General features: G+C 32.8%; 4 protein-coding genes across 5 annotated transcripts; all 4 read right to left on the bottom strand.

Moving 5' to 3' along the window:
- Positions 1 to 19,596: 19,596 nt before the first annotated feature.
- Positions 19,597 to 21,708, bottom strand: LOC149481436 (uncharacterized). Its single transcript, XM_089705201.1, has 3 exons — positions 21,677 to 21,708; positions 20,457 to 21,543; positions 19,597 to 20,201 (listed from the first exon to the last, which is right to left on the bottom strand). The coding sequence occupies exons 1-3, from the start codon at positions 21,701 to 21,703 to the stop codon at positions 19,600 to 19,602; spliced, it is 1,716 nt and encodes a 571-aa protein (XP_089561327.1). The 5' UTR covers positions 21,704 to 21,708; the 3' UTR covers positions 19,597 to 19,599.
- A 2,856-nt stretch (positions 21,709 to 24,564) lies between these two features.
- Positions 24,565 to 26,579, bottom strand: LOC149481435 (uncharacterized). Its single transcript, XM_089704790.1, has 4 exons — positions 26,492 to 26,579; positions 25,486 to 25,922; positions 25,126 to 25,256; positions 24,565 to 24,849 (listed from the first exon to the last, which is right to left on the bottom strand). Exons 1-4 carry the CDS (start codon positions 26,498 to 26,500, stop codon positions 24,614 to 24,616), a joined length of 813 nt encoding a protein of 270 aa, XP_089560916.1. The 5' UTR covers positions 26,501 to 26,579; the 3' UTR covers positions 24,565 to 24,613.
- Positions 26,580 to 34,140: 7,561 nt separating this feature from the next.
- On the bottom strand, positions 34,141 to 36,992 carry LOC149481434 (uncharacterized). Its single transcript, XM_089704876.1, has 3 exons — positions 36,960 to 36,992; positions 35,804 to 36,680; positions 34,141 to 35,508 (listed from the first exon to the last, which is right to left on the bottom strand). The coding sequence occupies exons 1-3, from the start codon at positions 36,966 to 36,968 to the stop codon at positions 34,283 to 34,285; spliced, it is 2,112 nt and encodes a 703-aa protein (XP_089561002.1). The 5' UTR covers positions 36,969 to 36,992; the 3' UTR covers positions 34,141 to 34,282.
- A 12,296-nt stretch (positions 36,993 to 49,288) lies between these two features.
- On the bottom strand, positions 49,289 to 55,442 carry LOC149481433 (uncharacterized). Of its 2 annotated transcripts, XM_089704710.1 has the most exons (4): positions 55,397 to 55,442; positions 54,367 to 55,057; positions 51,629 to 52,075; positions 49,289 to 51,520 (listed from the first exon to the last, which is right to left on the bottom strand). In XM_089704710.1, exons 1-4 carry the CDS (start codon positions 55,403 to 55,405, stop codon positions 49,404 to 49,406), a joined length of 3,264 nt encoding a protein of 1,087 aa, XP_089560836.1. In that variant the 5' UTR covers positions 55,406 to 55,442; the 3' UTR covers positions 49,289 to 49,403. The 2 variants fall into 2 exon arrangements, with proteins under 2 accessions (XP_089560836.1, XP_089560835.1); XM_089704709.1 differs by having other exon boundaries at positions 49,289 to 52,075.
- Positions 55,443 to 72,089: the final 16,647 nt, after the last annotated feature.

The raw sequence follows: 72,089 nt of genomic DNA, 5'->3' as shown, positions 1-72,089 counted from the left end.
ATTGTATAAAATGCTTCCGAATGCACATGCAACTTATCCCAGAAAACTCTATTTAACTAAAAATAATATATTATATAAAACTAGGTTGGCCAATTTGTTTCTTAATTGCAATCAAACTTACAAACAAAATTATGAGTGGATTATAAACTGTCCAAATGCACGATCACCTTAACACGAACAAAATAATTTCAAATCCAATTAAAAATTATACCAATTTTTAACATGTACTTACCCAATGTACGACCACCCTTACAATCATAACCCTTCACTACGTTTAGTAACAGCTAACAGCATGAAAGCACATTCTTTGTGGATTCTTCACGTGAGCTAGGTTCGTGATAGAGGTGTGTCTGTGATGACTCAAATACTCTATAAACACAGAATATATTAAAGGACTAGTTGTGCCTCCCGGCTCTACCTGGGAAAAATGCAGAATATTAAATATACTGGTTGTCTTGGTTGGTAGTGACCCTGCCTTCCAAGCTAGAGGTCGTGGGTTCGATTCCTTCCCGGGGCAAATATTTGTGTGATGAACATCGATGTTTGCTGTGTGTCTGGGTGTTAATTATCTATATAAGTATTTATTTAACATTATTATTATCTATGTCTATCAGCCATCTGGTTTCCATAACACAAGCGAAAAGTTTAATATGGGATCAAAATTCAAATCGTGCCGTGTGTGAAAAATGTCCTGAATGACATGTGATTTATTAAAAAAAATTACACATTACATGGTGAATAATAAACCTCCTGAAGGCTGAATAGTCGGTTGAGTAGTTTTTTGTTCAAATCAAGGCTTGATTAAAAAGTAACATTTAAATAACTGTTGAAAATAATCGAAATTTTTTAATTATTAACACAACATTGTTTTGAAATTAATAAACATACGATATCTGCCAAACATATAAAAATATCTTGGAAATACATCCTTATTATTCGTTATATTTTTCATTGATATTCTGTGCAATTTGCCCGTATCTTGATGTTATAAATATATGGTATTTATCGATTGATGACGACAATAATTGTAGAACACAAAAATATTTTTTTTCAATTCAATTTCTGAGATTAGCTCATACAAACAAACTCTTCAGTTTTGTAATATTAACATTTATCATATTGTGCATCACCATTTAATTAGCAATAAACTAAACATATAATAAAATATAATATCGAAAGCACTCAAAATGTAATTAAATTAAAATTGACGACGTAATTTTGGAGTAATGTGTTTACAAACATATAAATAAAGCATAATGTTCATTAAATTCTAACTTGAGCAATACTCCGATTTTATTGAACACTAAGTTAATTATTTAGAACTTGCTGGTATGTTGACGATTTTCATGACAATTTTTTTTGCACGAGATAGAGCAAAATATATAATTCTCCGATGATATATTTTGCTCTATCTCTTGATATGATATACGATGGATGTGTAAACACACACATCTTTCTCTTTCATGCAAATACTACTGAACCGATTAGAATGAAATTTAATAATAACTTGGATGAACACATATTTAGTAATAATTTGCATAACACAATAGAATAGGTTTTATCCCGGAAATCCTACGGGAACCGGTTTTTCTTTGAAAACGCGGGCGAAGCCGCGAGCGGAAAGCTAGTTATTTATAATTATCGATACATGATCAATCTTTTTGAACGTAAACTCAATAGCAAATAGAACGCATATGTAATACATGATTATATTACATAAGGTCCAAATGGTTGTAATTTGCTTGAAGGTTGCGAGGGTCACTAGTTCAACGGATGATTTTGCAAGGTTAAGTGAAATGATTACGATTTAAACTGGATTATTTTTTACATTGTAAATGTTAAGGGTATCTAGATATAATTGTATTATTATTCATACTTGAGTTACATTAAAATAAGAATATAAGGAGCATTATTTCGCTTTATTACAATTTAAGAGTTCGCTTCAATACGTACGTATTTTAGGAACAAGTATTTGAAAATTAATTTTTGTTTGTATATCAATACACATTTTCGACTAGTTTAGCTGTAACTTGTAACTATTTAAACATTACTTGTTATCAAAAGATCGATTCACAATTGCCGAAAATATCTTTTCTGGGTTGCCAGTAGAGATCGCTGCCAGCGATAAGGCCGCCTACTGTACATTGCTATAAGTATTATATTTTTAAGTTTGTAAAATGTATTCTTTAAGGTGTACAAAAAAGTATTTTTCATTTTCATTCATCGTTGAACTTTAAAAATACGTATAGATCTCTTCCTGTTTGTTTATGGAAGTCGAAAACGTACTCTTGCGCCACGTCTGTACGCGATAAACAAAAACAACCGATTTTAATTATTTTTTTAGAACAAGGGCTAAGTCGCGGAAAATAAGTTAGTTATATACTCCATGTGTCGCAAAGTTATATGCTTCGTTGCTTCCTTATATAATGCAGATTATTTTAATATCCTTAGCTATGCGAGCAATGGAACGCAAATAAGAGTCATTACAATGAATGGTCGTATTGCTATAGGGCGGTTCTTAGTGATATAAATAACTTTATTGGCATTCTGTTTAATTAACAGGCGGAGTATTATGTCAACACGAATTGAAGATGCTTTAATTTATAGCTAGCTACTAGCTTTTACTATTATATTGTAAAGATTCTAGTGTAGGAGATTACCTATAGTTTATCTACTTAACAAAGATAATATCACTACATAGTATAATACAAAGTCGCTTTCTCTGTCCCTATGTCCCTTTGTATGCATCTTTAAAACTACGCAACGGATTTTGATGCGGTTTTTTTAATAGATAGAGTGATTCAAGAGGAAGGTTTTAGTATATAATTTATTATGTTTTAGACAAAGCGGGCGAAGCCGCGGGCGGAAAGCTAGTAAAAAATATATAAAAGCGATTTGTGTTCGTCTGTGAAGATTTGACTTGATTATTATGTAATAATTAAGTAAGGATGATTCGGAAAGGAGTTTCAGTGAACAAGAGTCTACAGCAAGCTTTTTGTATCGCTTATTTCAAACTTAGACATTTCAGATGCCTTTCAGAAATATCATCAAAGAATTTTAACGGATTTTAACACGATTTATAAATCGAAAATACGTTAATATGGTTATGATTTTAATCTGGATTGCAAGCATGGAATTTGATCACAATGATTATGGAATGCTAAAATTCCTGTAGCTAATCCATACTAATATTATAAATGCGAAAGTAACTCTGTCTGTCTGTCTGTTACTCAATCACGCCTAAACTACTGAACCAATTGTCATGAAATTTAGGCTACTTTTATAGGCTACTTTTTATCCCGGGAAAATGACGCAGTCCCGTTCCCGTGGGATTCCCGGAAATCCCACGGGAACGGGAACTATGCGGGTTTATCTTTGACTGCGCAGGCGAAGCCGCGGGCGGAAACCTAATAAAGAATATCTTTGAAAAGGCTATGAGGGAAGTATATTTATGGGTAACCTTGATTCTTGATAATAGAATAGAAATTGCATTTTTTCTTTTGTAAAAAATAAATTAACTATGTTTTGGATAAATTTTTCAAAGCCGATGTAGATTTTTTAGATTTTGTTTATTAAGGAGAAGAATTTATTTCAATGTTAATAGCTTATCAAATAGAATTACGTGTATAACTTTAGCAAAAAAATATCGGGATGTAGAACCTGCCCAGTAATCACTACATAATAAAACAAAGTCGCTTTCTCTGTCCCCATGTCCCTTTGTATGCTTAAATCTTTAAAACTACGCAACGGATTTTGATGCGGTTTTTTTAATAGATAAAGTGATTCAAGAGGAAGGTTTTAGTATATAATTACTTAGGTTTTAGACAAAGCGGGCGAAACCGCGGGCGGTGAGCTCGTAATTAATATAACCCCTTTTTTTTAAATAGTAACTAAACAATTAATTAATTTCATACCCCAAAATCAAACATTCCATTTCTACCACTGATATTTTTTTATGTACAAAATCTCAATTAGCTTTTTCAGAGATACATAAAATATATTCCAGGACAATTTTCACACACGTCACGATCTGATCCCATACCTACTAAGCTTTCGCTTGTGTCATGGAAACCAGATGGCTGATAAACATACATAAATAATTTTAAATAAATACTTATATAGATAATTAACACCCAGACACAGAGCAAACAGTTCATCACACAAATATTTGCCCCGGCTGGGAATCGAACCCACGACCTCTGGCTTGGAAGGCAGGGCCACTACCAACCAAGCCAACCAGCCAGTCAATACATTACCAACAGTGGCAATCAATCGCTATGAACATCTTCACGCTAAATCAAATTATAATAATTCATGCATAATAAAACATTTAATCACGTGGAAGTCGTGATCGCAAATTATTAAATTATTTAAACCACTTTTACCGTTCTTCATGACTAGCAACTGATTGCAAGTTGAGCTTCTTTGCTTGTGACCTTTTCAATTGGCATCGGTTCAATCTGTTTAGGAAAATTATACACGATGGAATATTGGATATATTATTATTGTTTAGCATTGAGATAATATTAATATGGAGACGACACTGCCTACATCACTTATGTTCCACTCAACATACGCCATGTGGCGTATGTTGAGCGGTTTTTTTTAATGGTTTTAAAGTGAAACGCATCAAATATGCCTTCGTGTGTGTTACGATATTGCACAAATAATACAAATAATACGGAAAAGTGCAAAGGAATAACTTTCATCGGTAAGTACCTAACTAGATAATAATTTTTAAAACTTAGTTAGAGCAAAAAAATGGCGCACAGATTTTGTTCGTGGTGTCTCCTCCATACGTAGTAATATTATCTCAATGTTGTTTAGGTAACAATTTTTTTAAGGGAAATTAAAATGATAGTTGTGATGATGATACATTGGAGACGAGTTGGATGGTTGGTGTTTGAACCATTGGTGGAAAGTTCAGGAGACATACCAATTTTGTTAGTATAGTGATGACCATACGAGAATTAACATATTCCTAAGACTAGTAGAGCTTTCTGCTTTCGTTGATTTAAATCCACCTTCATCGTAAAGTAAATAAAATCTATGCTCATTAATTATTTTCATATTAATCATACGATGGAACAAAAAAAATTGTTAAAGCCACAGCTAGAAATCCATGATATTTTATGTAGAGCACACTTCGATACTATACCATAAATGGATCATTAATTGAAAAATAATAAACATATTATTATACTAGCTGTGCTCCGCGGTTTTACCCGCATTGCTCCGCCCCTGTTGGTCTTAGCAACTTAGAGATGATAATATATAGCCTTCCTCGATGAATGTACCTATCTAAAACTGAAATAATTTTTCAAATCAGACCAGTAGTTCTCAAAATTAGCGCGTTCAAACAAACAAAGTCTTCAGCTTTATAATATTACATATATAATATAGTATAGATTACACAGATTAAAAGCACACAACAATATTATTTAATTCATGTATAATCAGCCTTAAATATAAAGCAAATTTAGTTGCAAGTGAACTCTATTAAAATTTACAAGCTGGAACCTTGCACAGATTCTACATACATGTTACATAAATCGATGCGAAATAGTTGCGTCATTTTATCGATAATCTCCATCGATAGTCGATATTCAATAATGTCCAATGTTTATGCTATTGAAAGGAAAATTATACGTCTAATGTAAATATATGAGATCTTAATAATATCGTATATGTATAGTGTGGGTGTCATATTGTTTTATTTAGATCGATAATTTCAATAAGTCGGTTTGGTATGTTTTAGAGCCCCCGCAGACCACAGACTTTTTATCGGCCGATAGTTTAGTCGGGTTGGCCTGCTAGTACGCACACCGAGCCAACTAAACAGTTCAGTCGGTTATGAGTGCGCAAACTATCCAACAGTCTGCCGACTATTTGCTAGTTTCTAACCAACTGTTGAAAAGAGTGGTCGCACCGCACAATGAAAATTAATAAAACATTGTATAGAATTGTTATTATTGCTCTCATACACCGGAGGAGGAAAATTAAAAAGAGAGCCCGAGAGTATTGGGTGCATCCTATCTTTAGTGATAGATTAAAATGGAAAATTTTACACTATGCATTCCAAATTACTCCATTACCCGAAAAAATTTTCGCCTTTTATCGAATGAGCATAACTAGCTTCAACCAACTTGTCAAATACAGAGTACCTACTCTTTTAAGTCTTTCTTATAAAGTGGAGGGCGTTTTTCGACTTCCTCGATCAAAGTTACGATCGAAAATTCCGAAATAAGCGACTGAGAATTGAGCGACGCCATTTTACAAAACACGCGCGGTTGACCATTCGCTGTCAAAGCTCGGAGCGAACTGAACTATTGGCCTAGTCGGCCGACTAAAAAATCGTCGTGTTTGCGCGTGTGGTAGGGAGCCAATACTGATTATACAGTCGGCCGATAGTTTGCCGACAGTATAGTTTGAATTGAATCGGGAAGCCCATCAAACTTGTTTATCGGCCGATACCTAATCGTCATAGTGTGCGCATTTGCTTACATCTGCGTACTGATTAAGTGCCCGACCAAACTATCTGCCGATAAAAAGTCTGTGGTCTGCGGGGGCTCTTAAAATGTAGCACATAGTATACAAACATTTTAGAAATAAATTAAAGATAAAAAGAAAAGCTTTCAGGAAATAAATTATTTCAAAGAATCTATCTTAGATAAATAGAGAATATTGAAAAAATTTGATAATTTGAAAGTTTCGCAATTTTGCTGCGTTATAATATTTTGCGTTAAATTTAATATTTAACATAATTTTGATTCCTATTTAACTTCTGGATAAGAGAGTATAGTACATACATCACTACATAGTATAAAACAAAGTCGCTTTCTCTGTCCCTATGTCCCTTTGTATGCTTAAATCTTTAAAACTACGCAACGGATTTTGATGCGGTTTTTTTAATAGATAGAGTGATTCAAGAGGAGGAGGTTTTAGTATTTAATTTATTAGGTTTTAGACAAAGCGGGTGAAGCCGCGGGCGGAAAGCTAGTTTTAAATATAACGCAAAAATCTTTAACATCGAAATGTTTTAACAGCTCCATATAAATCCTGTCATACATATTTTCCACACCTACATTCCTAGTTCGAAGACGGCACTAAAACGGCCCATCGCACAAATTGCAATAATTAAACCCTTTATATTTGTGGATTTTCTGGTCACGATCGATTTAATGGTTCACCAACTGTAAATAAGTAGTCGAGTTTGAAATTCAAATTTGAGATATTAATTTTAAGTCGAAATACGATTATTAGTATTGACTTATTGACTGATTGCTTGAGATGTTTTAATAGTTTTAAAGTGTGGTTTATTATAAATTATATGTTAGCTTTCTGCCCGCGGCTTCGTCTGCTTGGTCAAAATAAATTCCTCTTAACTATAACCACATACAAAAATCGTATCGTATTGCTCCATAGTGCAATATAAAAACACATATTTATAGTATTAATATATGGACTCTAGTATAATTTGAAAGTGTTAAAAAAACCTTTTTTAATTTGTGTCACACTCTCAATTGATATCCGTCGAAATGAGTAAAAATATATAAAAAATAATCCATAAAAAAACAATATTAAAAATATCCATAAAAAAATAATATATTATGTATAAAAAAATAATTTGTAGGTAATAATATATTTTCAAAGTGTGAATTATTAGACATTACGTGCTTTCTAAATGTTTGTTTGATGTATGAATAAATAAGGGCACAAACAGATTATTGTTAAGATAATTTTAAATGATTTAAATACCATCTTCACGGATATCTTGAATTGCCAGTCATTTTAATTGCGTGCTATTATGCGTAATTAGGCTTTAGTAATTTATTGTGTATTAGTTTATGTCGCAAGCGTATTCAGCTGGCTTCAATATAATATGACCGCTTGTTATTCTGTAATAATTTTCGGTAATGTTATAAGGTGTATTTATGATAAGAAGATAATATTTAAAAAGAAGGATTTGTCAAATGATAATCATCGTTATTTTGATTTTGTGTAACAAAAAATGGTTTTACAAAGGCATTTACGATAATTATTTATTTCAAAGACTAGCTTACCGCCCGCGGCTTCGTCCGCTTTGTCTAAAACCTAATAAATTATATACTAAAACCGTGCTAAAACCACATAAAACCTTCCTCTTGAATCACTCTATCTATTAAAAAAACCGCATTAAAATCCGTTGCGTAGTTTTAAAGATTTAAACATACAAAGGGACATAGGGACAGAGAAAGCGACTTTGACTTACAATTAATAAATAGGTAATTAGTCATCAATTTAAACTTAAAGTCAAAAATTTAATTTATAAAAGCTATAGATCTTTTAAGTTTTATGTTTATTTAATAATCCCATAACTCTAAAACCTATAGGTCAGTATTTTGCAACTTACTATAATGCTCCCAAGAGAATGTATAGGTGAGCCATAAATGATGAATGCTAATTTGAATAGATAACTCCGGCTGTAATCGTAATTAGGATGCATCCATATCTAGATGAATATTATTTTCAAATGCTATGATTTGAATTAAACTAAAATGTTTAAATCTAGACGATCTAGATAGATGTTTAGAAATATAATAGCATAAAGCTGAAGAGTTCGTTTGTTTTAACGCACTGATCTCGGGAACTATTGGACGAAGCCGGTTCGGACTGCTATCATGAATTTATCGCGATATTGTTGGATAGATAAATAATTATATATTATGTAGGATAGAAATTACCATTCTTATAATAGACTACGAAAAGTCTAACCTTCACAGAGCTTTCAAATAAAAAAAATGTAATAAAATCGTTCCACCCGGTCGAAAGTTCTGAGGTAATAAACCAAAAAAATACAATTGACTTGAGAACCTCCTCCTTTTGTTGAAAGCAGTTCTTTTACGTCTAAATAACCTCTTTACCGCTCCGTTCACATTAATTGAAGAGCCCCAGAAAACATTTGCATGTCATTTACTATGATCCACTTAAGTACTAATGTCAAGGGTCAGGTCCTTTCTATGTTTCACAGTAATTAAACGAACAAAAAGTTTATTGTGCCCTCGGCGCGGCCTTTCATACGTTGCAACATTAAATTGAATCTTCGTTATAAAAACATGTTTATTGCAATAGCAAAAAGATAGTTTAGGCTTGCCTATATCCCTATAGCAAGGTTGATTTGTCTTAAGTTTCGGTACAGTCCAATACCTTTCAGGCAGCATAACTTCACAATTTATTTTTAACTAGCTTTCCACCCGCAGCTTCGCCCGCGCAGTCAAAGAAAAACCCGCATAGTTCCCGTTCCCGTGGGATTTCCGGGTTAAAACCTATCCTATTTCCCGGGATAAAAAGTAGCCTATGTCCTTTCTCGGGTATCAAAATATCTCTATACCAAATTTCATGCAAATTGGTTCAGTAGTTAAGGCGTGATTGAGTAACAGACAGACGGAGTTACTTTCGCATTTATAATATTAGTATGGATTTTCATCTTGAACCAAGCTTAGTAGAAATAAAAAGAGCAAGTGTGCCGAGCACACGTGTCAGAAGTAAAACTTCTTTGGCAAGATTCAGAGATCAAATAATCGTCGCCTTACGTCCATGATTTATTTATTGCCATGACACGATCTCGAAATTTTACTCTCAACGCACTTGAAGAAGTTTCATTTCTATAATTTCATATGCAGCATCAAATATACAAAGAGCAATTCAAGTTCAATGATTTCTATATATAATATAATGATTAATGAATCTTCCTCTTTTGTTTTTTCAGAATAATTTATAAAACATATCAATAAAAAATTAGCATTGAATCTTATTAGTTCCTCCTGTGAGGAACAAAAAATAGAACGTCTACTGACAGCCTAGACGTAGCTTAACTAAGTATGAACCACATCAAATTTTCTTGGTTTTTTCAAGGTCGATATATCGCTTATTGACTATCAACTTACTGTGCGTTTACATCAAACGAGCGAATGCTCACTCTAACCCCACTCCACCCCCACTATTTCAAATTCTTTAAGTGTAAACAGGCGTAGAGCATTCTTTCGTTGTTCTTAGTGCTTTCAAAAATATTCTATGCAATGTTCGAATACTAAGAAACACTGAATACGAGTTTTTGTTTACACTAAACGATCACGAAAGAATGTTCTTGCTCTAGCTCTAGCTCTACGTTCGTTGGTGTAAATGCACCGTTACAATGATTCCAAATTGAACGTACTATACAAATAATTGTCTAGAGATTGTTCAAATTGGAAAAAAATATTTATCGAGATCGTTATTTTTTAATATTTATGTAATGACATTATACCAATTTCCTTAAATGCAATAAAAACTTACTACTACTACTTATACAAAAATGTACGTCATTATTTCACATCAATTAACGTAATTTTTGCCTCTTTTGTATCCTGGGTTCGATTCCCGGTGGAGACGAAAAAAAAATGTCTCGGTCTGGCAGGACACAGAAGGCTGATCACCTACTTGTCCCTAAAGAAAATCGATCAGTGAAACAAATGTATGCATCTGCCCCTTAGGAGATACGAGAATTCACTTTAAAACGTAATTTTTTGATGGAAAATATTTATTTTGTCGCCAATAGACAATATACACTTTTCCAGGTACCTACCATTACCCTAGTAACGAAATTAAGACTTAAATCTTCATTTGCTGCGTAGTGACTGTGTAACCTAGACTTACTTTCTATCTCGAATGTCAATAGCTTGTAATATTATAGTTCGATATAATTAGTGCAAATCGTCTGCATAACCTTGACGAACGCTCCCTTTAGTTAGGCTTCACGTACATTCAATGCATTTAAAATTTAATACTACGACGTAATTCAATATGAAAATATTTTATTGATGTGAAAAAATATTTTTTTGTGATGATGATAGAACTAAAAATAATATTATGAAGGAACTGGGTTGAAGTCCCTTCATAAAGTACAAGATCTTCACCCGCGGCTTCGCCTGCGTTTTTAAAGAAAAACCCGCGTAGTTCTCGTTCCTGTGGGATTTCCGGGCTAAAAATAGCCTTTGTACTATTTGGGTCTTCCAAAATTTCTATACCAAAATTCATTGTAATCGGTTCAGTAATTTTTACGTGAAAGAATAACAAACATCCATCCATCAAATCTATGTACAACATGGCAACAAACATGGATAATTTCCTTACCTAAATTAAAACTGATCACTATTACATATGATTGAATTTATATCTAGGTATGCCGTATGTGTAATGTGTAACTATTTCCCATTATTCTCAAAGTCTTTATAATTTATGTAATTTCTCTGTGTTCTTCGTAAATAATAATATATCATTAGCCTTAATAAGTGATCTACCAAATTACCCAAGTCTTTTTACTATAGATCTAACTACGTAGTTGTAATTTTTTAGGCAATAGAACATAATTATAGTAATCTCATATAATATAATATGTAAGATAACTTTGTTATTTAATAACGAGGAAAGCCAATATTGGTTTATGTTATTAAATTAAAAATAAATATTAATATTTCATTTAGTTCTACCTGTGCCCGGCGGTTTTACCCGCAGTGCTCCGCTCCTGTTGGTCTTAGCCTGATGATATATTATAGCCTTCTTCAGCCTAATTTTTCAAATCAGACCAGTAGTTCCTGAGATTAGCGTGGTCAAAGAAACAAACTCTTCAGCTATATAATATTAGTATCAAAAAATGTTAATATTCCAACAAGTGAATGCACACCTTTATCGGATTCACATCATAAGCGACATTACGATCACTTAAAATGCGTCAATGATATCCAAAGGAATTCACTTAAATACGACACTTTTTATTTTAACATTTACTTCAGAAACCTTTGATTTTGTGAAGGTATAATTTGCCCTCCAAAACTTCGTATCGACATTTCATTTTATCTGAATTAATATTCATTTTTTATGTAAAAAATAAGGAAAAATTCAAAGCAATTCATGCCTCAAATAGATCGAATGTTAAATTCTCACATTTTTTTAGTAAGGTGAGTTCAAACATACAGACAGACAAATAAAACTTTTTACTGTTAGCCAACTTCATGAGAGGACAAGATTTTATATTCAAAGAGGATCTTCGGTTCAATTCCCGGTGGATACTTAACCGATGTTTAATGCATATAACCGGTAATTTACCACAAGACGTGTGATTAAAATCCCTTTACAAGCCACGCTTCGCGGTTTCACCCGCGTGGCTCCCCTCTTGTTGGTCTTAGAGTAATGATAAAATATCCTCGATAAATGGGCTGTCTAGTCTACCTATAATGGACCAGTATTTCCTGAGATTAGCGCATTTAAACAAACAAACAAACTCTTCAGCTTTATAATATTATTATAGATTACTTACAAATTAATAGGAAAATGTAATATTTTGTTCTTAACCTTTTTGAGAAAGCAACTTTTCCGTTAATGTAAAACAAAGATTAGGCAAACGAGCGTTTTGAGCTAATGACTCTACCTGAGGGCATTCGGCTAATGAAGGCTTTGATAAATAGTTTTAAATGCTACGTTACATCATATTACGCATGTAATTTCCATTTTTACATACGTACATTTGTATTATTATAAAATAGTAATGAACAACCTCAACTTCGTTCTCGTGAACATCGCGATTATATATTTTTTTTAATTATAAGCCAACTCACAAAATCAGATGGTGTAAATTTTACGTCAAATAGTATTAAATAGTCTTCCAAACATTTATATTTTCATGCTTAATGCTCGCATAAACTTTCCTATTGAGAAAAAACTTAAATACAATAGAAAAAGTTTGATCACGCAGCGGGACCGAATTTTATAAAAATATCTCATTTATAAAAAGCTTCTGTATGCTAAAACTAAATATTAAATTTTACTTTTATTTATTTTAGTGTTGTTGTTTGTCCCACAAAAACAAAAAAAAAAGGCAAAACACAAAAATATAGCTAAGTATGTGTTAACATGCATTTTTGTTACCTAATGCGAGATACCATTGCCTGAAATTCAAAAGAACCTTATCACTACATCTCTGCAACATCTTTTCAATTAGCTAATGAATGTGCGATCGCAAACGCATTATCAAGTCCGTTGTGTACAGTCAACAAAAAAGGTAACAACATAATTACAACCAAATTGCTGGACGCAACGTTGTAGCAACGTACATCGTCCCACGCGCACTTATGTTATAGCCATCTGACCTCTTACTTTCGTCAGGCTTCAATCAGCTTAATCATCGAGTTAAAATGCAGGTCAAGATGTGTCTAGCAGCTATTTGGATTGATTATAGATGTGTTAAGTTTTTAGATATAAAAATACAATAAACTTTTATACTTTTCCACAAAAAAGGTCGACCGAAAAGGTCAAAATCTAGAAGACATCAATTTTCTATCAAACACAAAAATAATTCCAAGAAAGCATGATGATGTATGACTTAATTATTTATTGACTGATCATCATCCATACCAATAAAGATCGATATAATATGTACAATGTACATAACAAAAAGGTTCAGTTCATCTCGATACCAATAATTGTAATATATTACTACTTCTACAATCTACCATAAACCTAAAATTATTTGGAAAATCCAAAAGTGCACGCCTCATAATTTTTTTTTAATAATTATTTATTAATTATTATTTTTGTTTATTTAATAACAATTAAACCACATCGAATCAGACCCTGAAAAATGAAAGGGTTCTATTCCTGAGCATACTCAAGCGTAAGAGAAAAAAAAAGACTCGATTAGTAAAGTATTTCGGTCGCTATCGTGTTAACAAGAAAATCCTCCGCACATACAGACACACGGACGTCCAAGACAGAACTTTTTTAAACTGTTTTTTAACAAGTTTAAATAACAAAAATGACATCAAAAATATCATGAATGTTAAAAATAGTGTTTTTTCTTAATATGTGTGTGTATGTATTATCTTACAAGTGCAATGTATGATACATAAAGACATTTTAAGTTTGAAAAATCAGATGTTTTGCGCGAAGTGACAGTAGTACCCACCTCAACGCTTCGCTTATGAGGCGTGCAATAGATCTATATTTATATCATTGAAGTTTATGGCCTGATTCCATATAATAATAATATGGTTTAAACTTTGTATGGTCTAGCCAGTTTTAGTAAATGTAACATAACGTGCATAGTGCATACCTAATCCTATGCAATAATAAATAATAATGTAGGTAATCCTTGTAGGTAGAGCACAGAGGGTCCGTACTTACAAAAATAAATTTCTCGGTCTGCCAGGACAAAAGACAGATCACTGAAAATTAATTTCAAATAAATGGAATTTGGGGTATAAGTTTGATGTATACCTATTGGAAATAAAAGCAATACTAATATTATGCGAGAGTTTTCACGGCTATGGAAATAAATGGAAAAATAAGGGTTAAATGAGCCACTATTTTTTTTCAAAATTTCTTATCTAAAGGGTTTAAAAACGGAAAAAAAATTATTGTTGAAGCCATTCGGGTGCAACCTTTGATGCAAGTTTCACAGGCCTTAGATAAAATATGTTAGGTATATCTAAATAGCCGTTATAAAAAGAAAAAAATCGTTTATCAAGTCAATTGATTTCTAATCAAAATCAACACAAACATACACAATCTTCTTGAAATAATCTAATTTGCATAAAATGCATTTAACTGGGTAATTAGGTGACTGTAATGAACAAGTTCACATCAAACATCCATACCTGTAGCTCATGATTTATTAATGAAGACATCTTTACTCTGATTAGGTAAAACTGTAATAGTATTGCCATATCAAAAAGGTCATCTGTTACCAAATGCAGTGTTGACATGCATAATATAAACGCATATTGTTTAGATGCATCGTGGTATTTATTGGGTTTTAATTTGACTGAATTTTATTGAAAAGCACATTATTAACTTTATAATTTTATGAAAACCTTCAAATCAAAGGCAGAAAGAAGATCACGTCATCGGTGTAGGTAGTTTGAAACCATATAAAGGCAGATAAAATGATACCTTGAATTATCGACAAAATAGACATAAGTTCTGAATTCTGAACATTTAACGGTAAATCGATTAGTTTCATTTAATTTGTCCTTGTTAATGCCAATTTTATATCATTAACTGAACGATTTTAATGGCTCAAAAGATTCTCAGCTCTGATTTTAGATACATTTTTGAATGTTTATACGAATTTATTTTCAAAAATAAATAGGTAGGTAACAATTAATTTATCATGCCAGTAGTAACAATAAGTCCCAGACTAATATATGAAAAAATCTAATATATATTATAAAGGCGAAAGTTTGTAAGGATGTATGGATGTATGGATGTTTGTTACTCTTTCACGTAAAAACTACTGAACCGATTACAATGAAATTTAGCACACATATAGAGGGTAACTTGGATTAACACATAGGATAGTTTTTATCCCGGAAATCCCACGGGAACGGGAACTATGCGGGTTTTCCTTTGCAAACGCGGGCGAAGCCGCGGGCGGAAATCTAGTAAATAATAATTCTACACTTAATGACTGAGAATTGGTTTATTTAAAAATCAATTTTATCTACATATATATATTTTCTTTTAAAATTGAATTAAAAATTATTTATATGCACTCTATTATTATAAATCCAAGATTTATGTTATCAGAAAATCTAGAATATAATGACCTACAAATTCATATTGCACTCATGCCACGATTTTTGATAAGCTTAATCTGTAGTTAGGTGTTATTATAGTATTAGTATTTGAACTATCAGATCACCTAGGACACCATTATTTATTTATAGCCCTTTGTTCTCACATGATGTGTAAAATTGTAAATATAAAACGTTTTCGTAACTTTGTCAATATTTTAGGTAATTTTATCATGAACGAAATAATAATAATTTATTAACGATCAAAATAGTTATAAAATCTCCATAGGGAAGTAAAAATGATTGACAAAGTCAACTTTATTTTCATTCATTCTTTTGTCGTTAGTAATTGATGTTAAATGAATAAGAAGTAACTTTGTATTGAAGTACCTAGTTTATCTTGCAAACAGCAAACTATCGTGATGTTTCATGTTCATGTTTTCTTATGATTGTACATTTATAAGCAACTTTTAAAAGTTCAAGAATTATTAGTAGATACCTATTAAACTCTATCTTTCGATGACACATAAACCGCTAAACGGATTTCGCAGAATTTTGATATACATAGGTATTGATAAATGCAATCTTGGAGATGGACGTTATAAGATATTTCTTGTTAAATTTAGAGAGGATTAATAAGAGCAGAAATAAACAGGAAAAGTTATAGTAGAAACTGCTGTAAGCTTTGTAAAAAGCTCGATAGGTTTTAGTGTTCTTAGTTCTATTTAAAAAAAAATGTTGTGTGGTTTTATGAAACCACGGTAAAAGTGAAACTGTTCGAACGGTTCCGAACACTGCTTTGTGTAGCGCATGTCGCGTGTCGGTCGGCTGCCGAGTAGGTATACCTACTCGGCAGCCGCGATACACGCGACATGCGCTACACAGACCAAAAAGTTTGAGACGATGTAATAAAAGTTTCACTTTAATAAAAGTGACACTAGAGAAACCACTTGTAGTAGTGCCTGTAAGTATTTGTCTCAAATTAAAGATGCTAAAAAATTATTATCTTATATATAAAAATGAATCGCAAAATGTGTTGGTAAGCGCATAACTCGAGAACGGCTGAACCGATTTCGATAATTCTTTTTTTATTATATTCCTTGTAGTACGAGGATGGTTTTTATGTAGAGAAAACGTAAACATGTACCACGGGCGAAGCCGGGGCGGACCGCTAGTAACAATATAAAAATGAATCGCAAAATGTGTTGGTAAGCGCATAACTCGAGAACGGCTGAACCGATTTCGATAATTCTTTTTTTATTATATTCCTTGAAGTACGAGGATGGTTCTTATGTAGAGAAAACTTAAATATGTACCACGGGCGAAGCCGGGACGGACCGCTAGTTATAACAATAAAAACCTTAACATAACTTTGTCGATTTTATAATAGCTTGTGGATGTTGTTTAATCGCATTTCAAATGCAAACATGATGAACATTGTTATGTCACAAACATGGAAGTCATGTTCTTAATAACCTTCTACAACTGATTCGCAGTTCAGTCCAAATTCCTTAAGCACAAAGCGGATAGGTCAAGTACCCTGATGTACCCATTTGGGTAACAATACATTTATTATACTACAATGGATAGACCTTGGTATTTCCTTAAATAAGTTTTGATTATTGTTAGGGCCGGCGCCCACTGCCGGCACGGCGTGGCATGGCAGGGCAGAGGATTTTATTACTAATGAAGTTATTTTGAATCTTATTTCAATCAGTTTAGAATTCAAGTTACTTTATTTCGATGCCACGATGCCGCGACGTATCGCAGGATGCTGCAGCATGACGCGGCACGCCGCAGGATGCGGCGGCATGACGTGTCTTGCTGTTTCATTCCAAGGAATGCCGCGGCGCGCCATTGCATCCCGCGAGGCGTATGCGTCACTTTGGGGTCGAGGAATTATGATTGCTAGCTAGTTGAAATAAGGTTGAAACTTATGCAGCATTAGTGGGGCTTTTAGCAGGATGCCATGGCATGCCACTGAATGCCGCGGGATCACGCAGCACGCCGCGGGATGCCACTGCACGCCGCGGGATGCCATTGCACGCCGCGGGATGCTCTGCCGTGCCATGCCGTGCCGTGCCGGCAGTGGGCGCCGGCCCTTACTGTCATATAATGTTAACGCTTCGTAGCATTTTTGATTTGAAAAATTAGAACATGGTGTTCTTATTTGATTATGCGTTTATTATTGAGAATAATAAGATTTTTAACGGATCTAATATGTGATTCATTGCTGCGTTCCCAATTTACTGTCTTTTTTCGATGGTAGAACGATGGTATAAATTATATGATGAACACCTTAAAAACTGCAAAAGTCTTTTATTTCATTGCTTACATTCCGCCCCAGCATCACGCATGATAAATATAAAACTAAAACACTCATATATTATACTAGCTTCCGCCCACGACTTTGTACGTGCGTCCCCGTTTTTCCCCGTTCCCGCAAGTTTTCCGTTTTCTTAGCGGATGCCTACGTCCTAACACCTGCATGCCAAATTTTAGCCCGATACGTCCAGTGGTTTGGGCTGTGCGTTGATAGATCACTATATCAGTCACCTTTGAGTTATATAAATATAGATTATCGTAACGTGCACATCCAACGGTGAAAGAATTTTTGAAAGTTTAAATGATTGTCCAGTAGTTCCTGAAATTAGCGCATTCAAACAAGTGGCCATTAACTTTATATTATTTATGTATCTATAGATTCACAAATATGATTTTTCTCCATGAATAAATTAATAATATAAAAACTACTTAATTATAGAAACATGTAACCTTAATAATATATTTTTTTATCGAATCACACACAAGTAGTGATCTAATCTAATTGCTTGAGTGTTTGTAAAAAAGTGAAGTTCTGTATTATACAGGATGTTGGTTACGTAATCTATTTAAAAATTGTGTAGAGATAACTATGAGACGAAAATTAAAATAAAAAGACAACTCTGCGGCATTCGTATTTTATTTAGTTTATTTTGCAAGAACGAAACATTTATTAATGAGAGATTTCGCATTCCTCATTAAAATAAATTAATATGCTACGAATTAAAATGAAAATTAAAGCAAGTAATGATTTTGTTTTACACGTATTAGGTACATTTATAATGGTAAATATGGCATATAGTTTTCAAATTTATATCATATTTTATTTTCCATCTTCAATAATTACCTACCAGACAAAATAAATAACATATAAGGCAACTATGGAATTAGTTGAGCGTATTCATGAATTCCATATATTATAACGATTTTAGACTTAGCAACATTGTCATATAAAAATTCCGAACGACAAATATTTACAACATTATTATGACTAGGTATAACCAAATTAGAATTCTTCCTACATTATATTACATTAGGAAGACTACTAGTTTTGTCGAAGACTTCTAAAAAATTTGAAAGCGCATTGCATTCATACAAAACAAAGACTATTTAAAATGTTAAAGCTTAGTGCAAAGAGCTTTTATACATAAATTTAGTTCAGCGCCATCTTTTGGTTGTTGGAAGCAATTTTACGCTCTCGTTAAGGTCACTAAATAGTACCAATCGATATTGGAACATTATCAATCGATATTCCTATTAGTCACTAGATGGAGTTGTTTATAATTTACATAAAATTTAAATCTACATATAGGTAATTTACATACAAATCCTGAATTTTAGAAAAATTCATTGAAAGATAAGGTAATGATACAATGGTAATTTTAAGTTTTGTAATAATAAGACCATAGTCTATTTCACTAAAATCTTAATCAGTATCTTGATATAAATTGGTCCATGATCAGTATGCATCTATAAATATAAATGATTTAATTTAAGCTTACAAGTGCATGCAAATGGAAAAAAACGAAAAGCTCACCGAATGGTCAAAGATTTAAAGGGATAGGAAAAGAAAAGCTCATGTTATAGAAATAGAAAATATTTAAGTATATTTGATTCAACAACAATGAATAATATGTATTAAGATTACAATAAACAAAATAAATTATAATTCTCTATATTCTAATATTAATTAATAGTAATACCCCGTATTTGCATCAAAGTTTTGACTTTGATTTGGACCACTGAAATCTTCTCTGAATGAGTTCCCTTCAGTAGGAGATCTATCAGGGAATTCAGGTGTATAGCTCTCAGTTCCTGTATGCAATGTTGTAGAAGCTAGTGTTGTAAAATATTCGCTTGTAGTTGACTTATAGATATCACCTTTGGGTGTATTTGCTTCTGTGTTTGATTCATCTGAATCTGCTAAAATTCTAGAAGTATATAATCTGGTCACGAACGTAGCAGGCGTAACATAGGTTGATTTTACCGGAGTAATTGTGTTTTTATAGCCATCAGGGCTTGAAACAGTGTTGCCCGTTAAAGAAGGCGTAGAAGATTTATAGTTGTAACTTTGACTCGTTTCATATATTGGATTAACAGAATATGCATGATTACCATCTTCAAATATCAAATTTGGTTCAGTACTAATTTGTAGACGTCTTTTACCATATTCTGTTTCCATATCTTTTTGTGGTGTATTACCAATCTTGGTCTTTAATATAGAGCCTTTTGCTTTGTGTGTGAAACGAGGCATATATTTCTTGTAACCATACTTTTTATCATCGTAAGACCCTAGAAGATAATAAATTGTGAGTTATAAAACATACAACAAAAATAGAGCGTGTGCCGAACACACGTGTCAGAAGTGAAACTTCTTTGGTGAGATTCAAAGATACCAAAATCGTCGCATTATTCAATGACGTGACGGTATTGCGATGACGTGACGTTGAAATTTTACTCTCAACGCGCCTAAAGAATATAAATTTATAAATATAATAAGCCTAAAGAAGTTTCTCTTCAAAAAGAACAATTAATAAGAAACCTTACCATCATCAAATTTTCCAGCTGCTTTATTTTTATACGCCTGTTCAATAACTCTTTGAATTTCCTTAGGTATAGGTGGTGAAGTTGGTAGATGATTACCTCGAGGTTGAAATCCATTGTCATCAGCAGTATATTCTATTTTATATACCATACCGTCATCACCAATATACGAATACGATCCTTTTGCTTTTACTCCATTGTCAGCTGTTCCGCTTTCATCAGCATGAATGCCATTCGATGTATCAAAGCTATATGAAAAACCTCCTGGTATGTACTTATTTTCATAGTTAAGTGTTATGGCATTTTTGTCAATTGCATCTCGGAGTCTTGCTGGATATTTCACAGAAGTATCAACTCCCTGTGATGTTTGTATAGGAAAGAGCCTCGATTTCAAAGAATCTTTACCAATGGCAGAAATAGGCATTTTTGTGAAGGTATAATTGATATTTTCACTCATGTGTGCAAGGTTAGGGTTCGTTTTGATGATAGGCGTGGAGATAATATCGTAGTTGTGAGGTATTTTTTCATTAAAACCTTTTTCCATGCTATTAATCATTTTAGATGGTTCTGTTTCTTTATCCAGGTCAGTACTAGTAGATTCATTTGAATGCATAGAAATTACTTTTGTTACTTTGGATGCAGCATTGGGAATGGAGACAGTTTGAATTACTGAATCACCTTGAATACTCATACTAGGATTTGAGATTACGTCAGGCTCATGTAACTTATGGTTGAATTGATAACTTGTTGATGTTTTTGGGATGCTCGTTCCATATTCTACAGGAATATTTGTAGTTTGAGTAAACATAAGCGATGGTATTGCTGTAGAAGAGGCAATATTATAAGTATTATGAAGAGATCCCGGTGTTACCACTTGTATATTACCGTCATAAATAGTATTTCTGTCATCAGGTGTAGTATTGAATATAGATTCACTATCGTTTACTTCATATGCATCGTTGTGGTAGTTATCCTTCGGCAATTGCAGTTTATCATCTTCAAAAACACCTCCAGATAGATGAGCCCCAGGAGGTGGAAGGTAGCTTCGATCCAGCTTCTCTCCACCTGCGAGACTAACAGCAAGTAAAACCTGAAAAAAATTAAACATGGTATAATGCATTGTCGTTTCTTTTGTTATAACTGAGCCGATAGATTTATTAAAATTGTGACATAATCTTTCAAAATTTTTTAGGATTTTAAATTTGTTTAGAAGGATTACGAACCCATAGAATCTTCATCTTTCGATGCATTGGCATCAGATATCACGATTGATATGTGCCTAGTGTGATCGAAAATTGATATTTATAGTATGTAAATTATCTAATGTCTATGGATACATTACGTGACGGACAGACAACGTGACAAAAATGTAATTGTGGCCGTCATACCTATAATGATGAGATAATTTTACTATTTCGTCAACGCATTGTCGTGATCATGAAAATATGAACCTTGATCTTTTAAATTTGTTCACTAATCTCGGATAAAAATGGTTTAATTGTTACATTAGGCGCTGATAATAATTAATAAAATGTTGTGTTCAGCAGTACTTAGAACTCCCCTTTGTGTGAAAGATTTTCATTGATACAAATTTTCAATAATAATATTAGGTACAGAACGACCGTGTAGATAAGCTTTGCTTGTGAAACGATGTGCATGTTGGAAAAGGAAAATCAGATTTATCTGTGGAACTAGTTCCAAAATAAAAAATATATTTTTTTTATAATAAGGAATAAACTCAGCTTAAAATAACAGAATAAACACAACAACACATAAGAAAATAAACACAAATTTGTTCTCATATACATGATTAATTTAAATGTAGATACGTATTAAAAATTAATAATACAACAGAAGTATGTAAGTGAATTTGTTGAGGAAAGATATTTAGATCAAATTGCAGATTAGTAGTTCTATAGCAGTATTCGTAGCCTACATTCAAATACGTTTATTCAAAATATAATATTGGATCAATATATTATTCGCAATAACGGGCATTTATATATAATTGAGGTCAAATTAAGCACGATAGCATCAAAAGCTTCGTATTGTCTCCAATCATTATATTTTCGGCTATTGATCTTTGACATGTCTTGGAGGCAAATTTCTTAATACTCAAAATATTATATCGAACTCATCTTAACTGTGGTTTTTGTAATATTTATTTTTATTATTATTAACAGGTGGAAGAAAAATGTAACTGAAAATGTTATTGACTAAACTATATCTACAGGTTCAGTCGTTTTTATATAATTTGAGTGGGTAAGTGGTAAGTTTAATATAGGAAGAGATATACAGGGCAGTCTAGATGTTTTTTTTTTTATGTTATACTAGCTGTGCCTTGCTGTTTCACCCGCATAGCTCCACTCCTATTGGTTCACACCGAAATAGTTCCTGAGATTAGCGCGTTCAAACAAACAAACTCTTCAGCTTTATAGTATTGACCGGTGCACTTGATGTTAGGTGATCGATGTTAGGTCTAGGTGCCTAGAAATTAGAATATAATGTCAATCTTTATTTTAAAGCATTGCTAAAAATAAATAATTAAGGTTCAATTGAACACATTTTGCACCTACCTGAATAGAGGATTCTAATACAATATCCTAAAATATAATTATCATAACATAAAATTTTAGATTACAATTAAAAAAACTTCAGCGTTCGACATATCGCACTATGTTATGTAATCCAGTTCATCTTGAAGAAACATACCATTTAAGTACATGTTTTGTAATAAATCAATCTAATTACAAGAAGATGTAAAGTTTACAAACTTTCTGACGTTATCGTGATCTTTCTGACTGAAAGGTTGATTTGACTAATTGACATTAGATAAAGCAAACTCAGCATGTTCATGAATATTTTGTTTGACAGTTGATAATATCTTAGGGTCATACTATACGAGCGGTTTTCCCGCCGCGGGAATCCGCTCGCCAAAGCTGCCGCAGACCATCAAACTACACGGGACGCGGTTTATCGCTGTCTTCTGTTCATTTGAACATGCATAACTGCGCTTGCAGCTCTTATATTAATAGAATTATTAGCGGGCGCAGCGGGAAACCACCCGTATAGTTTAAAGCCCCGGTTATTAGCGGCGGTCGTATTTGTCCCACCTGTGAACGCGACGGGAAACCGCGCAGTGTAGTATGCAGCATACAACTTTCATATTAAATTGTGACTAGTGCGGTTCAGAAGCGGATTCCCGCGGCGGGAAAACCGCTCGTATAGTATGACCCTTATCGCTGTTCGCTGAAATTATCAAAAGTACATCTTGAAAGCATGCACTGCATTACTAATTACTAATATTATGTTGATTCTACCAGTGCTGTTCGTTAAAATTATCAAAAGTCTAGTGTAATGTTTAGTACGTTTTTGTTGTATTACGAGTACCTACTCGTAATACAACAAAAACGTACTAAACATTACACTAGACTTTTGATAATTTTTAAGCACATCTTACATACATACCTATGTATGCCAATTTTATAAAGAAGAGACATTTGTATTTTTGAATGTTTGTAATGGATGAACTCAAAAACAACTACTAGAAGATGTTTAAAACTTATTTCTCTAGCAGATAGAGACAATTTCTAAATAATTAAAGCTGTATTTTTTTATCCGGAATCAAACTGAAGTGTTCAAAATTAAACTCATTTTGAACTATTATTTTAATATTGCAGAGTAATTTTTATGTCAGTTACCGTCAGATTAGGTATAAAGACAATAATTATTGTGATGAACATGATGTGCTTAAAAATTAATTTAAAAAATGCATAGAGAATGTTGCAAGATTGTTAATCTTAATATTAAAATTGATGCTATTACTTATTTGAAGGCGTATAAATGTAGTTACGTATGATGAAGTGCATGATTATCGGCCATTAATAGCGGGGTCAATTATTTTAGTCAATCATCTTAATTCTATTTTAGAAGAATATATTAAAAATCTAATTAAAGATAGATATAAAATCTTACTAGTACTCTTAGTTATTCATGATTTTAGGATAGGTAAAGAATCTTATTAGTTTTCAATTCTCATAATTTCCAAAGGATGTAGGAGCAACTTTCTACAACAAATATACAATTTAATCAGGAAAATAAAACAATAAACTCTAAAAAATATAATTTATTAACTCTAAATCCGTGTCGCTTCCAGTCTATCAATATCTATATCTACCACCAGCTCTAGGAGGCAGATATGTCTTGGCTCCAGTCACCAAGGGGTTCTGGAAGTCCTGTTCTGGAACACCGTTCTGGGTTCTGAACGCAGCAGAGTCAGTGACGATGGTGTCATCATTTTGGGGAATGTTGTTTATGGTGTTAGCATTCGATCCACCGTTGTAGTTACCATAGCCTTGTTGGGAGTCGTTCTCGTATTTACCTTCGGTGTATGAGCCTGTAAATAGTGATAGATGATTAGGAATAAGAAGCATTATGTCTTGATAGTGAATGAAAAAGATTTGATACCTACTCTATTGTCAAGTGGTTATTTAATATAGAATAGATTAAACGAAAATAAATATATTATGTATTATGACTAATTAAATACAGTTTAAAGTATAAAAATAACACTTAAACAACCAAGCCATATAAGATTATTTAACTGTATTCAAGGTTAAATTGAATTATATTTTCGGCATAATTCTAAAAAGTACAAAATATTGTTCTTTACCATCGTCATAGATGCCAGCAGCTTCATCTCTCGCATTTTGTTCCAGAGCCTTCAATATTTCAGCTGGGATTGGTGGTGGAGTAGGCAGATGGCCTCCCTCAGGACGGAAACCATTTTGATCGGCTGTATACCTGTTATTACAAATAAGTAATTAAAATTTATTTGCTGTATCTCTATGTTTGTTATAATCCTAATTTACAAGATGGATTAGATTTAGATAAGCGAAACAAAATTAGAAAAGTATTAATTGATGAATTTATTTCGATTATCTAAACGATTATCATTATAATATTGAGTAAGCTCAATCAGTAAAGATACAGCAATTGAAATTGTAATTGCAATACAAAAATATATACAAACCTAATGCTGTACTGCACGCCATCATCTCCAATATAAGAAAATCCTCCCTGAGCTTCCACGCCGTTCGTAGCTACACCATTCTCTTCAGCAGTGATCCCGTTTTCAGTTTCAAAAGCATAAGAATACGAATCTCCATCATTCACATTTTCTTGACGAAGAATAGCAGCATTCCTTTCAAAAGGGGCTTGTGTTCTTTCTTGTCGTCCAAATGCATTGTAATCGTTACCATCTCGGTTAATGTTAGCTTGGTTGTTATTATAAGTGTTGTATTGACCGTTATTGGAAGGACCAAAGTTCGCGGAATCAGAAGATCTTATTCCAAAGTTTGGTGTATCAAGGAAGTTGGCACCGCCAGAACTTTGGGCGTAGGAAGGGGGTAGGTAGGTGTTGTCTAGCTTGTCACAACTAGACAAGGCTACCGCAGCTAGTACGATGAACTGTAAATAAAAAATAATAAAATTTAGATTTTTTGGTTTTATTATTTAGTAAAAGATGGGCACCGAATAGAGCAAGATGTTTATCAAGTCAATTTTTAACAAATATTTCATGAAATTTCAATACAGATTTGAACAGATAATAATATTAATTACTAGATTTCCGCCCGCGGCTTCGCCCGCGTTTTCAAAGGAAAACCCGCATAGTTCCCGTTCCCGTGGGATTTCCGGGATAAAACCTATACTATGTGTTAATCCAAGTTACCCTCTATATGTGTGCTAAATTTCATTGTAATCGGTTCAGTAGTTTTTACGTGAAAGAGTAACAAACATCCATACAAACTTTCGCCTTTATAATAGTATTAAGATATTAAGATGTCACCAGCTTGGAAAGCATAGTAACATTAAAAAAGAATATATACAATTTCAAAATAAGCACAGTACAGAACAACTTTTATGCTTAACTAACTTAAACATTTATAGACAAATACTGCAATTTGCCACAAATCGCAAAAGCTTATCCACACTACAAACAATACTATCCAAATTGAAATAGAAAGCTAAGAAATTACCAGTTTCATGATGAAGAACTGACTAGTTGCTAACTAAACGTCTATAGTCTGAATGTTGTAAGAAAAAAATCATGTGCTTTATTTATAGTTGATGCTGATGTTCATATCGATCTATATTAATACGATGCTCTTTATTAAATCGTGCTTCGGTGTTGTAATCCAAATAATACGCGAAATGGACGCATCACTACGCGGACGGTGTTATGCAAGACAGAGGAATATAGTTTATTTTCTATCTTTCAGACATTTACTTATGATAATATTATGCTGTCATTGATAGCGATCTCAATTTTGCATGTGAAATAAAAATGTTAAATTTAAATAGCTTTACAACTTTCAGGTATTGTTTATTCAGTAAGTCGAAAGTCTTCAACGCTTATGACTGTACTCAATAAATTCGGTTGAAAGTTATAAAAAAATTACACAGTTTAAACCTTAAATACTTATTTAAGGTGCCCTATCAGTGGAATGTCGGCTTGCTCCGGAATAAACATTAAAAGATCATACCTAGTTGTCCGATGATCTGCCTTGTTTTTTTGAGAAACAAATTCCTTACCTATATCATAGATCCGTCCGTCATAGATCATGAAAGTTACTCGTAGTTGACCACTATCCAATAAAGACATTTCTTTCAGCATCATTGTATAATTAACTATTATAATTATCAAATAATTTCAACATGAAAAAGGTTAGTATACTAAGATAAAAAAAAAATCGTATGGCACTCGGGGACTGCCGCGGTGAAGCTATTGCATAGCATTCCTACAAGCCACACCTCCGTGTCCGTCGGAGTGGGGAGCGTGAGGTTTTTTCGTTACGGAATTTCTCGATTCGGTCCCCGCGCTCAAGGCCCGCGATAGAAGCTATATGCAATACCTTAAAAAACGTAAGATTTAATATTTCTATAATAATTTAATTGGATACAATAGCATGTTATAAGTTGAAGATGTTGAAAGTATTCAGTCAACCAAAAAAAAAAAATTCAACTCTGAATTACTGATTCGTACCCTTCTGCTTAACACCATCTCCTAACAAATGTAACTCCTATGGTACTATTCAATGGCGACCTTGCCAATGTTCAAGCGACCTCAATCTAAAGCTCAAATTACATTAGCAATTAAAAGATGCACTCGTGATCTTAAAATGCATTTTATTTGTAACAAATACTGTTCGCTATTTTTTAAACTGACATTTACATTAAATAGATATGATTATTTTCGTAATCAGTTTTGAATGTCGGAATTTTAATGTTTATAAAAAGGTTTATGCTAAATCGTGTGATTATATCAAGGTTTTTAGTTCCTGTCAGGACAAATAATAATACAATAAAATCATTACTATTTTTGAATCTGATTATAATAGTGTACTTAAAATGTTTAACTATAGGTACTTTTGTTTATGTATATTATGTTTATATGATGCAACTCGCTAATGTTCCTAGCTAAGACATTTTCTTTTCTCTACTAGAGGACATTTTCTTTCATTTTCACTAGGTTTTAAACTAATTTGTGATTCGAACACTCCTATTAAGCACATAAAAAACTTGTCAGGAGGATCTGCTCTTCCTTAACACTATTATAGAAATAACATTATAAATACCTAAAAATATATACTTTTGTCTGTATCGAGTAACACCCTGTAATATATAAATGCTTACATATAAAAACATATCTGATCTTCAATCAAGAGAAAAACGCCTAAGAATAAAGACCCGTTTCGTAATTCATACATTAGATCCTAATTGAGTAATCCATACATTCGTATCCTATTAGTATAAATGTGAAAGTTTAATAATAATAGTAAATAATGTGTGAAGGCCGTTTCCAGCCTAATTCGTGACGACCTGTGACAAATGAAGGGACGACACTATTTAGAGAACCATTACGTAAATATTATGTTTTTCAGTGTTTGGCGCGAAGTTTAATCTGATAAACTTTACATATGTTTTCTTGTAATGTATCCTCATTATTATAAACTAGCTGTGCCCCGCGGTATTACCCGCATTGCTCCGCTCCTGTTGGTCTTAGCGTGATGATATATTATATTTATAACCTATAAACTTCCTCGATAAATGGGCTATCTAAAACCTACCGAAATTTTTTTTTAAATCGGACCAGTAATTCCTGAGATTAGCGCGCTCAAACAAAAAAACTCTTCAGCTTCATAATATTAGTATAGAGTAAGTATAGATATGTCGTGGCCATATCGTAAATTTGCTCATTTCATGAAATGATTGGCCATTTCACGAAATGGTCGCATTTCGTGAAATGGCCAATTTAGTTTGACCACATCATGATGTGGCTTGAGCAGATCAATGATAGCAAATCGTTTCACGATATGGCCAACTAAACGCGCGGTTTTTTCATGAAATGATCAAAATTATTTGATCATATCGTAAAATAGTTCCATTAATCATTGGTAGAGGCGCTGCAAGCTTTGTGTTTATGTGATAAGATGGCGGCCGCTGGCGAAAATTTAATTATTCGCAGTTAAAAACTTCATAATTCGTTTAATAACAATATGAAGAAAGTCATAGCAAAGAATTTACGACGGTTCTAGTACTATGGAAAATGTGGATATCTTATATGTATTGAAGAAAAAATGCGTCTTAAATAAAATAATTTCAGACGCATTTTTTCTTTTAGGATATATATTTATATATCCTACTATAGTATTATAATTGTTTGTTTTTTAAAAAGCGATCCGCTTCTGGCACTCGCCGGCCGCTGCCGCGGCCCGCTCGCTTTGCTCGCTCGGCTCGTGCGTTGTTTATCAAAGTCTAACCTAACCTAACCTAACTGTTTTTTATTGCAAAAACGATTCGCTTCTGGCATTCGCCGGCCGCTGCCGCGGCACTAACTTAAATGAGATTAAACAAGTTTTTAGAATATTCTGAATTTTTTTAATATTTTATCGGACGCTTTATATTTTATACGATCTGGCCAAATGTGGATGGTCAAATCGTGAAACGTTGACGATTTAACGATCTGATCAAACTATGTTGGCCATTTCATGAAATGCGACCATTTCGTGAAATGATCGATCATATCATGAAATGAGCAAATCTACGATATTATGGCCACGACAGATACATAATAATATATTGAGAAAGATTTGAATACATTAGTTTAAGACAAGCTAATGTAATAATGTACATGCGGGTCAATAGTCCCTTATTAACGTTCAAATTAAACTAATTTGTTTCGTTCATCTTTATGTCGTTTATCTTTTATCTATATACCTACCTATAAGTGTAAGAGATAGCATAGTGATACATTAGTCATTAAAGTTGGAAATTTAATATCGTATGACATTCTACAAGGCAAGTTTCTCAGGTAAACATAATTTTATTTTGAGAAAATTTTAAGAAAATATCCATAACATGCACCTTAATTGCATCTATGTAATATCCGAAAAATTGAAAAAAAAAAATCAGTAAAAACACAGAACAGTAACTAGTCTACCGATGCTATAATACAGCTTACTGAAGGCTTTTCTTTAACTTATCATGTGATTTATATAATAATCAATTAAAATCTTCAAAGTCATAAATACGCACAGACGCAAAGAAACACTTAAGGCCTTATAGTCTACTTGATAAGTTGAAAATGGCGTAAACTAGAGATAAGGCTCTTAAAAATACGTGCGATAGCTCATTTGATTCGGAATGACGTCTAGAAAAATGTATCGGAAATGTTTATTAGCACACAAAAAATTGCAAAAGTTATAGGCAAATTAAGTTTTAAAAAAATAGGTATTTCGTTTATTGTTAATAACTCCGAAATTATTAACATTTCAGAAATTTTGAAAAAAGATTCTTAAAGAGGAGGAAATTTCCAACGAAAAACTCCCGACTCCCGGAATTCTATCTCCATTATTTATAATTTTAATTTAACGCTGAAAATAGGCCTCCGCGCGGCATTTTTAGATAGCGCGCGCGGCTTTAAAACCGAGCACGTCACACTAATTATTTTTTTTAAGGTATTAAATATTAATTTAAAAATTTAAAAAAATTATGGTGTATTCCGAACACTTCAAAGAATTCGCTCCCGTTGGAAATTTTACTTAAAGTTAATTTTTCAACAAATTAGACAAATGTTAACTAACGAAATTTTTTTGAACTTCCGTCCTTATTGCACATTAAAAAAAAATGTTTAAATAATTGTCGGTAAAATTTTTCACTTCGTGGAGCCCTTCATATAAATATACTTAACAAGATCGCGCCATGAAAGTTTAAAAAATGTTAATACTTTGTTTATAATAATTTATTCAAGTTAACAAAAAACTAGAAATTTCTAGTTTTTTGATCAATTTACTTAAATTGAAAAAATTATTATAAACAAAGTAATAAAAAATTTTAAACTTTTATGGCGCGATCTTGTTAAGTATATTTATATGAAGGGCTCCACGAAGTGAAAAATTTTACCGACAATTATTTAAACATTTTTTTTTAATGTGCAATAAGGACGGAAGTTCAAAAAAATTTCGTTAGTTAACATTTGTCTAATTTGTTGAAAAATTAACTTTAAGTAAAATTTCCAACGGGAGCGAATTCTTTGAAGTGTTCGGAATACACCATAATTTTTTTAAATTTTTAAATTAATATTTAATACCTTAAAAAAAATAATTAGTGTGACGTGCTCGGTTTTAAAGCCGCGCGCGCTATCTTAAAATGCCGCGCGGAGGCCTATTTTCAGCGTTAAATTAAAATTATAAATAATGGAGATAGAATTCCGGGAGTCGGGAGTTTTTCGTTGGAAATTTCCTCCTCTTTAAGAATCTTTTTTCAAAATTTCTGAAATGTTAATAATTTCGGAGTTATTAACAATAAACGAAATACCTATTTTTTTGAAACTTAATTTGCCTATAACTTTTGCAATTTTTTGTGTGCTAATAAACATTTCCGATACATTTTTCTAGACGTCATTCCGAATCAAATGAGCTATCGCACGTATTTTTAAGAGCCTTATCTCTAGTTTACGCCATTTTCAACTTATCAAGTAGACTATTAATAGGGGCTTACAAGGTGGTATCGGAGGACCGGCGCGAATCTACCGTAGTAAAAGTACAAATAAAAATTATTAAAAAGATATTTGGATATGGAATCAAAAATTAAAACAACCATGCCCTGTGTTTCAATTTCATAAACACACTGTATAAACACTACAATAATTGACGTTATATTGACTTAGCGTTTTGGTTTAAAGTCCAAAAATCGACCTCAGTTCATGATCTTTTTACAAAAAACCTGATTGTAAAATAAACAAATTAAAACAACCATGCCCTTTATCATATTCGAAACTTTAAATACATTTTTTTCAGATATGTACAATGTACATTGTACATTAAGAATCTAAGAAGAAAAACGGTTATAACTAGAGTTAATTTTCGGTATTAAAAGGGAACTCTACCCGATTCAGGCCTTAAACGACGTTAAAGCTAATATAGTAATCAAATACAACCAAAAAGATCAACATGTTTCATATACTTAACATTAAATTGAACGTCAAACAACTTAATTTGGTACGGTGTCTCAAATGTGCCCCCTTAGGTCATGGTAAATTATAAAGTTATTTATTTCTTTTTCAATTACTTTAATAAAAATAATTGAAGCAATTTCAGAATGTACGTTGCGTCAAATATATCCTTAATGTGCAAAAACGTGTAATCCATCTTACACATTTTAGAGTTTTATATAATTAGGTCTATATCTATTAAATGATGTTTGATGATGTTTGCTGAACATCTTTAACTGTTTATTTTATAGGAAGTACGCTGTACTTGAACTTAAATTTTAAAATGAAAGGATTTGGTGTTTGGTAAAATCACTCTAGCGATTAAAAAAATCGTATCAAAATTCGTTGAGAAATTTTAAAGATTTAAGCATACATAGGGATATAAGGACAGAGAAGGCGACTTTGTTTTATACTATGTAGTGACTAGCTGTCCTGGCAAACGCTGCTCTTGTCACTTAGGCATGAAAAATAACGCAATTGACTAAAATGATAGCTAATATAACCTATAGTAGCTTTTAGGTAATGTGTATTTAAATCAGAGCTAATTACATGTTTTTGAGGACATACGGAGCGACATAATCGACTTCCGACTAAGCTCCTTAAATAAAGATATAAAAAAAAACCAATAATAGCTTTGTACTATTCTTTTAGAATCAAATTTCTGATACAAAGTTAGAATTTAAACGTATATCGATCCCTCAAATTTTATACATATTGAAATATTTTATAAAAAACGTAAAGACGTTATATAAACATTATGTAAAAAGATCTGGTACGCAAAAATCACACAACCTTCGCACGCAAGCTGGATAGAGCTTAAAGTCAATGTTACAATCATTTCACGAAAAATCACGAACACGGCTACTTAACACATAACGAGCTCATTACTTCCACGCGTGAAGTTTTGAAACAATTTAAATTGCCGTTTTGTAAGCGTAATGTAATGCGATGGTACATGATCGGTAAAGTTATAGCCTATTTAAAAGTATTCAAAATCATAATTACGTAGTCAACAGTCAACAAAGTCGCTGTTACTGTCTGTCATTCGCTATGTAGATATGCTTACAACTTTAAAACTAAACTGATTTTGATACGGTTTTTTCGGAAGGATTAATTGTACAATTTGTTAAGTTTTAGACAAAGCAGGCGAAGCTGTGGGCAGAAAGCTTGTACTTATAATTTAGTTGTAATATGAGTAACTAATTTCCTTAGAAAAATATTATAGCTAGGGGTAAAATTATTTTATTATTCAGTTACTTATGCGATATTTGGCATGCCGATTTACACGAATGAACTTCATAGACAAATAATAAAATTTTATGTTCAATTATGTTCGTTAGAACGAACGCTTTGCGTCCATTTCACTGTATTTCTGCTAGCCATTTATTTATACGTACATAAGCCTATTCATAAAATTTTATAGGTTAGTAACATTCCTATAATCAATTTATTTTATTAGTAACCCTTAAAGTATGTTGATTATCTCTATGTACGTAGTTTAAATGAAAGCGATATCAGTTATTTGAGTGAATAGCCCCCTTATTGAACTTAATTATTTGTCTATTTTAGATTTTACTTCGAGTTTGATATGCAAATTTTGATTGCAAAAAATTTTAAAATAGTGATTATGAGTATTTATAAATTTTATTACTTTAGTTGCTCAAATACTCAATGGACTGAGTATATCAATTTGTAATACGATGATACTAAAATGGTGATTAAAATAAAAACGGAGGTATACCTACAATTGTATCACACTTAACTAAATAGCATTTACAAGGTTAGTATGACTGTTTTTAATCGGTTTAGACAGCCACTTAACGAGCACTTAAAAAAATTTTTTATTCTACATTAATTGTGCTCCAAATATGAGAAAATATGAAAGAAATTCTCATGAACAACAATAGAGCCGTTCTTGAACTCTACGGTCAGGTTGTTTCGAAATATAATATGTTATATTCATATACGTTTTCTTAAAAAATAATACAATATTGTCCCAAATCATAATAATATAGTAGATAATTATAGATATTATCTAACTTCGATACTATCTATCTATTATGAGCTAAAATATAGACAATTGAAATAAGTTATTTTATAGGTAAGGTTAATTAAAGGTAAAAACATAAACTGTTCATTTAAAATTCATTTATTCACTCGATCACATAGTGATCTGTAACACAATTCTATACACAATGTACAAAATATCTTAACATTTTTTTTACTTTTTACAATAATGCCCTTTAACGAAATTTATTCTAATGTCATTTATTTACTAATACTTATATCCGTCCTGTTCGTTGAAGCTGGGTGGTTGACGAGGTCCTCCGAATTGTTCAGGGGTTTTAGCTCCACCTGATGGCCTGTTGAAGCCTGATTGAGATTGTCCTTGGTTAGAGTTCAGACCTTGCGCTGGTCGGTCGTATTGGTATGGAGCTTGAATTGCTTCCTTGCCAGAGCTGGTAGCTAAGTTTTGTCCAGGTCTGTATTGCTGGTTAGCTCCAGAGAATTGGCTGCCAGGCTGGTTTTGCGAGCCCTGGCCGTTGAATCCGTTTGGTCTGTTCTGTTGATATTGACCGTTAGATCCTTGGTTTTGCTGGTTGGGTGCGGGTTGGTATTGATTGACAGGTGATTTTTGATATTGCTGGTTTGTAGGGCGATAAGAGCCGTTGCCCGAACCTGGCTGGTATTGACCTTGGTTACCAGACACTGGCCGGTTTTGTGTTTCACTTGAACCGGGACGAGCCTGTCCTGAAGATCCAGTAGGAGCTTGATAGTTATAACCTTGGTTTAAACCTTGTTGGTTTTGCCCTTGATTGGAACCAGATTGATATTGGTTGCTTTGTCCGGAAATTGCGCTTGAAGGGCCAGTAGATCCAAAAGATCCTCGATTAGGAGCGGAAGATTGGAATTGCGAATTCTGTCCTGTAGGTCTGGAAAATCCGTTCGAAATTGATCCAGTTGGACGACCATTTGTTCCGGAGAAGCTGCTACCTGATGTAGAGGGCTGATTATTAAATTGAGGACGAGATGAGCCGGTGGGACCTTGACCATTAGAGCCTGAGCTATATTGGTTGTTCTGGGGACGATTGTATTCATAACCAGATGCGCCCTGTCCGTTTTGACCACGTGGTCCATTATTGTAAGAAGCACCATTTTGAGCACCATTGCCTTGTGCCTGATTTTGTATTCCATTCGATGCAGCATTTGATTGCGGATTTAATGCTTGATTTAAAGCGTCGCTTAAGCTTGGCTTGTTATATTGTCCAGATTGACCAGATGGAACATTTTGTCCGAAACCTTGGCCTTGTGATCCGGATTGCTGATTGTTCTGTGGTTGGAAACCAAATGAGCCGCTTGTTGGTCTTCCGTTCGATGAAGGGGTGCCGTATTGCTGACTGGGACCTTGACCCTGGCTTTGTAACTGAGGTCTGTTGACCGGGCCGGAAGAATAACCTTGAGAATTATCTTCATTTTCATACTCTTCGGGTCGGTAAGCACCTGAAAATGAAACATTGTTATTCTCTGCCTAGTTTATATTTCTTGCATTACATCACATAAAGCAACTGTTTGATATAATAAGAAAAATATCAATGATTATTTATATTTACTTAGTAAAGTATAAAAAAACGGTAAAATTACGGTAAGCACTTGGCAACTGATATTTATTTTTATGATTGTTATTTAATTAAGTATTTGATAGACATTATTTTCTAGGTAATAAATACATATATACAATCTAATAAGAATTAATTAACATTCTTATTTTTTTTTATATAATAATAAAATAATTTACCTTCTTGTGTGCCAGCTGCGGCAGCCTGAGCATTAATCTCAATAGATTTTAATATTTCTTCGGGAATCGGGTGCGGTGTTGGTAAATGTTCCCCCTGTGCTTGATAACCATTTTCATCAGCTGTGTATGTCACTGTGTAAGCTTTGCCATCATCACCAGTATAAGAGAAACCGCCTTGAGCTTTTACACCATCAGTAGCTACACCTGATTCTTCAGCCGATATTCCGTTGGAGGTTTCAAAGCTGTATTCGAATCTTTCACCATCATTTTCATTGGTGTACTTCAAGATTTCAGCGTTTCTATCAGCGGCTGCTTGAGCGCGTTCGGGAGCAAAGTTGGCAGAGCCTTGTCCTTGAGAAAATCCTGCTCCCTGTTTGGGAAAGCCTGTTGAAGCTTGTTGTTGATTGTATGCATTGTTAGAGGGTGACTGACCAAATGTATTCGATGGCGCAATATAGGCATTGGAAGCTCCAGATACAGCATTCTGTTGAGGTCCAGCATTACCGCCAATAGTAGCTTGATTGTAGGAAGGTCTATTAGGAACAAATCCTTCTGAGTTAATATCAGATTGAGCTAGTCCATTGCTTGTTGGTCCTCTTCCAGAAGCAGGTCCGTACACTGCGCTAGGTTGGCTAGGACCAGATGGAGCTTTGGAACCAATGTTAGCAGAAATCTGTTGTCCGGAAGGTCCAGATACTTGAATTTGTCCGAATGGCTGCTGTACAAAGGCCTGTTGACCGAAAGAGCCTTGAGATGATGGACCAGGAGCAGTTAGGGCACCAGGGCTACCTCCAGCTGTGCCAGCATTTGGAGGTGGAAGGTACGTCCTGTCCAATTTATCTCCATAGCAGTAAGCTACGATTGAAAGGAAGATAAACTGAAAAAAAAGAAATATTTTAATATTTCACATTTAAATAAATAGTAGCGTAGCACTATTTCCGTAGCAATGTTTGTAAACACTTTTAAACGCAATAATTGAAGTAATATCGTAAATAGGTTCAGTAGTTCCCAAGAACATCAGCGCAATCCATAAAAATATACAAAACATTGCATAAATTTCGTATCCATATAAAGTTAAAGTTAACAAATCGATAGTGGTATTTGTTTTAGCACCATAATATTTAGCTACGGCATTAAAATGTATTTAAATGTTTACCAGCTTCATGTCTGCTGTTACAAGTAAGGACAGACTATGAATGTACGGTTTCTTTGGAGGCATCCTATATTTATATCGTGAAATTCGTTCACCTTAGTTACTAAAGCGCTCACGGACCTAACCTTTGACTGTTGGTGAATCTTCATTTCGCTGTGTGAGTGATTGCACAAGTATCGATTTTGTCGATACACTAATTATTGTAATCGTCAATTTGTGTGTTTAGTTACATTTAATTTTTATTTCAATGTGAAATAATGGATAATGCAATGTCCGGTATACGTGCGGTCTAATTTTGAAATTTCATGTCATTTCATTTTCATCATACACTTTTTTCAGGTATGGGTTAATCGGTAAATTCTAAAACAATATGGTATTTAAAGAGTATATAATATGCTTCATAAATTATTGTGAAAACTGTTATATTGTGTTTGTTTTTACGAGGAAAATAATACATTTGAAAGTAAATTAAACCGATTTTATAAGCGCTTTCATTTGGTTACATTTATCTCACATTAAATCGTTTTTAATAATACTGAATAATATGCGTATGCTGTTATTGTAATGGTCAAATAATAATATATCTTTTTCTTGTCATATTATAAAGTAAAAACCATCGAATTTGTTGACTCACGATAAATCGCAGTTTTATAGTTTTATCTACCGAAAAAAAATCACTCTACATGACAAGAAGGCTGTGTATGATTCTTTAAAATATTATAATACTAGCTTTCCGCCCGCGGCTTCGCCCGCTTTGTCTAAAACATAATAAATTATATACTAAAACCTTCCTCTTGAATCACTCTATCTATTAAAAAAAACCGCATTAAAATCCGTTGCGTAGTTTTAAAGATTTAAGCATACATAGGGACATAGGGACAGAGAAAGCGACTTTGTTTTATACTATGTAGTGATTATAGCAAAAGCTTGGTAAATATTATGAAATGTTATTCAGAAGCTTTATAGTGTTATATTCTATTATTATGAAAATCGTATGTATGTAATGTGTATTACTGTAGAGAATACATTGTTATGTACCTATTACTTATAGTTATGAAAGTGAAGAATGCACTAATATTAAGTAGGTTGGTCGCACTGTGCGTGCAATAATCTCATGTTATTAACTTAACTTACAACTTAACAATAATAGAAGCAACACAAAAGGATTGCGTATAATGCTGTACCATTCATAGTTTTTCTATACTTATAAGTATTCAATGCGAAAATAACTCTATCTATTTGTCTTCAAAGCTTTAACAAATAAAAGCGCATTTTTTTACTAATATTTAACTATACTTAGAAAAAATCTTGCAGATAATATCTTTTGTCGCGAAAAAATTAATTGCATAGAATTCAACACCTTTCTAACACGCTTTTATAATCTTCATATGTATGTCTATACTAATATTATAAAGAGGAAAAGTTTGTAGGTATGGTTTTGGACCGATTTTGATGAAATTTGGCACAGATAATCTTTAGACCCTGAGAAAGATCATAGGCTACCTTTTATTGCGAAATATGTACCACGGGCGAAGCCGGGGCGGAACGCTAGTTTATAATATGTTTGTATGTAACCGACTCCTTTAGACTCGATTTTGACCTACTTTAAACGGACTTTAATTCAAACTTTGTAGACGTATCAAGAAGCTGTGACAAAACAATAATAATTCCAAGAGATTAGGCGTGTTTTGTAGTTTTAAAACTACTTTATATTAAATTCACTAAGAGCTGCTAGTGTGAGAACGAAACATTACATGATATTGACTAAAGCCGCGGGCGAAAATATAGTTTAAATTCATATCAAGTTCACACTACTAATAACTGCTTATAAGGTATAATAATATACATTCACTAATACCCAAAAGGCTCAGTGGTGTGCGCATTGCGACAATTAGGTACAGGGTTCAATATATTTAAAGCATTAAAAAATAATAACGATTTAATGTTTAAGATAAGAAATAATAGGTTTAATTTGTAGACTCAAAAATTATAATATCTAGTCTCCTTGCTTGGTACAGTGGTAGAGTAAGTACTGCGTCAACGTAGAATTGAAGTCCTGGATTCGATGGAAACTTAAACTTTTTTTTCATGTTTTTATGAATTTTCATCATTTTAAACTATATTTTAATTGAAAGTTTAGAAGTTAAATTTTTGTAAACTTGATAAAAAAAATTATTTGTGAACCTATTAGGGAAGCTCATACAATCAGACCAAATCTTAGCTTTACATCAGGCGAGAAGTCTTTATAGTACCTACTTCAAAAATTGGATCACTTAACGGATGGAATATGCGTCTGCCCTAATAATAAGTGAATTCAAGGCTAAACTTAACATTGTTAAGTTATTAATATCTTAAAACTAGCGGTCCGCCCCGGCTTCGCCCGTGGTACATGTTTACGTTTTCTCTACATACGAACCATCCTCGTACTTCAAGGAATATAATAAAAAAAGAATTATCGAAATCAGTTCAGCCGTTCTCGAGTTATGCGCTTACCAACACATTTTGCGATTCATTTTTATATATAAAGATGTAAAACCTGAGATATTAATAACTTGTCAAGAATGCAAGATACTTTTCAGTTTTATTCTGAGCTTAATCCAAGATTAAGAATATAAGAAGGTGCAAATTGCATCTACTTTTGTCAATAATATACAAAAAAAACAAAAAATGAATCAACATATTTTATTAATACCCTGGTATTTAATCATGTAGACCGTATATTTTAAGAACATCGTTTTCAGGAACTTATTTTGACCGGTGCATACCTATGTTCGAAGTACGGTACACGATCTTTAATAGAAAAGTTTTCAATACTATGTAATAAATAATTTATACATAACTAGCTTTCCGCCCGCGGCTTCGCCCGCGCAGTCAAAGAAAAAAACCGCATAGTTCCCGTTCCCGTGGGATTTCCGGGATAAAACTTATCCTATGTCCCGGGGTAAAAAGTAGCCTATGTCCTTTCTCGGGTATCAAAATGTCTCTTTACCAAATTTCATGCAAATTGGTTCAGTAGTTAAGGCGTGATTGAGTAACAGATAGACAGACAGAGTTACTTTCGTATTTATAATATTAGTATGGATAAACAAGTAAGAACTATGTATCTACAAACAAATAAATAAGAAAATTATTTTTTTTTATTTAAAATTTACTTCAAATTGATAGCAATTACATATTACCTACCTATTTCAATAAATAATTTATAATGCGTTCATGCCTATCATTTTGAATTTAAACTTTAAGAATAAAATATCAAGACCATTATTATCTTTATTTTTTTTATATTTAAACTTTAACTATTACAGATAGCTGTTTATGGAAGACATTACTTTTACAAGTTCAATTCGATTGCGGCCTTATTTGGTGTTGAACTCATTTAGATGTACATACATGTGTAAGCAGATGCGCTAGGTCAATCTGTCAACTAGTTATATAGTTAAACTAGCGGTCCGCCCCAGCTTCGCCCGTGGTACCTTCCATTCCTATCTCTCAAGTTGGATCGAACTGCACATGGTGTGCGAATTTTATTATAATCGGTTAAGTGGTTTAGGAGTTCATTGAGGACAAATATTGTGACACGAGATTTATACATAGATATTAAGATAAATATTATCCTGTATTGAAATATATGGATTGCTTTAAAAAATATTGAAAAATTTAACATGGGTTTTCAGAATAAACTTAATAATATTTTTTAAAATGTGCATATTTTACATCGTTTTTAATTTTAACGAAATTTTTACACGCCTAACAAACATGAATGTAACATTATAATATAGATATGGTTAATTTATTTTGTATAAGTAAAAAAAAGTAATATTGCACTTTTTTTTTTAAATGAATAACCTTAACATACATACATACATATTATTTATAGGTTTATAGAAATCTCGTGTTATGTGTTAGTTCTAGTATAGCATTTTTTATCTGTGGTTTACAGTCAAAATAGTTAAAACATAAAAGGTAAGTCGGGTAAGTATACATTACTTGTTACCACGCTGAAACATCTTATTCCCACTTGAAATTTTGTCTACGCGAACAAAGTCATTGGCGTAAGGCTAGTGCTATAATAAACCCACATACAGTTAGCAGTAATCACCGATTTTGGTATACAATTTGTCTAAAGATGTGATTAATCTAAAAACCAATTATCTCCACGCATGTTACGCTGGCTCATTAGACCCCGCCCAACCAGCAAAGATGTCCTATAACAATAACTTACATCACTAAAAAGCTTTTTAAATGACGTATAACAGTGTCGCGGTGACAAGCTTGTTGTATAATAGCGTTTAATGAGATGATTTTGCTCTATAATCATACACAGCAAATTTGTCCCATAACAAGGTGATGTAAACGTTTATATCACTATTTTACACGGCGTTTATAGAGCAGCTCTTATCCAGATTTTGGTACAGCAATAACAGGACGATATTATCACATAACAGCGCTGGTGGTCTCTTTTTTACAGCAAATTAGTGCAATAAACGATTCTAGGGTAACCTTTATAGTCCCATGCCTATAGAGGCGTAAAAAAATCTACAATAGGACAATTTAGTGTTGTAATGGTTTTCCTTATTACTATTATAGCACTGTGAATCTTCATGGTTGCTGAAACTCCATAATAGAGCAATTAGGTGATATATCCGAGTTTTATATCACTTCTTTGTAACCTAATTGAATTATATTAGTGTTTTTCTGCCCATTATAACGCAGTGGTTTAATAGCTGAGTGGTCAGAGTTATAGGACTGATTTACTGTATAAAAGAGTTAATAACTCTGTTATGTAACAAAAACGGCGTATTAATGTAGTAAAATGCGAGATATACGGCCTATAAGAGAGTTTCTTTCACTTTAAAACAACAAAAACCTGCCATATTGTCAGCACCGTCTCGTAAATAATTGAAGGGTTCTATTTAATAATCATGGATTGAATGAATTTAAAAAAAATCGCAGCTTCAGTAACGATTGACACCAGACAAATTCAAGGTGAGGCTTCGAATACGGACAATGATTCCGTACAATCTGTTACATCCTATGAACAGAACCAAGTTAACAGCCATCATGTGGTTTGTGATAATTCAGAAGCAGACCATTCAGACACTAGTGTTTTGCTTGACACTTCGGGATCGGAATCTAAAAATCGGAATTTACACTAGAAAATACAAAATAAAACATGTTATGGGTTTTCTATTTACATCAGGGAACCCTACTAATTTAATCCAGTATATGGCATGACAGTTGTCAAAACTACGTTCGTTTGCGGACGTATAATAGCCACGGAGTTGCTATTTGGCATCCTATACAGCAATTTGGTGTAAAATTAGTTTTTTAATTACTTAAAACTCAATAATTCGAGGGGGGGCATGAAAAAAACAGCATAATTATGCATATAATCTATCAGTAAAATTTCATTCGCAAGTCAGTTTACGTATCTAACATAATTAACAGTGTAACAAAAATTAATACTCGACACCACGATGATGGTTCCTATAGTCATTTACTCGTATTATCAATTGGTACACGATTTACCATTTTGTATTATAATTATAGCGTCGCAGTGGCTCGTACATCGCAACTTCGTGCTACAAAAGATTTGCGGTTACTCTTAAAACACAACTTCGCGCTGTAACAGCATCGCGGTTCCTTTTATATCACTACTTCGCTCTATAACAGCATCGCGATTCTATAAGTGTACTCTTCTATAGGTCCAATTGGCATCTGAGTTGCTGCTACAGCAACACAATACCATCAAATGGCTTTATAAATGCGCCACTTTGGGGTTTATACAACGTTCTTATCACCCTTATAGAACTACCAGTTAGCACCTCTGAAACGTTCTTATCCCTTCTATAGAGCAACGATTTGTTGGTTGGGCGGCAAGATCGTGTGACCGCCTCCTTGGCACAGCGGTTGACGCATGAGCGTAGAACCGAAAGTCCTGGGTTCGTTTCCCGACTTCTTCGTTCTAAGACTAAGAAGAAAAAAATGTCTCGATCTGGTAGGACACAGAAGGATTATCACCTACTTGTCCCTAAAGAAAATCGATCAATGAAACAGATGTATAATGCATCTGCATTCTGCCCCTTAACCCACTAGGGAACATGGGACTTCACTTTTTAGATCGTGAGACTGAAATAAATTCAAAATCGCTCCCGACAAACATAAATATTTGATGCTTTATTATCTCATTGTTTTGGAGTGATCATAATGTTCGTCTATTGTGACAATTATTGATTTTGTAAAGTAATATTTTTATAGAGTATCCAGTGATATAATTAAAGTCTTGCCGTAATTATTAAAGCTGTCTAATAATAATTTCTAAAACAGATATTATCCTTACACTAGCTGTTTCCCGCGGGTTTACCCGCATTGCTCCGCTTCTATTGGTCTTAGCGTGATAATGTAACCTACTCGTACCTATAGCCTTCGTCCATAAATCTAACAGTGAAATAAGATTTATAATATTAGAATAGGTTAAAAAGAGCCTTTTTTCATAGCAAGTAAAAACCCACCAAATAAAATGCCACCATAACAATACAAAATATTTCATCATTAACAAATCAAAATTATTTCAACAATCAACATTAACAAATCAATATCAAAATTATATATTCCTTCAGATCCGGTCATGCAGTAAAGTGACAGATATTTATCCATCAATTTTGTCATAATAGAAGCTTTTAACAAGAATTGTCTCGAAACAATTTAACATTATAATATAATTTACTAGATTTCCGCCCGCGGCTTCGCCCGCGTTTTCAAAACCCGCATAGTTCCCGTTCCCGTGGGATTTCCGGGATAAAACCTACCCTATGTGTTAATCCAAGTTACCTTCTATATGTGTGCTAAATTTCATTGTAATCGGTTCAGTAGTTTTTACGTGAAAGAGTAACAAACATCCATACAAACTTTCGCCTTTATAATAGTATAATATAATTTATTATTCAATAACAATATTATAGTTAAGGTGATCATATAAAGCGCTAAATATAGCATTTAAAGTGTAGAGAAGGCAATTTTATAATATTTTAAGAGCGATTAAAATTTTACGCGTTTAAGCTCATTACTGAGGCGTTAAGAGCATAATATTTGTACTAATTACCTCAGCTTAAGATATTTAATGTATTCCGAGTGCATATTATAATTAATTTTTAGGGTTCCGGGCAAACACAAACACACAAACCGTTTTGTTATTTATCAGTGAATGCTCTTTCGGATGAATATAGGAATTGTTTTGATTTTAAAATCAAATAACGTACCTAACTTTTAAATTTTACGTAATAAAAGTCACACGTTAAGTTCGATATTAATTATTAGATATATTACAAAAGCATCTATATGACATCTTCCAAATGCTGTTTATTAATTTGACTTTTTTTTGTTTTCTTTCTACTTCATAAAAATTAAATGTAGAGAATGTACGTAAGCTAAATCAAATTAAAATTAAAAATTCCACCATTTGTAATTTTATATGCTCTATATTTAAAATACTTAATAAATTATACCTGATAATATTTGTACGTTTCACATTTTGTTTACTGAATATACAGGGATATAACATAGGAAATATAAATAAAAAATAACAATTTTAAAGAAGCTTTATTTTTATTTTAACTATCTTATTACCTATATTACTTCTTGTAGGTAAGTATCAGAAAATATTTTTGACCTGTTTCGAAACTAGTTAAATCATCTTATGAACATCAGCACGTTCAAGAAACAAAAAGCTCAATGACGTAACATTTACCAAACGCACTTGGCCTAAAGTCCTATTTAGTCGGCAAATCTTGCATAGATACCCACACAGGATACCCATGCCTCCCGAGGGAGCTGCGTGTTATGTCTGATTCCTACCGCCTAAATCCCCACTGTGTTCCGTGATGCCGAAGATCCCTGCAATAGAAACAATATTAATCAAATATAGGAGGAACTTTTCCCTGGTGTGAAAAATAATATTTAGCTCAAAATAATGATGAAATATCAAAACTCTTGAACGAATTTGACCAATATTCGGTTTAATTTAAGCAAATGTCACTGACATTGACCCCAGGCCGAAACGTTACGGCTAGATTGACGTACCTTAACACATCAGGTCGAGTCGCCCACGAGATCGTGAATTATCAAATTATAATGAAATTTCTTCGTGACCCCCGAGATTAATAATCAGGATCGCAATCATTGATTGAAATTTGACATTTATTGTTTGTTAGTATAAAGGTCATTTTGTTGTGGGGATGATTTAGAGAATGTATTAAAGTCTAGATAACTAGAACCCCAGTTTTATTAAGTAGCTGATCCCTTTACATCATAGTTAAACTACACATCAATTAAACGAAAGAATTAAGATTTTACCAATATATAAAAAATTGTAAATTACTCAGTTTTGAATACTTATCACATAATATTTCATCTTAAGGCTATCATTTGATAATTCTCTTTGAAATCTGGTGCCTCCTTTATCCCTTTTAAAGCGTATCTAGTTCTTATAATTTAAAGGCGATTTATTTTTTTGGTTAAAAATAACTAAAGTCGTACATTATGTCAATAGTGTGTACAAAAACGAAAACCATCAAATCCATGACCTTATGAAACCGTACCATAGCAGGGCGTATGGGATCACGCAACGTGTGCAGGTAATAACTATAAAAACTATAATTGAATTCGTAATAAATTACTCAAGTAAAATATTATAAAATGGCCCTTGACCTTCAAGTGTATCAACATATTGTTTATATATGTTTTGTGTTTTTGTTAAATAATCGTATTAGTATGTTACAAAAGAACAAAAAAGTACTTATTATTTACCCCTACTTATATTGATTGTCCAAATTACGTATTGTATTTCTATATTCAATTCTTTGAATTAAGCTTACATAATAAGTTTTATTATATATTTTATGTAGGATACATTTCATTAAGTCATATCATCATTTTTTAATCATTTTTTTATTGTTGGACTAGCTTTCCGCCCGCGCCTTCGCCCGCTTTGTCTAAAACATAATAAATTATATACTAAAACCTTCTATTGAATCACTCTATCTATTAAAAAAACAGCATCAAAATCCGTTGCGTAGTTTTAAAGATTTAAGCATACATAGGGACATAGGGACAGAGAAAGCGACTTTGTTTCATACTATGTAGTGATTCACCTACCTCCGCTTGGATTAGGATAACATCTGTTTAATACTAATAGTTTAAAAAAACTAAAAAACACGCTTTTTATAGAAAACCGAACTAAAAAATTGAAAATTTTATCAAATTAGTGTATTGTCATCGGTCCTCAATAAATCTACAAAGTTTGAACGAAATCTGGCCGTTTAAAGTGGGTCAAAATCGCGCCCAAAGAAGTCGGTTACAAACATACAAACATACAGGTGAAGCTAATATAAAGCGTGTAAAAATTAGCAAATCTTTTAAAAAGATAGCACAGATGGAGCCGAATCGAGTAGTTAGTTTCCTTATAATAAAGATAAAAAAACAAAAAGTAAAGTAGATAGGTAATGCTTTTACACTCAAATAACTGTATTATTACCCGGAAATACCACTGGTCTTGTTCTTACAAGGGATTTGAGGTGCATTTAGTAAATAATCTTATATATAAAAATGAATCGCAAAATGTGTTGGTAAGCGCATAACTTGAGAACGGCTGAACCGATTTCGATAATTCTTTTTTTATTATATTCCTTGAAGTACGAGGATGATTCTTATGTAGAGAAAACGTAAACATGTACCACGGGCGAAGCCGGGGCGGACCGCTAGTTTATTATAATACTTTGATTACTTTAAATACAATTCAATTATTTTTTATATTTATAGTAAGTACTTCTCGTTGCCACAGTTTTATGTATCCTGTTGATGAACCTATCCCTTTTATGAAAAATATACAAAATAGGAAATCTTTAGTTATTCATATTTGAACCATGAAGCATTTGTATTCAAGGGTTTTTTTTTCCTGATTAATCTTTAACAGGCGATTTTTACTTAATAAGCCTCGTAACAATCATAATATTAGTAAGTATAATATTATGTCATTTTAGGTAATAGCAACTATTCTCTAATCTGTGGTAATAATAGCTCTTATCTTCTACTATATAAAAATAAGTCGGGTTTTCCTTCCTGATGCTATAACTACAGAATGCACGAACCGATTTCCACGGTTTTGCATTCGTTGGAAAGGTCTCGGGCTCCGTGAGGTTTATAGCAAAGAAAAGGTGTCTCTGGTGGCGAAACGAATAAATCTCGGGTCACAATGTTTGTCCTCAATGGACTCCTAAACAACTTAACCGATTATAATAAAATTCGCACACCATGTGCAGTTCGATCCAACTTGAGAGATAGGATAGTTTAAACATGTAATTACCACGGGCGAAGCCGGGGCGGACCGCTAGTTTATTTATAGATTTAAAACCTAGTTGTTAACCCCTTTCTTTGAAGCTACTTAATTGTCTATTATAAAATGGTTAAAAGGATGATTTTTTTTATAAAATTAATATAATATTAATAAAATTATTGAATGTAGCAAACGAATAAATGCATTACGTGAACAAATATTCTTATAAAAGCTTCTGTATTGCTATTATCCAGCTACCATTGTCAATTATTAAACTACATATAGTATGTGATTTTTAAAATATAACAATAAACTTGAAAACATAAGTGCTCATTCAAAAAATAATAAATGGCCAATGAGATGTGAACGGTGTACACATTGTTTTTGTATTACCTTAATTAGATCAAAACATACTTAAAAATAACCTTCGGAAAAATGTAACGCTATTATTTCCACGTTTTATTATAAGTACTTATACAATGACATCGTACATAATATGAATTTACTAACTTTGCACAGCGGTTTCACTCGTGAAAAAAGTTCAACCTGTTTTTAAATGGGGATAAATTGAGCTTTTCTTTCTCCCAAGCTTATGGTTTTGAAAAAATCAGCCTATGTTTAATCTTGGATCTTCCACTATTTTCTTCACAAATTTCATACAAACCCATCGGTTTGTATTTTATGTAAGCTATGAAAGTTTTAAAACAGACAAACTCTCTAATAAAAAACATTGTGTAAACCCTCCTCATATTTAACTTTCTGAATTAAGGTTTTATAAAGTAGGTACCATAATTTATGATTTATATGATAGGAATGTAAATAATACATAATCTATATATATGTACATAAAACTCAAAGGTGACTGATATAGTGATCTATCAACGCACAGCCCAAACGACTGGACGTATCGGGCTGAAATTTGGCATGCAGGTAGATGTTAGGACGTAGGCATCCGCTAAGAAAGGATTTCCCGAAATTCTTGCGGGAACGGGGAAAAACGGGGATGCACGTACAAAGTCGTGGGCGGAAGCTAGTATTATTATAAACCTTAATTTACAAAAATTGGGAAAGTATGTAATAGTATACTTACCTATATTAAAATATTAGCTATATGTAGAAGATCTATCCTATCTATTTAAGTATTTAGATATTGAATGTTGTCATGTCTAAAAAAGGGAAATACATATTATATATATTTTTAAGTAGGAAGTTCTGAACATTAATAACACATTCTACGAATTGATGATTCGGAGTCTTCTGTGGATCAGTCATCACTGCCAAATACGAATACAAGACGAATAAAAAACATGAAACAAGGTACATTACATAAAATATAGCAGATTCCTATATTCATCTATATCTTCATCTTCATTTTCATTTTTAAGTCACTTAAAGACTTCAAAATTTGGATTTTAGTTGTTTTATCACAAACACAAATTATGAATGCTTACGTGTTTTAGTTTTCTAATATAATTAACCCTCTACCCCTTCTTAGAAACAATAAACTAAAATGACACTGAGAAGTCGTCAAATTTAAATTATTAGGTACCTATAAATACTATACATAATACATAATATATGTAAGTAAGTTATTAATTACGAAAACGCACATTCCAGCAATTTAATTGACGTACGGTAAACGATCATGATTGATATGTGAATCATTTCTTTATTGTTATACCCGCAAAATATTCTCTTTAGATATAACTATGGACGAAGTATTTATCAAGGTGAAGTGTGTATTGTATGCATTACTACATTTTCTATTATAGCTTTGCAAATGTTAGTAAGATAAATAAATATTTTTATGATAGCTTGTCTGATAACTTAGATTATGTTTACATTTTTATGTGACAGCGAAATTGGTGTAAGATAAAATTATATTAACAGCTGATATATGAATGAAAGAATAATCTTTATTATAGGTACATACATATAGAAACATGGGCTGAACTGCATAAGATGAGCGGCTTTCAAAGGAAAAATGAAACAACCATTTATATTTATTTTTTATTTACAGAATAATTTATTATTTATCGTCATCCCAAAGTTTATAACATAATATCACGAAATATCTATACAATATTAAATTAAACTATTCAAGTAAGTAATGGCACTCAGTAATGATAACCTGTGGAGTCAAAACTTGACGGTTTTCTGTTTATTTCAAATTTCTCGGGACCTGTGAAAATTTGACTTGGCTGTTGTTGTCTATTGATAGTTTGAAGTGAGTTGAATTTATGGGGATTCTGATTAAATTGAGCGTGGCCTCCGCAACATGCGCTACCTAAAATTGAGGAGCCAAGCGGTAGAGAGAAAGGCTTCTGTCCTGAAGTTCCTGCAATAACATTTCCTTCGGGTTTTGAGATAGCACCGTTTTGTGGTAAAGATGATGCTGGCTGTTGATTTGCGCTTTGCGTTGGTACGGCAACGAATGCATTTCCAGCTTGGTCTCCAGATCCTTCTTCATTACTTTCTGATGAAGAAGTGGAGGGAAGAGATTGTTCTGGCTTATTGTATTGGTATATTTCACTGTCTGTGTTTACTGGCATAGCTGCTTCGGAATTAGGTGTTTGTCCAAAACCCTGGGGAATGTTGTTTTGTTGCAAAGAAACCTGTTGGGTGTAAGCAAAAGCTTCCGCAATTGAGCCCTGGTGGGGGTTTCCTTGTTCATCAGCTGATTGAATATTTTGGTTAAAAGGGAAAGATGTTGGTGAAGGCTGATTGTTCATGGATGAAGTTTGGGCGCTCTGTCCAAATGATGAAATAGTGGCTTGAGTTAATCCGTTAACAGGACTTTGGAATGTATTTGTGCTCTGTCCCGTCACTAACATAGATGGCACTGTTGGTTTTGCAAAGGCATTAATAGGTTGGCCGGAAAATTCAGGACGTTGCGGTATTTTGTTGAATTGATTCGATTGGAAAGAGAATTGAGGTTGATTAAATGGTTTGGCTGGTATGTCGTAATAATATGAACCATCAGTTCCTTGAGGTTGCGTGTATTGATTTTGAGCCTGAGTTTGCAGGAACGCTGAAGCAGTTGGCCGTGTCTGTTGGAATGAATTTTGCACGGGCTGGTTTGGTTGTGCGAAAGGCTTTTGGAAAGAAGGCACTTGAGCGTTGAAAGAATTTTGAGATTGTGTGTATTGGTTAAAGCTTTGTCCTTGCGTGCTTGGTTCAAATGTAGCGTCAGTGGGAAGTGTTTGTGCGAAAAAATTTGTTGTAGGTTTAACACTTTCTGGATTCTCAGATTCTACAGTGTTTTGCCCATCAGAAGGTATAGTTGTGAATGCAGTTTCTGTCTCTGTCTGTTCATATTGATTGTTAGTTGTTGTCGTTGGTAATGAAGCATCCGTAGGACGGGCTTGAATAGAAGATATTTGGATATTCTGATTTCCAATAATAGGTTTCTGGAACGGTTCAGATATTTGTATAAATGCGCCATTTGGACCCTTGTTGTAATTCAAAGTCACTATGTTTGATGTTAATGCCGCGTCAGTAGGTTTTGGTTGTGAAGCTGGTTTATTATAGTTGTATATTTCTCCTTCGTATGTATTTGAAGGTTGATTTGCAGGTGCATTATCTTGCTGTGTAATTTGACCCTGCGCTCCGGTTCCTTGCGAAGAAGACACTTGACTAATTGATTGAATTTGGAAAGAATTGTCTGTTGATGGAATTGTATTTGTAGTAACACGCTCATCATCGGTATTAGTTGTCGGATTCATTTCAAATGGTGTTGTCAATTCTTTAGAAGGCTGATTTGTGGGGACAATTGTTTGCTGATTGAATGAACTGCTAAATTGTTGTTGGAAGGAAGCATCATTAGGTGAAGATGATATTTGAGATACGGTTGTAGGCAACGAACTATCTGAACTTTGAGAACTTCCGAAACTGTTGAATGCCTCTTGATTAATTTGAACTTTATTGAAACTCGATTGAGGTTTTTGTTCAACTGTTTCTTTCTGTGCATTTGAACTGGTTGAAATACTATCACCAATTGACGTATCGTATGAACTTGGCCTTGACGATGAAATAATTACACCTTGATGTTGATTTTGCAAATCCTGTTGTGATAGTGGAATACTTGTTGTTAGTTTATTTGAATCCTGGCTGTTCTCAGTATTGTATGAAGGTTTCGTGTCACCGAGAGTTTGTTGAACAAATTGTTGTTGTGGTGGTAAATATTCATTTGAGAAAGAGCTTTGAGGTATGTTCTGCTGGAAAGAACCTTGAGGTCTGTTCTGCTGGAAAGTAGCTTGAGGTGCGTTCTGCAGGAAAGAAACTTGAGGTGTGTTCTGCTGGAAAGTAGCTTGAGGTGCGTTCTGCGGGAAAGAACCTTGAGGTGTGTTCTGCTGGAAAGAACCTTGCGAAGGTGTGTTCTGTTGCAAAGAACCTTGAGAATGTATGTTCTGCTGGAATGCACTTGGTTGTTGATTTTCGACATTGAATGAGCTCTGACTGAAGCTTTGAGTTGGTTTCACATTGTTAAAATCTCCTGCATTGCTAGGCGACAGTTGTTGATTCTGTTGATGCGATCCAGTAAACCCTTGTGGTATGTTTTGCGAAATTTGAACATTGCCAATCGGTTGTCGTGTATCCTGATTACCGCTGATAAACCCAAATTGTCCATTATTGTTTGGTCTTAAAGCTTCATTGTTCTGATTAATGAATCCGCCGCTTATTTGAGCACTGGATCCAGGTCGGTTCGCAAATTTATTTGATTGACTATCATTATCACCGATCGCAGTGTAATCCCCGCCTGTATTGTACTTCTCAGCGTCGTACGAGCCTGTAAATAGAAAACGAAAGTTGGTCGATAATTTGTCAACGCCTCCAACTACTATTTATCAGTCAGTTTACATTCATCGAAGCTCACAATGGGATTGAACTAATTTGTCCTGTCGCGGTTTTGTATGAATTTGTGAAGTATTAAATGTATTTGTTTGGGCTATTTAAAGTTTTGAATTGAATTATGTATGCTAAATTGATGCTAATATTAAATTTCTAACATTGAAATATGGTTTAACTAGGTAACTTGAAAACTATAAAGAACCTTTCAAATCAATTCTTCTATCTAAAATTAATTAAATTCTTAACTATCGAATATATTTCGTTTCTTATTTATTTTGCCTTTGATAAGTTGATTTTATTTCGTACTAGCGGTCCGCCCCGGCTTCGCCCGTGGTACATATTTATGTTTTCTCTACATAAGAACCATCCTGGTACTTCAAGGAATATAATAAAAAAAGAATTATCGAAATCGGTCCACCCGTTCTCGAGTTATGCGCTTACCAACACATTTTGCGATTCGTTTTTATAATAAAAAGAAGATAATATGAACGGCAATAATAGGAAGAATATTGAAAAAATCTGGGATTGTCCAATGAGGTATCAATTTGCGATAATACAATTAATATTTAATCCTTCAATTAGTTTCATTGATGGCATTAAAGTAAATAACAAGGTTAACGTAAAGCCTTTCACTGAATATTTTTACCGACATATTACTTACAAATGACGTCTTGAGAAAACCTTATTGCAATGGTTTTTTTAAATAAAAGTTAAGTTATTTATAAAATTTTAAATTAGCTTTTTTTATTTTTAAGTCGTTTTGGCGCATGTTTTTTTGATAAATAGTGCAATTGATTTATTGATGACTAAGTTAAAATAGATATTTTGTGGAATAAATTCCTGATCATGACTATAATTTTCTTTGAACATTTTAAATGCGAAATAAAATATCTCTCGTTAAGACGGGTTATAAATTCAATTAAATTAAAAAAAAGCATTCATGAAAATAAAATAATAATTTTAAACAATCTAATCTAGACTTTTACCAGACAAAAATAATTAGAAAGCATCGATACAAAATATCTAAAACCAAATCTGTTAGACGATCTTATAAAAAATAATGATCGCGATGTTACATCAATAAAATTCAATACAGTTACCTTTATAACATAACAATTAATCTAACCGAAAACCGATTTTATCATCAAAACAATTCCGATTGCATCAATACAATAAATATCGGAAGCTAGTGCTGCGTACACATCAAGGTAAAGAAGATCAAGGAATCCGTTAATGCATGCGTATTAGATACGCCCAAATCGGAAACCAATGAAGGTACACTAATAGCACAGTATAGTATCTAATGCGCGGAGGCTAACGCTGAGTACCGTTCGGCCTTCACTAATTAAGTGTGCACTCAGCCTTAATAAAATCGATCATATCTTAGAGGTCAAAAACCTTAAGCGTCATTATGAGATATAGAGAATCGGTAAAATAGTGAATTTAACAATTAATAGCCTCAACAGTTATGGTTGAAATTGAATAACAGGTTTATTTTTGTATCGTATACGCATATCACTTTGCTTTATTTTTTGGTGCACTTTGTCATTGTTATTTTTAACCGAGGACCTTTCGCTGTGTATTTTTTTTTTAGTGCAATATTGTTTTAGTCGTATCTTATTACATTTACGATTAATTGGAAGTGCTTTGTCTGAAACTGTACACCGTTCATAAATCATAAACCTATGAAGCAATATTAAAATCTAGAACAAAACTTAAAGGATTGAATTTTTAAATAATAATATTTGTATGAATCAATCAGATTATCGTACGAAATTTTTTCAAAGAAAAAGAAATAAGTTTAGATATATAGTTACGATTTTTTACACTATACGTAGCTACACACTAATTTAAAATAAGAATTAACTCTATTTATTTTGAGAGTATTTTAACAGGAATGAAGGTAAATTAATTATCAAATGGTGTAATAATACTGCATAGGACAAGTATTTTTGGTACACAATATAAGTTTATATTGCATAAAATATGATTTAGAAAAATGCGACAGTAAGAAACCTGTCTTAAGATGAGAGTAATCAATTGTAGGATTGTAATGATATACTATAAGAAAATAAGAAAGAGCAATTATTTGACTTAAATGATAGGATACAATACATTGAAGACATGATGAAATGATAAAGCTCATAACTGATTTTCGGAAGAATAGAATAAAACAGAACCTAAAATGTACCTTAACTCACTGGAAATAAAACTTAAAATCATGCTCACCATCATCAATAATTCCAGCAGCTTCATCCTTAGCATTTTGCTCCAACGCCTTCAAAATCGCCTCTGGTACCGGAGGAGGTGTAGGCAAATGCGCTCCTACAGCTTGGTATCCACCCTTATCCGCTGTATACATCACAGTGTACACTTGACCATCGTCACCCGTGAACGAGTACCGACCAGTAGCTTCAACCCCATTTGTAGCCACCCCAGTTTCACTAGCACTTATACCGTTACTCGTTTCGTATCCATAGTTAAACATGTCAACTCCCAAATCGCTTTCTTCTTTCACTGTCCTTGCTAGACTGTCACTGCTCGCTTGAGCTCTTTCTGGTTTGGAGAAATCAACGAAACCTTGAGGGAGGAAGCTAGGACCACCTTGTAGGTGTTTATCTCTGAACGCGGCGTCTCCTACTCTGGAGTCTTTTGATCCGTAGGTAATTCTTGGTGCTCCTAGACCAGATTTGCCAGGATTAGAAGCTCTGGTTCCAACAGCGGCATCGACTATGACGCCTTGGTGCTCGTTCAGATAGCTGCCAATAGGAAGATCTCCGGAAACTTGGTTATTTGTTCTAGAAATTGGTGTTTGGAGTATATCTGATGTGCCACCAGCAGTATCCGCGTTCGCTGGTGGAAGATATGAACGATCTAATTTTGCAGCGGTGCAAACCGCTATGAAAGCGGCCAGGACAATCTGCAATAAGAAAAATAGTCAATGAGGTCAATGATCAACATAATTATTGACATATCAATCTTATTCTAATGTTCTTAAAATACTGAAAATATAAAGAAGAAAATTAAAAGAATAATGATTTCTTTTTCCAACAAAAAAAACCTAATTTTATCACTTATATCTACCACAATAAGACTTTTTATTACTTCTAACGTTAACTCATTATAAAAATATCCTCATATTCTGAATTTTCGTAAAAATTTAAACTACTTTTTTAAAGCGTTAATCACAATCTAGATTTTTAGCTTTATAGGTCAACAAAATCACTGCGAAACACCTATAAATATCACAGGACATTACCGCTTTCATCTTCCCGATTGGATAGTTCTACAATGATGGGGTATCACACACTGATGCCTTAAAACCCGACTTTTGCTTTTTATACCGAAACAAAACACATCTAAAAAACGTGCTTACAACTTTTCACCAACGCAGCTTTGCGGCTTGGATTTACCAAAATAGATTTATGCTGTCCTTGTTGCTATGTTGATAAGGTATAAAATTGATTGACGTTGAATTTATAAATATTCCGATAATGTAGCATGATGCACGCATAGATCCCAAGTTCAAGTATCAACAAAAATGCGATTTAAACACGATTTAATTGTAAAAGAATCAGTTTATTTCAATAATGAAGATCGGTTATGATGGGTATCGTGAAATGTTACACTAATGGGAGCTTCTTGATTTTGTGTCAAGGAATTTGTTAACATTATTAAGTTTTAATATACTTCAACAATAATTAGGCTTAAAAATGTTTATCATGTTCTTACAGGCATAATAATTAATCATCTGTAGCATAATGTAATTAGATTGGTACAGTCATTTTTATTATTTTATTGAAAAAAATAACTATTATTTCTATATATTTTAATTATAGTATATGGTTTTCCTATAAATATGAAAAACTAGATCTGAAAAACATCTGCATTGCACCCTTATCATAAAGCGCTGAACTGACTTTAATGCACTTGGATCTATAGATGTCACTCCGCTACTAATTACAGTAAAAAGAAATTTTAAAATATCGTCCCTACTAATATTATAAATGCAAAAGTAACTCTGTCTGTCTGTCTGTTACGCAACCGATTTTGATGAAATTTGGCACAGACAATCTTTAGACCCTGAGAAAGAACATAGGCTACCTTTTATCAAAACACCACGCGGGCGAAGCCGCGGGCGGAATCTAGTATAAAAATAATAATAACAACAAAATTCATTAGGTGGTACAAAGTTCATCAGGTCAATTACAAAGTTACAAAGAAATATACCATAATCAAGAAGCTTCTCAACCGTGTCAAATCGATATTTTAATTATTATCTTAAAGGTGCTAGCCGAGGCCTTCTTGTTTTAAAAACTACATGACTTAAATTGTAATAAGTACTCGAATACTCTTTTGTTGAAAGCTCAATTAAAGTTATAATAAAAGTGGCTAACGAGACGATCTGTCATGTTGTGAAAAAAACATTAATTGAACAATTATCTTTAAATTTCTCTATTTCTCTTAAAAAATACGAGGAATATCAAATTTTGCCAGAATTTGTATATCAAAATTTACGCTCGTTCATTGTTAGTTAAATCTGTTTTTAATCCATAATTATAAAATTATGCGTGTAAAATTTTTAAAACTCTCTACATAAAATAAATGTTCTTCCTTCTTTCTTAATAAGTATTCATATTAAAAATAATATTTCAATGCACAATGGAAGCAAAAATGCTTCATACTTTACGTTAATCTTTTCATCTCAACCGTTAACTAGATGTCAGATATATATTGCAAACGATGGTACAATGAATGATTTTTTAACTTGCATTAACTCTATCACGCTTATGTAGTATTTTTTGTGATAATTGTATGACATTATTTATCTTACAAACAACTAGCCGCTTCGCCCAGGATGTCCCGGGATATAGTAGGAGCCTGGGTCAATTGATAAATATAAAAATAATATCGTGTGTGTAATAAATTAGGGTGTAAAATCCATAATTAATATTATAAATGCGAAAGTAACTCTGTCTGTCTGTCTGTTACTCAATCACGCCTAAACTACTGAACCAATTTTCATGAAATTTGCTATGGAGATATTTTGATACCCGAGAAAGGTCATAGGCTACTTTTTATCCCGGGAAAATGACGAAAATGAATCCCGGAAATCCCACGGGAAAACTATGCGGGTTTTTCTTTGACTGCGCGGGCGAAGCCGCGGGCGGAAACCTAGTAATCGTTAAATATAATAAGCGTAAATATGTAAACAACAAATCAACGCTAATGGACAGTTCCGTATTTTTTATTCTTATTAATATTTTTGCTACGAAAGTGACCGTAATATATTTTAATATAGCATAAAAATCTGAAAAATTAATACTTCCCACATACTTTGGGAATTCCACTTTCATATCTTTGCTTTTGAAAAATATATTGAATCAATTATTATTTATGGCCCGTAAATTATGATATCTGCGAGGGTGCACCAATTTACAGATATTTTTTTTGTATCAATAAAAAATACCTAGTTATGTTTTTATTTAAAAAAAATTGTTGTATTACATTTTTCCCCTATATTTTTTTCTTATCCTAAGCTCGGGTAGCTCTATATTGTTCCGAACCCTATATTAATAATATAAATATCACTAAAACACTAGGTACGAAGACTTATAATAAATAACCTGCGAATTCAAATTAAAATTTTATTCCAGTTTACAATTTATGACTAAACTATATAGGTAGTAAAATATTGGTCTCTACCATAATCACATCTTTATAAGACCTTTTAACAGAGATGCGGCACCACTTAACAAGCTATTATAGATTAATATCGCCAATACAAGAACGAATATTCATCATCAATCAATACATATAATAAAATTCTAGAAAAGTGGTGTCTGTACAATGAAAATATGTAAAAAAAAATTAGCAGGGGTTATTACTAAATCGATCCCAAACCCAAAACTGTTGTTAAAAAAATTTTTGTCTGTTTGTCTGTTTGTCTGTTTGTCTGTTTGTCGGTTTGTCTGTTTGTCTGTATGTTTGAACACGCTAATCTCAGAAACGGCTTATCCGATTTAGATGCGGTTTTCACTAATATATTTTGGTAAGCTTCATTTAACATTTAGTGTTTATTTCATGTCAATCGGTTCATAAATAAAAAAGTTATGACCATTTAAGTAATCACAGCGAACATTTGCTAAGGCATTCTATACATGAATTACTTTATTACGTAAATTATACGCTAAAGTTATTCCTTGACATGTCCAGATGATCATATCGAAAGTCCCCAAGCGTAGGGGGGGGTGGTTATGCTGAGGGGGTAGTAGGGGGGGGGTCAAAGGACCTTTATTTAGATTTTTGCTCATAAGTCTAAAACCTGCACAAATAGCATTATGGTTACTTCTAGGTAAATTTTCTATATAAAAGGTCTTTGAAGTTATGTCGTAGGTATTATATTTTTAACCCCCGACGCAAAAAGAGGGGTGTTATGTCCGCTATGTGTGTTTGCGTGTCTGTCTGTGCCACCGTAGCTCGCTAACGGGTAATACGAATTAGATGCGTTTTTTTGTTACATTAGTTGTTTATTATATTATATAGGGGTAAGTGGGAATGAAAAAAACGAATGTTAGTTGTTAACGTAGGTTGTTAATGTAGGTTATACCCAAGTGATATATCAAATGAAAATAGACGACATGTCAGAAACAATTAGTCAAATTTTATCAAAATCGGTTCATCCATTTATTTGATATAGGGGTAAAAGTGGGAATAAATAAATGAATTTTATCAAATATACTCAAGTGACGTATCGAATGAAAGACATGACGTGTAAAGTACAATAAGACATATTTTATCAAAATTGTTTCATCCATTTATTGGATAAAAGTGGCAATAAAAGTTGTCAAATATACCTAAGTGGCATATCAAATGAAAGGGCATGACCTGACGTGAGAAGTATAATGAGGCATAGGTATTTAATCAAAATCGGTTCATCCATTTATTATATCGAGGGGTAAAAGTGGGAATGAAAAAAACGAATGTTGTCTGTTATACCCAAGTGATATATCAAATGAAAAAAGACGACCTGTCAGAAAAAACAAGTCAAATTATATCAAAATCGGTTCATCAATTTATTTGATATGGGGGTTAAAGTGGGAATAAATAAATAAATTTTATCAAACATACTCAAGTCACGTATCTAATGAAAGACATGACGTGTAAAGTACAATAAGACATAATATTTTATCAAAATTAGTTCATCCATTTATTGGTTTAAGGTATAAAAGTGGGAATAAAAGTTGTCAAATAATATACCCAAGTGGCATATCAAATGAAAGGGTATGACCTGACGTGAGAAGTATAATGAGGCATATTTAATCAAAATCGGTTCATCCATTTATTGATTTATAGCGGTAAAAGTGGGAATGAATAATCGAATGTGGTCAAATAATATAATCAAGCGGCATATCAAATATCGTGTGAATTCCAATTAGTCATGTTTTATCAAAATTGGTTAATCTGTTTATTACATATAGGGCACCTTAGGGGTGATGGTGGGGATAAATAATCCAAATGGAGTACCAAACGAAAGGATATGACATGTACATAATATATAGGTATGATTAGACATGGTTTAGATCAAAATCGGTTCTGCCATTTACTAGGGGTGAAAGGGAAAAGTTGAAAGTCTGTGAAAGTAGAAGGAATATGGGAGCGGGAGAATAACCACACCCTGGAAATTTTGAACTCTTCTGTACCTAAGTTTTATAGCTCAGTTTATTAATAAATTTTACTAACAGTTCTTTTGTGTTATTATTTATTTTATTTCTTAACTTTATAATAATGTGTAAGTACTTATAATTTAGTTGTATATGATAGTACGTGTTTCAAGACGTGTTTACTCAATTTAGTAACTACTATGCAGTCACTATTCCACGCGGACGAAGTCGCGGGCACAGCTAGTTCTTAATAATTTCCTGGGATTCCCATACCTTTTACCTTGATGGGTCCCGGATACAAAAAGTCGACAGAGTGCAAGCTGTGGTGCAAGTATCTGCAATTAGCTCATACAAGCTGTCTTGACATTTAATTAAGTACATGCTTTTTACATTACTTGTTCGAGTGTTGGTTATTATAATTTATCGGACTTTAAATCGAGTGGGGATTGAAACAATAGTTAAATGGAGATTTTTTTAAATAATGGATATTTTAAATTGATACAATTTTACTCCAGTAGCACCTATTATTGTTAATTATTGTGACTTTGATTCACTTTATATGGGAGTCCCTTCTGAATCTGTCAAATAATATTATTTATACAAAATTATGTAGATATTATACCTAAGTGTGTTCCAGATTTTTAAGGATTTTGTTGCTGTTCTATCAATGTAAAATGTGAACATAAACTAATTTTATGATGATAGAGAGGGGCGTATTGTGCCTATTAATTCACCATTAAAAAAAAATGTGTGCGTGTAATAGTGTACAGACGTAAGAAGTGAAACTTCTTTATGACATTATTTTTCAAAAAATAATTACCTATATGCAACTTTACAGAAATACATCAATCACGCGTGGTAGGGATAAAAACAAGATGGAGCGTAACGGAAAAATGTCACGTGTAACGAAAAAATGTTACACTAAATTTTTTTCCAACCCCGATAATGAAGTTTCACTTCAATAATATAATATTACCTCTACTGGTAGTTAATTTTTACATACAGATAAATAAATAAACCCTTAATCACGTGGCTTGATTAAATCTGACAAGCGTTAAATTCGATATTATCGTTTCTAGTCATAAAGATGATTGCAATTCCGTACAATCGTCATAATCCTAATTACTTTATTGTTAGAATTACCTCATGATTGAAGTATGTGTGTTTTTGAATAATCAAGGATAAAATTTAATATGCCTATATTCTGCTCTATGTATGTCTTTTTCCGATCTGTTAAATGTAATCAACACTAATCTTAAGATTGGCATCAACCAAACCAGTTTATTTTTGTAAAATTATTGTTATAGAAAAAATATTTTAATACTTCGTTGTAATGGGCTGCAAGTTGCAACCCTCAACAAAAGTGCAGGGTAAAAGCTGAGTCGCTTTCCGTGTAATAGTATTTCATAGAATATATTCTTTCTCTATTGAAAATAATACACCATGGATTCGTTGGAACTAGTTATGTTTTTCTAAATTAAAGTCGTTTTGCACTTTGTTATATAAATTAGGAAAAATTTTTGATAACAATGCTATTTAGACTGTATTATTAGAAGATAGCAATCAATGGCTAGAAAGTATTTTTAGAATGCCTCCTTGGTATAGTGGTGAATGTATTTAGCATCACAACTCTGTGATTCTAGATTTATCATTAATCTATTCCTAGAGTTTTAACCGCGCATTAATCGTCATAATACATGTAAATTTAAACTTTGCTTTGAACGGCACTGGTCCAAATTATTAGCCTTTACCTAAAATTTCTTCAGCATAATATTACACTGTCATATAGTTAAAAGGGTTGCTTACAATAAAAATATTTTCAAGCAGACATTTTTGTGGGCGTCATAAAATAAAAACACAAGATCAAGAAATAATAATAACATCAATAGGTCCACCTACTTACTACAATTGCTATATTTAAATTCATCTGTACATACAAGCTTATCTTGCCACGAACAAAGTCGGGTTCAAAATTTGTCATAAATAGCTGTTTAATAGAGTGAGTGGGTCAAATCAGTTGACCAATTACTTTGTCATAAAAAGACAAAGTTATGAGTAAGCAATATATTAAAAACTTCAACATAGTAAGTTTCGTATTTAAAATATCCGCATTCTTAAGGTATTTAGCGAGCTTTAAAGGTCTTATGTCCAATTTATAAAAAAGGAGAACTGAGGATAACTGTTAAAAATCTTTTTTTGGGCCTGTTTTTTTTGCTTTTAAAAAAAACAATTTTAATTAGACTTGCATTTTGTAATAAAAGTAATATGAAAAATACGACTTTCTACAAACTGTATTTCTTAACTTAAAGCGCGTCACACACGGTGAAGATACTATAATATTTTATCTTAAGATACTGTAATATTTTATATTACGGTATCTTAAGGTATCCGGTATCAGCGTTCTGACCATCATTTTTCTTTTTGTCATTGCGTACTAAGACCCCTGTAGAACCGCCATCCTGTTACAAATGACCCACAAAATTTCGGGTCATTTGTAACAGAATGGCGGTATATTACCTACAGTATCTTAAGATAAAATATTATAGTATCTTCACCGTGTGTGACGCGCTTTAGTCTTAACCATATTGTATCGTAGTTTCTACTACATTATATCTTGGGGTGTTACCTCCACGTATGGCAATGTTATAACATCTTGGTAATGGTTCCTTATTACAACACAGATTTGTCAAATATATGTTTCATCGCGATACGTGTATAGGTACCTACCTCTAGAGCAACCCAGATGAAAGGAAAAGCCCAGAACCTCATAGCGTCATACCTGCATGATAGGATACAGACTGTAGTTGTTAATGGAGAGCGTTCTAGCGGTGCGTCAATTAACATTGGTGTTCCACAGGGGTCAATTTTAGGTCCCTTCTTGTTCTTGGTATATATCAATGATCTTCCCTATTATTTGCAGAATAGGTGTGAAATAGTTCTGTTTGCAGATGATACCTCATTAATTTTTAATGTGGATAGGCATGACCCAAATGTTGACGAAGTGAACAGTGCTCTTTTACACATATCTGAATGGTTTACTGCCAATAATTTATTATTAAATGCCAAAAAAACCACTTGTGTTGAGTTTTTACTTCCTAATGTAAAAAAGTTGAACAGAGATATTACCTTGAACGGGGAGGTATTGCATCCTACTGAGTCTACTGTATTTCTAGGGTTAACATTGGACGAGAAACTGCAGTGGGGAGCCCATGTCAACACCGCTGCAGGTAAGCTCAGTTCTGCTGCATATGCAGTCCGAAAAATAAGGCATCTCACCGATGAAGATACGGCTAGATTGGTTTATTTCAGCTACTTTCATAGCATTATGTCCTATGGAATTCTACTGTGGGGCAGGGCTGCAGATATAGAAACTATATTTATCTTACAGAAAAGAGCCATTCGCTCTATATATAATTTACGTGCTCGGGACTCACTAAGAGATCATTTTAAGAATACTGGTATCCTTACTGTACCATCACAGTATATATTTAATAATATTTTGCATGTACACAAAAGCTCTGACTTACACACAAGAGTAGGAGATAGACACGATTATGGCACAAGGAACAAGAATAGAATTGAAATGCCATTTTTCCGATTAGCTAAAGTTAAAAATTCATTTATGGGTCAAGGTATACGCTTATACAATAGAATTCCTCACAATATTAAAGAGTTTAGTAGTTCTAAATTTAAAACTTACATAAAAAATGTACTAGTTCAGAGAGCGTACTACAGTATTCAGGAATATAATATGGACGATAGAGACCCATGGAGGGTTGTCGCGTAAACACCACAGGACAGTTCTTTGGCATATTATGTAGTTAGGTAGATATAAGTTACATATTATGTAAATTTATTGACATTATTTAAAAGAGCAACTATGGAGTTTCTTGCCGATTCTTCTCCATAGATACTGCTTTCCGAATCGGTGGTAAATGTTAAAAATACTATGTAATGACGATTCGAAAGTGCTACTAAATAGTAGTCTAATTGAATAAATGAATATTTGAGTTTGAGTTGAGTTAAAGACTTTAGAATAAAAGGTCTCCAAGGTACCTAATATACCTACATTAGTGCTTGGATATATACTGTAAGGATGTAAACAAAAACATATTATTATCATTCTAACTATTAGAACATATTTTTATTATAGTTAATAACACGCGCGGTACATAAGGATCTACGCATATTATTTTTAAGTCACGAATAATCTCAAATATTATTATTTTGCATATATGCACTTAATAGGTGTATTTGGAAGTTTATAATAACATATAATTTATAAAGGGGAATTATAAAACGAGCGAACAAAAAAAAACTTTGCGACTGATGATGACATACTGTTTTAATAACTTGAGCGGTATGAATTTGACTAAGCGAAAAATTAACTAAACTGACGACGAATATTGATTTATAATAAAATCCAGAACGAGCTTACAAAAAGTGGATTGTGATAAATACATTTCAGATATTAAAATTTTATCCGAGCGACTTCATTACTAAGTGAGCGACTGGAAATACAGAGAGGGCAACTTCAATATTAAGATAGATTCGATTTTTCTAAGCGAGGTTATACTTAGCGAACTACTAAAAAGTTCACTTTGAGCAAAGTTTTGTAAGCTGCTTTATTAATGATTATTGGTTACTGATATTCTATTTGAGGGCTTATGTTTTTTATTTTGATACGCTTTTTTAATGAAAACTACAGATTTTTAAATGCGCGCGAATTCGAATGAGGGCGGGGCGACGAATCGACTGGCAAAAAGGATCGTGCGACTGTCCCGAATTTTTCAATAGATATGTATGTGTCGTGGCCATATCGTAGATTTGCTCATTTCATGAAATGGCCAACATAGTTTGATCGTCGTTATTGTGTCGATTTGGTCATCGACATTAAATTTGGCCAGATCGTATAAAATATCTTAGAGAGTCCATAAAACATTAAAAATTCAGAATATTTTAAGTTAGTGCCGCGGTAGCGCCGGCTAATACCAGAAGCGAATGGTTTTTTCAATAGAAAACAGTTAGGTTAGGTTAGGTTAGACTTTAATAAACAACGCACGAGCCGAGCGAGCAAAGCGAGCGTGCCGCGGCAGCGGCCGGCGAGTGCCAGAAGCGAATCGCTTTTAAAAAACAAACAAAAATGGTCGCATTTCGTGCATGCATATTACTTTATTTTTACGGAGTTCATTGTTTTATTTAATTACCCTTATATTTCAATAATAAAATTGCTCAACTAATAGAATAGTGTTTCTTCAAATAGTTATTTCATTTTTTAAATGTGAGCTCATTATACTCTGCTCATTAGTGTATTTTTCAAAGTGGTTTATGTATTCGAAACACTTCATTTAAGATAAAATGCCGCTCAGTATAAAAAATACATTTGCCAAATATTGAAAAAAATGCAGGACGTAACGTTGACACTCAACCAAATATTAGGTCGCTCAAATATTATGAAGCTGCTCATTTTGTATTTTAAGTAACTCAAATTAATGTTTGTAAGTTGCTGTTCTGTTGATTTCTCGTCACTCGAAGTCAGTCGCTCACTTAGTAATTCTATAACCCAAATTAATTAATTTTGACACTTAGAACTGTAATTTACAGTCACTCGTTTTATTGCTACCCATTTATAAATATGGTTCGATGTTGAACCCTTTAATCATGTGCTATAGGTAAACAACGATTTAAATAGTTCTATGAATGTTTTTGTTAAAAAAATATACAAAAATTATTGCGTGCAACGTGAATATCATGTATATATATCCTAGAAAAAATATAATTGGGTTATAAAAAATTAACACTAATGTATCAAAATAAAAATTAAACTTAATTGATTTCTTCTTATCTAGAACTGTTTATTATGCAGATATCATATAATTTTCTTGACTTTTACATTGCTATATTTTCAACTATAAAATAAACATATCCAAATAATAAAATACATAATACATCGATGTTCACCTTTTGCCTTCTCCAAAGCGTAATCGTGGGCGGTCCACATAATGAAAGGGACATGTAACCACAGATGTAACTATTAGTATGTCCTCTGACTGACATTTGGCTGAAGAAATTGACTGTCGTGCGGTTGACGTCAGTTGCTATCATGTTACATAGCGCTGTGATCTCTATATTTTATCGATAGTTAAGAATGACCATTCATAAGCACTTGTGAAATGTTTTTGAATAAAAATTGCGTTGAATTGCTCAGTAACTGTCACTCACTTACATTTGATGGTATTATAAGTTATTTTTTTCTGGTGTCTAGGTACATTTCTACCTATAAATGGATTTCGAATCAGTTTCTCTGATCGATTCTATTCACATTCATCTATTCACATTATAAGCTTTCGAGCGCTTCCATATCCAGAACTTTTATTGATTTCATCGAAGAGCTAACCCAGAACCTACAAAACATAGTTGTAACTCGTAATCACTGTACTAACGCGATCTTCTGCAAGAGTGTGGCAATTTTCCCAATTCAAAACAATTCTAGTTCAACACCCACTCCCACTAAACTACATTATAACATTACCGTGACTAAATCTCTAAGAAATCATACATCATGCTCAGTAATTCATAAGTCCATAGATCCATTAATATTATTATACAAATTACATCATATTGTTTGAACGTTAAGTTTGTCAATTAAAATATGCACGCTTGTCCTGATAATCATCTGACGAATACCGTACTAACGGATCTATGGTTTGACAAATTGGACAAACTGAAGTTCAACGAACTTTACTACAGTTTGATTTAACTAGCTGATAAATCGGGTCATATTAAATACGTGCATCTATGTCATATCCACGCCATATTTTTTTTTTATTTGAATTATGTCCTAAATCCGCGAGTTCTAGGGAGTCAGTTTACTATACTGATAACACTGGTGTCGAGAAAATATTATATCTCTTGAGTCTTGAATCTTGAGAGATTTTGAAAATGATGATGATTAGCCTAATCTTCTTATATATATAAAAATGAATCGCAAAATGTGTTGGTAAGCGCATAACTCGAGAACGGCTGAACCGATTTCGATAATTCTTTTTTTATTATATTCCTTGAAGTACGAGGATGGTTCTTATGTAGAGAAAACGTAAATATGTACCACGGGCGAAGCCGGGGCGGACCGCTAGTCTTATATATATAAAAATGAATCGCAAAATGTGTTGGTAAGCGCATAACTCGAGAACGGCTGAACCGATTTCGATAATTCTTTTTTTATTAAATTCCTTGAAGTACGAGGATGATTCTTATGTAGAGAAAACGTAAACATGTACCACGGGCGAAGCCGGGGCGGACCGCTAGTATTTAATAATTATAAGATATCTTCTTGTTGTGGATATATAACAGGAAGCTTTTCGCGTTGTCTGGGCGACGCAAACATGCCTATCAACAACGGATAATCGATAAAGCAATTAATATTACGGATGAATATATGCATTCAATTCTTTTAACTTCGTTTTGGCGTATAATATCTTAATTTCCTTATCTCGTTTTAGGAATTTGACCGTATTTAACTATCTATGGTGAATTCGGATCGTGACAATAAAAAAAATATAATCTACATAACTAATGTAATTGAATTCAATTTTTTAAATAGAAATGCAGTGAAATCTATTTTAAGCTATCCTCTACATATTTTCTAACCTACCCTCAAATACAAATATACAAACACAAATATTCAGAACATTTACTTTTAAATAAAATACATATTAAAGTACTAAGAATTAAGTCTAAAGCTACGTAATTTTGTGACTCACGTAACCTTACCTGACGGGCGACTCACGCTTCACTAAGTAGCGATTGATTTGAATTTGATTTGAATAAAGCTTTAGATATGACAGCCCATTACTGTCAATCTTAGCATTACTGAGGATAGAGGTGAGGAAAATATTTGGAAAATGACTTTTCGACAGTTTCAATAATCTTAGGGCGTTTGTCCACTACAAGGAATTTTACGGTCCGGCATTCCGATTTTTTACGGTCCGGTATAGCACGCCATTAATCTATATACTAGCTTGTGCACTATACGTAATTTTACTGTCCGACATTTTACTTTTCCCTATTCCGGATGGTTTTTTGTGTCTACGAGTCGTTGTAGGTATAATTGTTTTCGAATGCCCACTTGCTTGGATTTTACTGTTTTTACTGCATATGCCAATTAAAAGCAAGCTCTTGTTTTACTTTCTTTTAGTTGGCAATGAGATTTGAGAAGTCGGTATTGTTATTTTATATACATTGACCAAGCATTGACCTATAATTATTATCTAAGTAAGTGTTGGTAAGTTAAAGTTCAAGTGGGAATAGCTTAATTAGCTCCTCGTCACCGATTAAAATAAATAAGTGAAACACGCATTTTAAATCTCTTACGACTTTACTTTACTTTTTATTATAATGAAGTAATATAATATTTCACCTTCTATATTTTTTACTCGTTTCTTGTAAAATACAAAAACAATCATTTATGATAGCATTATACCGCCAAACTTCCTTGAACTGTACCGCACTGATCCGAATAAAGACGGACAGGTGCACAAGCAATTCATCGGTTTTTTCATGCCACACCGGACCGTAAAAAATCGGAATGCCGGACAGTAAAATTCCTTGTAGTGCACAAGCGCCCTTATTCATCTTTTATCATGACGTTTCAGAATAAATTACAGCTTTAGGAAGTATTTGAACAGGTTCAATTAAAATGAAGAATATAGGAAAGCAATGAAGTTGTAAAAAAACATACTAGGTATAGAATACAAAAATATCGTTCACGAGGAGCGCTAAGCAACCTATAATCCTAGCTAAACAATCGAATCTCTAACATTTTGGTTTTAAATGTTTGTACATAATACTTATACATAATATACAATCTAATAATTACAGAACAAATCATTGATAATATACCTCAATGAAAGCTTTCTGAACTCAACATAAACACATGTGTTGAAATCTTAATTAAAATTATGTTGTAATTTTAATTGGCCCATCTTTTGAGTTTATTTTTATCTTTTACATACTACAGGGTATTTTAATCAAGGCATTTTAATCGTGATTATTATATTTTAGTATTGTAAAAACGTGACATTTTTAAGTATACATATATTGTTTCTCACTAAATATTATGTACTTTATAAAATAAAATTACTTTTAACACTTCATAATTTGCTCACATATAAAAAACATTAACACGTTTATTGCATAGTTGGATTCCAGAAATATAATATTGGCGCCAACATTCCATTCACTTTTTTTATTCTTGAGATCAGATTATAGATTAAAAATGATTTGTTGAGAGCACATGCCTAACTTCGATGTATGCTTAATTAAATAAGATAAACTACAAAACTGGTTTGTGGTCATCGAACGGTATTATTTTAAATTAATATGTTTGTAAATGATAATAGATTTAAGATGAGTTATAGACTTTTATATAACGCAGATGTACAGTCAGATAAATATTTACAATAATTTATTATTTTGATAGAATAAAGTAAAAGTACGTCACTCTATTTTTATGATATTTAATTACAATAGAGACTTGCAGCATGCTCACAAAAATTGTATTTCTGTTAAAGCTATTGGCACAGAAATTCAAAATTTGCATGCTGTTAAAGTTAATGACGGCAATCATGCTGAAAAACTGAACAGCAGTAACATCTTTGTACCTATACCATGTTTACTGACAAATAAATGAATTTCCTACATCAATGAAATAAAACCAGAAGACATTCAGATGAGAAATTATTTTGTACTGCAAACTACCCTACCTGAACCATTTAGAAATTTAGTGTACCTACGTATATAATATATTATGTTTTATCTTTGAATCCATACCCTACTAAATACTAGAGATAATTAGCAGGCCACAGATGCTACCATTGCACAGATAATACCTATATTTACATTTTCACGAATTTAATTAAAATTAAAATAGTTATTTAACGCAGTTTTAGGTCAGGGTTCACAAAGCTTCCGTGGAGCGTGATTGGCCATATTCTCACGGCGGACGATTGTAAATCGCACGTTTTGCTTTGCAATTGACGTTTGCTTGATTTAATTAGGTACTGGGTTGGTGATACAGTTTTGGGAAATATTAAGTTTCTTTTTTTTAATTGTCTGTGGTAATAAGCTGGTTGGTTGCAGACTTGCAAAGGGACGCTTGCAATGATTAATATAAATTTTGATAACTCTTTATGTTTATACAGTCTTACTATACTCGTGTATATTCCTAAATGTTACCGTTAAATATTACCTAACCAATTTCAAAATAGTAGGTACCTAATAAAACTCTTTATATTTTTGTTGTTGTCCTGTGCAACGGAAAACGCATAATTTTTTTTAATTCGTACAACAATAATTATTGCAAAATTCCAAAAACATTATTTAATCATACCTAACTTTAAAGTGAACCAGAGCTCGCTTTTGTAACCTAAATACTAACCACTCGACCAAAAGCTAGTTAGATATTGTATAAGAGCACTCGCGAAGACGCATCGCACGACGTAAAGTTAATAGCGACAGCTTCTACACGCTAATCATAAACAATTCTGAATTCTCACTAGTTGAACGTGATGTCGAGCTTTTTTATAATGGATTTACTTTATTATCAACTATTTATGATGTACATGTAACATTGAAATAATAAATAAATAAATATTATAGGACATTATTACACAAATCGACCTAGTCCCACAGTAAGCTCAATTAAGGCTTGTGTTGTGGGTACTAGGCGACGATAAATATAATATTTAATAAATACATATTATATAGATAATAACACCCAGACCCAAGAACAAATAATTGAGTTCATCACACAAATATTTGCCCTGACCGGGGATCGAACCCGGGACCGTCGGCTCAGTAGGCAGTTACTTTACCACTGCGCCAACCGCGTCGTCAGAAATATGATCGATATGATGCAAGTAAGTTATCAGCTACTATTGAATTTCCTTGAAGTAGTAGAGGATAGGTTAAAGAGGGTAACGTCAACTATTTATTAATGGCCGTTCCCAATATTCAAACTACGGTTATCTCAGATATATCAGATATAGACAGCTATCTCCGATAGCTAGTAAGGTTCCATCTATCGTAAGATAGATACGATATTGGGAACGGCCATTACTGGCTGACAGCTGTCAAAACGTTATTGGGACGCTCAAATAGACAAATTCAAAGAGAAAAATATACCTCTAGTAAGCAGTTAGTCCTCCAGACGATAGACAGCGATCAGTGACAGGTTAGCTTATCGCTAGTAAGCTTGTTGGGACGCCAGAACAAAAGATAGATAGCATTTTCTATCTTTAGTAGGGTCAAACCGAAGATAGATATGATGCTGGGAACGGCAATGAGTTGCTTGGATCTAAATACATTCTTAATATATTACCTAAATACATTGAATAGAAAATAATTCCAGCACATGGCATTATGAAGGTATCTTCATATATTCTACGATACATTCTACGAAGCGCGTTAAATTTCTATCATTGTTAGTTGTTACGTATATCACAGATAATACAATACTACCTATACTAAGTACGTATCTATGACATTTGGGACATATTTTCTTCTGCATTCTTTATTTTTTGCTGGAGCATCAACATTTCACAAATCTTGGCTCGTTAAATAATATTGAAGAAATTACTTGATATGTATAAAATATCGCATAGATTACACTTTGCAAAGCGTTTTATGTTTCCCATATAGTAGAAAATATAAAAAAAATCGTAATAAAAAAAAATCTACGATAACAAAACGCGAGTACCTACGTCATAACCTTTAAAACAAAGTACAAGTAGAGCCAAACCTAAAATTTTCACTACCGCAATACAAATTCACACCCGCCCATAATTTAGTAAATTACATACTTTTAAACCAAATTACGTTATTAAATCGATGTATCGGTTTCGTGATCGAATAGAAACACTTAAACTGAGCGCATGTGACCTTAACCTGACAGCTTTTGGACGCTTATTCAGTACTAATCATCGTGAATAAATACTGGTGTAATCATAAATTATATATATTTTAATCAACGTAATTATATCTTCCCTGATTATTTCATGTTCAACTTTAAATCAAAAGGTCGTAAGGTTACATTTTGTTTTTGGACCTCGATAGATTTGATCAATGATTGTCCGCTTGATATTTTTTATTGTAACTCGACTCCAAATCAAACTACTGATAATTACTGCACTTGACTCGCATGACAAAGTATATCTTTCAAAAAAGAAGCTAATAAAAAGTGTTTATTGTGCCGCGCTTTTTAAATAGAGCTTTTTTTGTTCGCATTCA

The sequence above is a fragment of the Colias philodice genome, chromosome 16, assembly GCF_061535455.1.
Source record: "Colias philodice isolate Cphi_HAF_F1 chromosome 16, ilColPhil1 Martin Lab GWU primary, whole genome shotgun sequence".
Classification (NCBI taxonomy): domain Eukaryota; kingdom Metazoa; phylum Arthropoda; class Insecta; order Lepidoptera; family Pieridae; genus Colias; species Colias philodice.
This window is presented reverse-complemented; position numbering and strand designations above follow the sequence as displayed.

Coding starts and splice junctions, on each gene's coding strand:
- LOC149481436 (XM_089705201.1), bottom strand. CDS start 21,703: ATGCATCGAAAGATGAAGATTCTATGG. Junction 21,544..21,676: donor GAAAGATGAAGATTCTATGG/GTTCGTAATCCT, acceptor AATTTTTTTCAG/GTTTTACTTGCTGTTAGTCT. Junction 20,202..20,456: donor AGCTGGAAAATTTGATGATG/GTAAGGTTTCTT, acceptor ATTATCTTCTAG/GGTCTTACGATGATAAAAAG.
- LOC149481435 (XM_089704790.1), bottom strand. Junction 25,257..25,485: donor GGCGTGCAGTACAGCATTAG/GTTTGTATATAT, acceptor TTGTAATAACAG/GTATACAGCCGATCAAAATG. Junction 24,850..25,125: donor TGCTGGCATCTATGACGATG/GTAAAGAACAAT, acceptor CACTATTTACAG/GCTCATACACCGAAGGTAAA.
- LOC149481434 (XM_089704876.1), bottom strand. Junction 35,509..35,803: donor CGCAGCTGGCACACAAGAAG/GTAAATTATTTT, acceptor TTTCATTTTCAG/GTGCTTACCGACCCGAAGAG.
- LOC149481433 (XM_089704709.1), bottom strand. Junction 52,076..54,366: donor TGCTGGAATTATTGATGATG/GTGAGCATGATT, acceptor TTCTATTTACAG/GCTCGTACGACGCTGAGAAG.